Source organism: Paralichthys olivaceus, chromosome 5 (genome assembly GCF_024713975.1).
Source record: "Paralichthys olivaceus isolate ysfri-2021 chromosome 5, ASM2471397v2, whole genome shotgun sequence".
Classification (NCBI taxonomy): Eukaryota; Metazoa; Chordata; class Actinopteri; order Pleuronectiformes; family Paralichthyidae; genus Paralichthys; species Paralichthys olivaceus.
In genome coordinates, this window is record NC_091097.1 from 26360617 (window position 1) to 26432705 (window position 72089).

Genomic DNA, 72089 nt, shown 5'->3' on the forward strand with positions numbered 1-72089 from the left:
GGCCTCTCTGATTGGGGAATTACTTAAAAGATACATTTTCACAGTGTCTACATTGATCAAATAAAAAGACTCGAAAAAACAAAGTTGTCTGGAATCTTTTTCTAATCTCGTTTTGTTCTTGAGTCTGACAAAAACTCACCGGACGATTTTCGCATTCTAGAAAAGGACAAGTCAGCACACAGTCCTTCAGTGGGATCTTCCCTCGCTGACACAAGTTTCTTCTGCCTCCTTCGTATTTATAATACAGCAGCTTGTCTGGCATCAGCACAAACCAGCGAGCCTTCCAGTTGTGCACAATATGAAAATCTCCTGAGGATTTTCTTGTCTTGACATGTACTTTCTCTTGTCGTCAGATCCTGCAGTTGAGTAAAAACCACCTAGGAGTTTCACCAAGCAACATCTCAGACTTTTAGGACCCATGTGATACCACATAAAATGTAATCAAACATCTATATTCCAGCCAAAGTATGAAACTATGATGTAATAGTGGAACAGGCAATTATAATATCACTTTTTCCAGTGCTTAAAATTTGAAATAACGAATCCATTCATAGAGTCAACACATTACATTATTGAGAGTGTTAGCTCAGGTCTGATGTATATTAAGCTATAATAAGTATATTGAATAAGTTCTGCGACACAGCTCTGTTTGAAGTGTTTGTTTTTAGATAATAATAAAACATTTTCTAAATTTCTAAACTTTTATTTAGAAATAGAAATGGAAATTTGAAATTAAGACAGAGCCCTCCTAACAAAGTGCTTTTTTTTGTAAGCGTTCACAAGTGAGAAAAATTGAGAACCATACATTGAGTATTAAAAAATATATTTATAAGCTCATTACTTACTTTACATCATTATTTTCTTACAGCTATAAGTAGGATCAAATGGAATTAATCAAGTTAAGCTCATGTTTACTAAATTATACATTCGTGCTAAACTTGACCTGTATATGTACTTTGCACCACTGGTGTGTAGATTTATTAAAAAGTCACCATATAGAGAGATTTAAAAATGTTAATGTTTAATACTGAAGAAAACTTAAATCACAAACGAATTGCTACATTTGTATCTTTTAAATACATTTAAATCCTCCATGTTCAAACTTTTAAATACAGAATTATTAGTTTTTTATTTGGGAAGATCAGATCAACAGCTATGTTATGTAATTTAAAATTGTCGGCCCAGTTTGTTGCTACAGTACATTCATGGAATGTGTAATTTCAGTTTTCTTCATAACAGATGAAACGTCAAAATGAAATGTGGACATCTATGTCTGCTCTCTGATGGTGTCTATCCAGGCCATCTTCTCCTGATGGGTCGGAGCCTGGATGAAGTAATGAGTGTCGGACTGAGTGATGATTTTAAACAGGTTTCCTTGAATGTTTCCTTTCACACCTGCACAGAAGGAAAACACAGGATGGAGATAAAATCAATAAAGTTTCAATGGATTAAGTTATAAAATAAATCAGAATTAGATTAATCAATGGAAATTAGAAGGTGAGGGGGGAGATAAAGCAAATTAAAATGGCAAGTATCGTGATTATAAGTGAAAGTTATGCAACGGAGATTAAAGATATAAACATAAAATATGACAGAGTTGCAGTTAAAAGATGTAAATCAAAACAGTAACTTTTTATTTTTATATATCTAATAATTATTTGTATTCATCTCCTCATCATCACTCCTGTGTTTCACAACATGAGGCACATTTCATCAGCAGGATAAAGTTCAGATTTGCTGACAGATAAAAATGTCATTATTCTCAAAAACACCGATGTCTTGTTTCACAGTTTTTTTCGATTGCCAAACGACAGTGGGCACAACTGGAGTCACATGTGCAAAACTCTAACTACAGTCTGCACTACCAACAGTCACCTGAGCTAAACAGTTCACATCACCTGCAAAACTCATTCCAAGCAACACAACTCTTAACACATGGCTCAAAACACGCTCAGTGCAGCCAAACACTATGCACAACCCTCACTGAGATAACACACACTGTCACTCAGAACACACTGAGAGTAAAAACACTAGCATGAAACACCAATACAGAAAATACAAACTTTTCATCTTTACAGCTTGAACAATTTCAGTGACTTCATAAAATGTCATATTTTCTTCAAAGAAAAGAGTGACATTCTTTCACATGATTTAGAACATAATTCTTTAAGGTAAATGAAAATTAGCAGTTTGCTTCAATAGTCTGTAGTAATTTACGGAATTACTGTAATGAGAAAAAAAAGGTAGAAACTAAAAGTACATACTGTAATTCGAACAAATAATTGAGGGGCTAATCCTGCCTCTCTCTAGCATCAGGCCACAGGTTTTCATCAACATCACATCTAATGTTCTCTCTTGCCATGCACCTGGGGAAGAACCTTCTGGAGTGCCTTATCCATCCCTGGCAGTCCTCTGGACTCGTGTCCTCACATCCGGCACGCATGGCTTCCAAAAGAGACATTTGGTCATGTGGGCGGTTCACTGTTTCTCTTGAACGGTACAGTGTATAACTGTTACATTGTAACTTGGTGTTTCTTTAGGACTCGAGCAATAGTTGTTGTGCTGACAGAAATAACATTTTCAAATATATCATTATCAGCCAGCACTCTATCGTGAATCTCCCGCAGTTTTATTGCATTGTTGACAACAACCATGTCAACAATAGCATTTTCCTGCGCATCTGAAAATATTTTTCCTCTTCCCCCTGTTGGGGGCAGCCTTTGGGTCCTGTTGTAAAAATATATTTTACAGTCAAACTTACTGTAATATATATCTGTGTAAATATTCTATAATTGCAATACAAAAAAGATTGCTGTAATGTTTTCATTTACTGTAAGGATGTAACTTTCACCTGTTTGTATGATAGAAAATTCGCATTAGAGATGCCACTGTGGATCTTTGCAGATTGGGTTGCACCCTCAACCCTGCCTCTCTCAATGAGAGACCATGGTTCACGACATGGTCTATAAGTGTAGCCCTTATTTCATCTGAAATAACAGCTCTTTGTCTTCTTTGTCTTCCTCCATGCATCCGCCCTCTCCCTGCCACCCTTCTCCCTCCACGAACCCATCTTCCTTGTTCCATTTCCAAAATGAGTCTTTCTGAGCTCTACCTATATATACTGTAATATATATATATATGTGTGTGTGTTCACTAACAAGTTTAAAACAAGACACCTGCTTAGCCTTTCAGCTGAAATTGCAATCAGCAGTGTTTGAAAGGCACAAGGCTGAAATCTATTCCGTTTTGAATGTGGTTCACAGTTTTGACAGCAGTGTGTTAGCATTTGAACAAAGTGCTGTAAATCCACAGTGTTGTGCAGGTTGTGGTTAAAGTCATGGGATAAGTGTGTAGAGTTTTGAAAACTGTGTTCAAGCAATGAAAAACGAACTAGAGTTTGGTCCACATGAACTGCTGCTGTGCAGACTGTAGTTAGAGTTTTGCACATGTGACTCCAGTTGTGCCCACTGTCGTTTAGCAATCAAAAAAAACTGTAACATGTTCTGGTAAACCCACCTGAGGGAACTCCGTTATCATCCAGAGACGACACCAGACAGCTGCGCAGAGAGAAGCCGCCGGTGGGGCTGAGCTCATCCTGACATGTGACATAAGACAGCAAGAAGATCAGACTGAAGTGTGTGTGTGTGTGTGTGTGCGTGTGTGTGTGTGTGTGTGTGTGTGTGTGTGTGTGTCTGTGTTTGTGTGTGTGTGTTTGGTAATGATGTTTCATCCCATTTCACATGACAAAACAGGCAGTCCTCTAATCCTTTGATGTCACATTTAGACCTCTGGATTCTAGATCAAAGCCAATTGCCTCTTATATAAAGATTTAGATCCTTTTTATTAAGATTCCTTTGTATTAAGGAGAAACAATTCTCAGCAGAATCAGACTCTACCACCATTAGTAGAGGACGGCTGCACGAGAATCTTTTCTCTAACAACTTTGTTAAACTGTCACAGATTGACAGTCAGTAGACCAGCGCTTCACAGCAAAAATACTTTTAAAGAACTTTGTTCCACTGGATCACCTGCCTTCATCCAACATGGAGAAGATCAACGGCTCAGGAGACAAAGTAAGTTTTGTTCTTAGCAGGAAAGACTTCAGGTTAAACTGTTTTAGTTTTATCCACAAAACACAATTGTCATTTCTTTCTTCATCTTACTTTACTGTAGTTTTACAGACTTTAAAAGCAGACGTGTGTAAATGACAAAAAATCATCAAGCTCTGTATCTTTGAATATTTCTGAAGTTAGTGTGTTTTGTGTTTTTACCTGTTATATGTATATTTTTGTCTTTCAGTCATTTGAACAAATGCAGTCTCATGATACTGCCCAAAATAATGGGTGCAGCGTCACCAAAATGCTGAAGGCCCTCCGCCAAGCCCTGCTGGACTCAAAGAGGGAGAACAAGGAGCTCGCTGCTGAGAATGCAGCTATGAAGGAGCAGGCGGCAGAGATAACTGCTCTGAGGAAGGAGGCAGCAGAGAACACTGCTCTGGCTGCAGAAAATGCAACATTAAAGAAGCTGGCTGCGGAGAAGCAGGCAGCTATGAAGGAGCAGGCAGCAGAGATAACTGCTCTGAAAAAGCAGGCTGCACAAAACACTGAAAAAAATTCTGCATTAAAGAAGCAGGCAGCAGAGAACACTGCTTTGGTTGCAGAAAATGCTGAATTAAAGACGCTGGCTGCAAAGAAGAAGGCAGCTATGAAGGAGCAGGTGGCAGAGATAACTGCTCTGAGGAAGAAGGCAGCAAAGAACAGTGCTCTGACTGCAGAAAACGCTGCATTGCAGAAGCTGACTGCGGAGAGGCTGGCAGCTATGGAGGAGCAGGCAGCAGAGATAACTGCTCTGAGGAAGGAGGCAGCACAAAACACTGCTGCAGCTGCAATACAGTCTGCTCTGAAGAGCCAGCTGACTGTTGAGAAGGCTGCTCTGGATAAAAGCCTAGACTCTTCCGTCTCACAGCTGTGTCAGGTCAAAGACGACTTGGCCAACTTGATGGAAGAGTTGGAGAAGGAGGTCAAAGATCTTCAGCTCCAGCACGTGGAGAAGCAGAAAGTGCAAAAGCAATGGAAGGTCAAATTCCAAGCTCTGCAGAAGAACTGTGACAAGCGGCTGAGGTGCAGAGTCCTGGAACAGGAGGCCAGCTTCCAGGAGAAGGACAAGAAGAAGAAGGCAAAGGAGGAGAGCAAAGAACTGAAGAAGAAGGAGAAGGAGGAGAGAAAAGGGACAGAGAGAAGGAATATATTCAGTTTTCTCTTTCCATGCTGGCGCTCATCATAATCTCCTCTCATCTTTCCTCTACCTCAACCATCCCCTCATCCTGACTCCACCCCATGAGACATGAGAGTAGATTCTATATTGAATGTGCTGTAACTGATATATACTTATTTCAGTGTTTATGTACTGCTGTTGGAAATGTAATTATTTCTTCTTTGGGGAACAAATTGTTGTCTCGAAAGCTGGAAGATGTTTGAACTCAGGTCCTGACAGAACATTAACCTGAGGACATTTCCTGTCTCATCGAGTGAGGCCTCTCTGATTGGGGAATTACTTAAAAGATACATTTTCACAGTGTCTACATTGATCAAATAAAAAGACTTGAAAAAACAAAGTTGTCTGGAATCTTTTTCTAATCTCGTTTTGTTCTTGAGTCTGACAAAAACTCACCGGACGATTTTCGCATTCTAGAAAAGGACAAGTCAGCACACAGTCCTTCAGTGGGATCTTCCCTCGCTGACACAAGTCTCTTCTGCCTCCTTCGTATTTATAATACAGCAGCTTGTCTGGCAGCAGTACAAACCAGCGAGCCTTCCAGTTGTGCACAATATGAAAATCTCCTGAGGATTTTCTTGTCTTGACATGTACTTTCTCTCATCTTCAGATCCTGCAGTTGAGTAAAAACCACCTAGGAGTTTCACCACCCAACATCTCAGACTTTTAGGACCCATTTGATACCACATAAAATGTAATCAAACATACATATTCCAGCCAAAGTATGAAACTATGATGTAATAGTGGAACAGGCAATTATAATATCACTTTTTCCAGTGCTTAAAATTTGAAATAACGAATCCATTCATAAAGTCAACACGTTACATTATTGAGAGTGTTAGCTCAGGTCTGATGTATATTAAGCTATAATAAGTATATTGAATAAGTTCTGCGACACAGCTCTGTTTGAATAATTGGATAATTGGATAATTTCAATAACATTTTTTCTAAATTTCTAAACTTTTATTTAGAAATAGAAATGGAAATTTGAAATTAGGAAAGAGCCCTCCTAACAAAGTGCTTTTTTTTTGTAAGCATTCACAAGTGAGAAAAATTGAGAACCATACATTGAGTATTAAACAATATATTTATAAGCTCATTACTTACTTTACATCCTTATTTTCTTACAGCTATAAGTAGGATCAAATGGAATTTGATTTTCAATTCACGATTTTCAAATACAGAATTCTTAGTTTTTTTATTTGGGAAGATCAGATCAACAGCTATGTTATGTAATTTAAAATCGTCGGCCCAGTTTGTTGCTACAGTACATTCATGGAATGTGTAATTTCAGTTTTCTTCATAACAGATGAAACGTCAAAATGAAATGTGGACATCTATGTCTGCTCTCTGATGGCGTCTATCCAGGCCATCTTCTCCTGATGGGTCGGAGCCTGGATGAAGTAATGAGTGTCGGACTGAGTGATGATTTTAAACAGGTTTCCTTGAATGTTCCCTTTCACACCTTCATTGCGGAGCCCCCAGCTGGCAAGGCACCCATAATAAACGTGGAATGTTCGAGGAATAATAATATAAGTGCCAATGCATTGCATGGGGCTTCGCCGGAGCCCCCAGACTCCTTTGGGCTTCCTGGTAAGGTCTTGTCATCATCCAGGAGTTTTATTTTGAAAAACCAGCATCTTTAAGGCTTCCTGGAAACATGGAAACATTCTGTAACTATCTGGGGGTTTTATTTTGAAAATCCACTCTTTTTCCGGCTCCCTGGGAACATCCTGTAACCATCTGGGGGCTTTATTTTGAAATACCAGCGTCTTTCAGGCTTCCCGGAACATTCTGTAACCATCTGGAGGTTTTATTTTGAAAAACCAGGCTCATTACATGTTTCCTAGTAACATTCTATTATAATGGGGGGGGGGCTTATTTTCAAAATAAAGGCTCTGTACAGACTTCCTGCTAACATCCAGTTACTATTGGGGGGGCTTATTTTCAAAATAAAGGCTCATTACATGTTCCTGGTAATATCCAGTTACTATGGAGGGGTGGGGGGGCTTATTTTTACTTTTCTTTAAATACTAGAAGGTGATGGTCCTGCTCAGATGACATAGTTTTACCCATTAAATGCTGTTATTTTGGCAGCTGTAAGCTCATTCGTCAAACTGCATTGACACCCAGAGAGAAATGTTGTCAATGATTCCTCTTGTCTGTGATCATGTGTGATACAATAAAGAATGCATGGTGCTTATTAGATTCTCATTTTTCCAGACAAGGTTAATGTTAATCGTTCTACGCTGCTGGGGTCAAAGAATATGGAGGAAAGAAAAAGTCTTTTTCAGCAGTGGAGAGTGGAGCTGCTGGAGGAAGTAGACACCTGGAGCCAGAGTCTGGAGGATAGAGCTTTCAAAACTCATGGTCAGTGTGAAAGTACTGTTTATTTACGTGATTGAAATGAGAAGGAAATGCATCTATTTGTTCTCAATGTGTTTCCCCCAGTCTCTGAACTCATTATGAAAGTCATTCAACTGATTAAGAAGTGGGAGTGGGGAACAACCAGAAACCACCTCTACCAACACAAAGGTGAGAAGACAGACCTCCTCAGCAACTCTAAGAAAGAAGTTGAGTAATGCTCTAGTTCAGTCACTGTCATCACCATGGTTTCCATCAGCTGTTTTCAGTGAAAAAGATACAAAACACTGCTCAAACCTAGCACAGCACTTAAGAGCAGAAGTTAGCAGACACCTAGACAGAGTAAATATTAAAATATATAAAATTTACATTGATGAAGTGCCTGGAAACAGGACTCCAGCTAAATGCTAATGTTGCTATGTGTCTACTGGAAGTGGAGAAAACTGTTAGCTTTCTTCCATCATGATCCCTCCGATGGAGGTAACGCTTACTGGTGACCATACACTGTAAATGAAGATGGAAGACACATCTCCACTTCCACCCACTATTCAGAAATGAAGCCAAAATATCCTGTATTTGAACCCTGCCATCGTGGTGTTGGATCGTGATCGTGGTGGCAGCTGATCATGGACTATAATTACAACAAGACTGCTTGATATACAATACTCTTGCACACCTATTTTTCATTACTGGCAATAACTCCATTTCCATTATCATCGCTGCTCGGTTCATTTCTATCAGACAGTGTATTATGTATAAATACTTCAAACAACACACCTTTCTATTATGTCACAAACTTTCAATTTTAACTATTGTAATTTTGTTGATGTGTTCAGTTTCACGCTGCCTCTATTGCATTGTTTTATTTTGGTCGTTTTTCCGTACTCTTGCTGATTGTTAAGGACAGAGGATGTCGCACCTTGTTAAGCCCCATGAGACAAATGTATTTGTGAATATGGGCTGTACAAGTAAAATTTGATTGATGAGTTTGCACAGTAGTGATCGGGGGATGGTCACAGTAGTAGGGTCCAGCTGATACACTCCCTCAACCAATCGCAAGTCAGTCTTAGCTGTCATATATGAATATGAAGTTTCACCCTGTTTGAATAGCATCCAATGGGTAATTATAACCACACGTAGCAGAAAAATGAACACATCAACAAATATTAGCATAGCTTCATAACAACTACCTAAAATGACAGAAATCATGATTGAGAAAAAAACGTATTTGACACGTACTTTGACTTTTTAGTTTGGTCCATATCCTATCCTCTAATGAGGAGGCAGCAGAGTTTCTGACCTATATTACAACCAGCCACCAGGTGGCAATTGAAATGCTTTGGCTTCACTTTTGGGGAGCAGTCCTGTTGTTAGTCTTTACATACAGTCGATGCTGGTGACATAGTTAGGAATAAAAAAGTAAAGAAACAAATACAGTAAGTGAAAAGTGACATTGTCTTATAATGGTCCAATATGATAAAGACAAAATGCTAAGTATATAAATTAATAAATATATATATATAAATAGTGATTGCAAATGATTTTGCCGGTCAGATGTTCCACCTTGCCTTGGCACCAATGAAAGATTCCACCTGGTTGATGCAGGGCTGCTGATCAATGTTGCCTACCCTCCTTTTCTGGGAGAGAAGAGAGACATTGACCTCATTATTGTACTGGAGAACAGCGCTGGAAAAATGTTTGAGGTAAAGAGTGTGCATGTTTGGGCGTGGGTGTTCCTATACATTTCAGCCTGAGGCATTGTTTTAAAACATGTAGCGGGTCCCGGCTTGGTCCCTGCTGACAGATGTATAGATAACCCTCTGGAAAAGTAATATAAACATCAGCGAGGCAGGACACTGTTGCTCCTTCTCCATTCATCACGATTATATTTATTCTCAAATTCATTTTAACTTCTTCACTGCAATCATGAATCATTTGTTATTCTGTCTGCATTACAGCACTGGGAGTTACCATTTTTAGTTAACATTCACGTTAAATGTCTATCTTTTAATATTTTCCAGAAATAAACATCAAAATTTGCATTAAACCAGAGATAAAAATCTTCCCTTGTAATCATGTCATCTCTCTAACATCAATCATGTGTGCACTTTACCCTTACACACATTATCTTTCTTCTCTCCTTTAAAGAGTATTATCTTTATATACTTGTACATAAAGTACGTTAAATACATTAAATGCTCACTTAATATAACAGAAAACCTCCCTTGTAGTTAAACTGTTTCACATTTAAACTATTTGAACATGACTAAAATAATAAACACGGCTGGCCCATAGTTAAATAAACACATTGTGAGAATCCCAAGACTTTGGCCGACGTCCACATATGTTTTTATTTAATTAGAGTTAAGAAATGAGACTGTGAGAGCGATTTAGAAATTTAGTTTTCTCATCAGGAATCTTTTTTTGAGATCTCCATTAAATTCAATGGGGAGGTCAGAGCGCTGTGCTCTAGCGACAGTTTTCAAACAAATGCTTGTAACTCAAAAACTATAAGTCCTATCTGTGAAATGAAAACACCGCGAGAATACCAAGACTTCCCCGAATGTTCAGATCTATTTTTTATCTATTCTTTTCTGACTTTTTTCCAAAAATTAACATAGGAGTCAATGGAGAAATTAGACCAGAAAACTTTTCTCTGTAAATTGACTCGGCCTAAAATACTGCATCGAGAGATGTCGCAGTGACATGTGCGCCTAGGAAACAAACTCTAGTGACACCAGATGTAAAAATCATGTCTGTCGGACTCCGTTTGTGGCTAGGAGAAGTGTTTAAACACCAAAAAAGTGGCTGAAAATCGCCCATTTTTGCCCTCTCGCTCTTTAGGGCGAGAGACCTTGAGTCCCATTCGTCGGTTTTGGCCGCGTTTTCGCGATGTTTGAGCAAATTATTGGACGAAATTCTTAGAAAAGTCATAGCACAGGATTCAACGTATTTACGCATGTTTTTTTATAGGTCTTGAGTATGTGCGATGAAATCTGTGGGAGGAGTAGCGGGAAATTTACATAAGAAGAATAAAGAAAAAATAGAAAATCTCTCCTGCCAAGACATTTTGAATGGGTGACTTGTGCTCGTCGCCGACGCTCCTCCGCACAGAGAGACATTTCCTTTAAGAGGAAGGACAGAGACCCTGAGAGTGGACACATTTCAGAGAGAGAGAGAGAGACTGTAACAGTTCGAGAGGAAGGAGAGAGACCCTGGGAGAGTGAGACAGTGAGAGAGAAAGACATGTATAAAAGCTGTATTTTGATCACATGATCCAGAGTGGTGACTGAGAGACTTTACCAATTTCAGAGACAGAGAGAAACCATGTTACAAGGTCTAATCACCATCCATGGGATTTCATTTTAAAAATTCAACCTCCTTCAGGCTTCCTGGGACCATCCCGTAACTATCTGGGAGTTTTATTTTGAAAATCCAGTGTATTTCAGGCTTCCTGGGAACATTCTGTAACTATTTGGGCATTTTATTTTGAAACTACAGCATCTTTTAGGCTTCCTGGGAATATTTTGTAACTATTTGGGGATTTTATTTTGAAAATCAAGCATCTTTCAGGCATCCTGGGAACATTCTGTTACTCTTTGCGAGTTTTATTTTGAAAATCCACTCTTTTTCCGGCTCCCTGGGAACATCCTGTAACCATCTGGGGGTTTTATTTTGAAAAACCAGACTGTACAGCTTTCCTGGTAACATCCTATTACTACGGGGGGGCTTATTTTCAAAATAAAGGCTTTGTACAGACTTCCTGGTAACATTCTATTACAATGGGGGGGGCTATTTTCAAAATAAAGGCTCATTAGATGTTTCCTGGTAACATTCTATTACAATGGGGGGGGGTTATTTTCAAAATAAAGGCTCATTACATGTTTCCTGGTAATATCCAGTTACTATGGGGGGGGGGATGGGGGGGCTTATTTATACACTCAAACATAGGCTCTGTACATGTTTCCTTGTAATATGGGGGGTGGGGGGGCTTATTTTCAAAATAAAGGCTTTGTACAGACTTCCTGATAACATTCTATTACAATGGGGGAGGGTTGTTTATTTTTATATTCAAAATAAAGGCTCATTACATGTTTGCTGGTAACATTCTATTATAATGGGGGGGGGGCTTATTTTCAAAATAAAGACCCATTACATGTTCCTGGTAATATCCAGTTACTATGGGGGGGTGGGGGGGCTTGTTTTTACTTTTATTTATATGCTCCAAAAATTAGCAAAAACCACCACCCTCACCCGGATTCGAACCCAGACTTACGTCACATGATCCAAGTGCCTTAACCACTGGGCCAAAGCGGATGGTGGCAAAAACTTTGAATCTAGTAAATTTATAGAGGAGACTTGACCTCTGACAGTCTATGGGGTTGCTATGGTTACTCACTGATTAGATGAGGAACACCTGCTGCGCGCACACTTTGGAGACAAAAACTGGTTTCAGACCAACCCTCAAACAAAAGCTTCTAACTCAAAATCTATAAGTTGTATCTGAGAAATGAACACATTGTGAGAATCACAAGACTTTGGCCGACGTCCACATATGTTTATATTTCATAAGAGTTAAGAAATGAGACCGTAAGAGCGATTTAGAAATTTAGTTTTCTCATCAGGAATCTTTTTTGGTGATCTCCATTGAAGTCCATTCAAAAGTTAGAGGGTGCTGCTCTAGCGCCACTCTTCAAACAAATGTTTGTAACTCAAAAACTATAGGTCCTATCTAAGAAATGAAAACATTGTGAGAATCCCAAGACTTCCACGAACGTACAGATATGTTTTGGCGGGAGAAAGTTCAGAAATGAGACCGTGGGAGCGAGTTAGAAATTTTTCTTCGTATTTCTCCTTTTCGGACTTTTTTCCAAAAATTAACATGGGAGTCAATGGAGAGGTGAGACCGGAAAAGATTTCTCGGTAAATTGACTCAGCCTAAACTACTGGACCGAGAGATGTCAGAGTGGCATGTGTGCGTAGGAAACAAACTCTACTTTCACCAGATGTAAAAATCATGTCTGTCGGACTCCGTTTGTGGCTAGGAGAAGTGTTTAAAGAGAGAAAAAGTGGCTGAAAAACGCCCGTTTTTGCCGATTCTCTCTTTAGGGCGAGAGACCTTGAGTCCCATTCGTCGGTTTTGGCCGCGTTTTCGCGATTTTTGAGCGAATTATTGGACGAAATTCTTAGAAAAGTCATAGCACAGGATTCGACGTATTTCCGCATGTTTTTTTATAGGTCTCGAGTATGTGCGACGAAATCTGTGGGAGGAGTAGCGGGACGAAAATTTACGGAAGAAGAACTAAGAAAAACTAGAAAATCTCTCCTGCCGAGACATTTTGAATGGGTGCCTTGCGCTCGTCGATGCCGGCGTTGCTTCGAACACAGAGACATTTCCTTTAAGACGAAGGACAGAGAGACATATATTATCCAGGTTTACATGACATCCGATTTCAGAGAGACATTACGTTTAAGAGAGAGAGAGACAGTGACAGCCAAAGACATTACCAAAAGCTGCTTGATTTTGTAAACATACATGATCCAGGTCAGTGAGAGACCAATTTCAGAGAGACAGAGAGAAACCATGTTATAAGGTCTAATCACCATCCATGGGATTTCATTTTAAAAATTCAGCCTCCTTCAGGCTTCCTGGGAACATCCTGTAACTATTTGGGGGTTTTATTTTGAAAATCCAGTGTCTTTCAGGCTTCCTGGAAACATTCTGTAACTATTTGGGGGTTTTATTTTGAAAATCCAGCGTTTTTCAGGCTTCCTGGGAACATTCTGTAACTATTTGGGAGTTTTATTTTGAAAGTCCACTCTTTTTCCGGCTCCCTTGGAACATTCTGTAACTATTTGGGCATTTTATTTTGAAAGTCTAGCTTTTTTTAGGCTTCTTAGAAACATTCCTTAACAATCTGGGGATTTTATTTTGAAATTCTAGCTTTTTTTTACTCTTCCTAGGAACATCCTGTAACTATTTGGGAGTTTTATTTTGAAAGTCCACTCTTTTTCCGGCTCCCTGGGACCATCCTGTAACCATCTGGGGGTTTTATTTTGAAAGTCCAGCTTTTTTTAGGCTTCTTAGAAACATTCCTTAACAATCTGGGGATTTTATTTTGAAATTCTAGCTTTTTTTACTCTTCCTAGGAACATCCTGTAACTATTTGGGAGTTTTATTTTGAAAATCCACTATTTTTCCAGCTCCCTGGGAACATCATGTAACCATCTTGGGCTTTTATTTTGAAAAACCAGGCTCATTACATGTTTCCTAGTAACATTCTATTACCATGGGGGGGGCTTATTTTCAAAATAAAGGCTCATTACATGTTTGCTGGTAACATTCTATTACAATGGGGGGGGCTTATTTTCAAAATAAAGGCTCATTACATGTTTCCTGGTAATATCCAGTTACTATGGGGGGGGATGGGGGGGCTTATTTATATACTCAAACATAGGCTCTGTACATGTTTCCTTGTAATATGGGGGGTGGGGGGGCTTATTTTCAAAATAAAGGCTTTGTACAGACTTCCTGATAACATTCTATTACAATGGGGGAGGGTTGTTTATTTTTATATTCAAAATAAAGGCTCTGTATAGACTTCCTAGTAACATTCTATTATAATGGCGGGGGGTGGGGTTATTTTCAAAATAAAGGCCCATTACATGTTCCTGGTAATATCTAGTTACTATGGGGGGGTGGGGGGGCTTATTTTTACTTTTATTTATATGCTCCAAAAATTAGCAAAAACCACCACCCTCACCCGGATTCGAACCCAGACTTACGTCACATGATCCGAGTGCCTTAACCACTGGGCCAAAGCGGATGGTGGCAAAAACTTTGAATCTAGTAAATTTATAGAGGAGACTTGACCTCTGACAGTCTATGGGGTTGCTATGGTTACTCACTGATTAGATGAGGAACACCTGCTGCGCGCACACTTTGGAGACAAAAACTGGTTTCAGACCAACCCTCAAACAAAAGCTTCTAACTCAAAATCTATAAGTCGTATCTGAGAAATGAACACATTGTGAGAATCACAAGACTTTGGCCGACGTCCACATATGTTTATATTTCATAAGAGTTAAGAAATGAGACCGTAAGAGCGATTTAGAAATTTAGTTTTCTCATCAGGAATCTTTTTTGGAGATCTCCATTGAAGTCCATTCAAAAGTTAGAGTGTTCTGCTCTAGCGCCACTCTTCAAACAAATGCTTGTAACTCAAAAACTATAGGTCCTATCTAAGAAATGAAAACATTGTGAGAATCCCAAGACTTCCACGAACGTACAGATATGTTTTGGCGAGAAAGGGTTCAGAAATGAGACCGTGGGAGCGAGTTAGAAATTTTTCTTCGTATTTCTCCTTTTCTGACTTTTTTCCAAAAATTAACATGGGAGTCAATGGAGAGGTGAGACCGGAAAAGATTTCTCGGTAAATTGACTCAGCCTAAACTACTGGACCGAGAGATGTCAGAGTGGCACGTGTGCGTAGGAAACAAACTCTACTTTCACCAGATGTAAAAATCATGTCTGTCGGACTCCGTTTGTGGCTAGGAGAAGTGTTTAAACAGAGAAAAAGTGGCTGAAAAACGCCCGTTTTGGCCGATTCTCTCTTTAGGGCGAGAGACCTTGAGTCCCATTCGTCGATTTTGGCCACGTTTTCGCGATTTTTGAGCGAATTATTGGACGAAATTCTTAGAAAAGTCATAGCACAGGATTCGACGTATTTCCGCATGTTTTTTTATAGGTCTCGAGTATGTGCGATGAAATCTGTGGGAGGAGTAGCGGGACGAAAATTTACGGAAGAAGAACTAAGAAAAATAAACGCAAAATGTTCGAGGAATAATAATATAAGTGCCAATGCATTGCATGGGGCTTTGCCCCATGCAATGCATTGCCAGCTGGGGGCGGAGCCCCCAGCTGGCAAGGCACCCATAACTAGAAAATCTCTCCTGCCGAGACATTTTGAATGGGTGCCTTGTGCTCGTCGATGCCGGCATTGCTTTGTACACAGAGACGCATATTATCCAGGTTTACGTGAAATCCAATTTCAGAGAGACATTACGTTTTGGTGGGAAAGAGAGAGAGAGAGAGATGGTGAGAGCGAAAGACATTTCCAAAAGCTGCTTGATTTTATGAACATGCATGATCCAGGTCGGTGAGACACTTGACCAATTTCGGAGAGACAGAGAGAAACCATGTTTTAAGGTCTTATCACCATCCATGGCATTTAAATTTTAAAATTCAGCCTCCTTCAGTCTTCCTGTGAACATCCTGTAACTATTTGGGGGTATTATTTTGAAAATCTAGCATCTTTCAGGCATCCTGGGAACATTTTGTAAATAATTGGGGTTTTTATTTTGAAAATCCAGACTCCTTCGGGCTTCCTGGTAAGGTCTTGTCATCATCCAGGACTTTTATTTTGAAATACCAGCATCTTTTAGGCTTCCTGGAAACATTCAGTAACTATTTGGGCGTTTTATTTTGAAAATCCAGCATCTTTCAGGCTTCCTGGAAACATTCTGTAACTATTTGGGCATTTTATTTTGAAAATCCACTCTCTTTCCGACTCACTGGGAACATCCTGTAACAATCTGGGGGTTTTATTTTGAAAATCCAGCATCTTTCAGGCTTGCTTGGAACATTCTGTAACTATTTGGGGGTTTTATTTTGAAAATCCAGCATCTCTTAGGCTTTCTGGGAACATTCTGTAATTATTTGGGGGTTTTATTTTGAAAATCCACCATCTTTCAGGCTTCCTGGGAACATTCTGTTACTATTTGGGAGTTTTATTTTGAAAATCCACTCTTTTTCTGGCTCCCTGGGAACATCCTGTAACCATCTGGGGGTTTTATTTTGAAAAACCAGGCTCATTACATGTTTCCTAGTAACATTCTATTATGATGGGGGGGGCTTATTTTCAAAGTAAAGGCTCTGTAAAGACTTCCTGGTAACATCCAGTTACTTTTGGGGGGGCTTATTTTCAAAATAAAGGCTCTGTATAGACTTCCTGGTAACATCCAGTTACTATTGGGGGGACTTATTTTCAAAATAAAGGCTCCGTACAGACTTCCTGGTAACATTCTATTACAATGGGGGGGGTCGTTAATTTTTATTTTCAAAATAAAGGCTCATTACATGTTTACTAGTAATATCCAGTTACTATGGGGGGTGTGTGGGGGCTTATTCATATGCTTAAACATAGGCTCTGTACATGTTTCCTTGTAATATGGGGGGGTAGGGTGGCTTATTTTCAAAATAAAGGCTCTGTACAGACTTCCTGGTAACATCCAGTTACTATTGGGGGGGCTTATTTTCAAAATAAAGGCTCTGTACAGCTTTCCTGGTAACATTCTATTACAATGGGGGGGGGCTATTTTCAAAATAAAGGCTCATTACCTGTTTCCTGGTAATATCCAGTTACTATGGGGGGGGATGGGGGGGCTTATTTATACACTTAAACATAGGCTCTGTATATGTTTCCTTGTAATATGGGGGGGGTGGGGGGGCTTATTTTCAAAATAAAGGCTTTGTACAGACTTCCTGATAACATTCTATTACAATGGGGGAGGGTTGTTTATTTTTATATTCAAAATATAGGCTCTGTATAGACTTCCTAGTAACATTCTGTTATAATGGGGGGGGGGCTTATTTTCAAAATAAAGGCCCATTACATGTTCCTGGTAATATCTAGTTACTATGGGGGGGGTGGGGGGGCTTATTTTTACTTTTATTTATATGCTCCAAAAATTAGCAAAAACCACCAGCCACACCCGGATTCGAACCCAGACTTACGTCACATGATCCGAGTGCCTTAACCACTGGGCCAAAGCGGATGGTGGCAAAAACTTTGAATCTAGTAAATTTATAGAGGAGACTTGACCTCTGACAGTCTATGGGGTTGCTATGGTTACTCACTGATTAGATGAGGAACACCTGCTGCGCGCACACTTTGGAGCCAAAAACTGGTTTCAGACCAACCCTCAAACAAAAGCTTCTAACTCAAAATCTATAAGTCGTATCTGAGAAATGAACACATTGTGAGAATCACAAGACTTTGGCCGACGTCCACATATGTTTATATTTCATAAGAGTTAAGAAATGAGACCGTAAGAGCGATTTAGAAATCTAGTTTTTTCCCTCCAAAATCTTCTTTTCAACTTTACATTGAATCCAATGGGGAACAGCGAGCTCTGTGCTCTAGCGCCACTCTTCAAACAAAAGCTTGTAACTCAAAAACTATAAGTCCTATCTGTGAAATGGACACACCGTGAGAATCCCAAGACTTCCCCGAACACACAGATCTCTTTTTTATTGCTGAGAGTTAAGAAATGAGACCGTAAGAGCGAGTTAGAAATTTTTTTCTGTATTTCTCCTTTCTGACTTTTTTTCCCAAAATTAACATGGGAGTCAATGGAGAGGTGAGACCGGAAAACTTTTCTCGGTAAATTGACTCAGCCTAAACTACTGGACCGAGAGATGTCAGAGTGGCACGTGTGCGTAGGAAACAAACTCTACTTTCACCAGATGTAAAAATCATGTCTGTCAGCCTCCGTTTGTGGCAAGGAGAAGTGTTTAAAGACAAAAAATGTGGCTGAAAATCCGATCGTCTACACTCTCGTTTTGGGGGGCGAGAGACCTTGACTCCCATTCATTTGAAAATGACGCGTTTTCGCGATTTTTGAGCGAAATATCGGACGAAATCCTTAGAAAAGTCATAGCACAGGATTCGACGTATTTCCGCATGTTTTTTTATAGGTCTCGAGTATGTGCGATGAAATCTCTGGGAGGAGTAGGCGGACGAAAATTTACGGAAGAAGAATAAGAATAAAAACTAGAAAATCTCTCCTGCCGAGACATTTTGAATGGGTGCCTTGTGCTCGTCGCCGATGCTCGCGTACAGAGAGACATATTATCCAGGTTTACATGAGAGACGGTGGGAGCGAAAGACATTTCCAAATGTTGCTTGATTTTATAATCATGCATGAATCCAGGTCGGTGACAGAGAGACTGTACCAATTTCAGAGACAGAGAGAAACCATGTTATAAGGTCTGATCACCATCCATGGCATTTAATCTTAAAAATTCAGCCACTTTCAGGCTTCCTGGGAACATTCTGTAACTATTTGTGGATTTTATTTTGAAAGTCCAGACTTTTTTGGGCTTCTTAGGAACATCCCTTAACGATCTGGGGACTTTATTTTGAAAATCTAGCATCTCTTAGGCTTCCTGGTGAACATTCTGTAACTATTTGGGAGTTTTATTTTGAAAATACAGTGTCTTTCAGGCTTCCTGGAAACATTCTGTAACTATTTGGGGGTTTTATTTTGAAAATCCAGCATCTTTCAGGCTTCCTGGGAATATTCTGTAACCATCTGGGGGGTTTATTTTGAAAATCCAGCAACTTTCAGGCTTCCTGGAAACATTCTGTAACTATTCCGGGGTTTTATTTTGAAAATCCAGCGTCTTTCAGGCTTCCTGGGAACATTCTATAACTATTTGGGCATTTTATTTTGAAAGTCCAGCTTTTTTTAGGCTTCTTAGAAACATTCCTTAACAATCTGGGGATTTTATTTTGAAAGTCCACTCTTTTTCCGGCTCCCTGGGAACATCCTGTAACCACCTGGGGGGTTTATTTTGAAAATCCAGTGTCTTTCAGGCTTCCTGGAAACATTCTGTAACTATTTGGGGGTTTCATTTTGAAAATCCAGCATCTTTCAGGCTTCCTGGGAACATTCTGTTACTATTTGGGAGTTTTATTTTGAAAGTCCACTATTTTTCCGGCTCCCTGGGAACATCCTGTAACTATTTGGGCATTTTATTTTGAAAGTCCAGCTTTTTTTAGGCTTCTGAGAAGCATTCCTTAACAATCTGGGGATTTTATTTTGAAGTTCTAGCTTTTTTTTACTCTTCCTAGGAACATCCTGTAACCATCTGGGGGTTTTATTTTGAAAAACCAGGCTCTGTACAGCTTTCCTGGTAGCATTCTATTACTATGGGGGGGCTTATTTCAAAATAAAGGCTATGTACAGACTTCCTGGTAACATTCTATTACAATGGGTGGGGCTATTTTCAAAATAAAGGCTCATTACCTGTTTCCTGGTAATATCCAGTTACTATGGGGGGGGGGGGGGGGGGGGGGGGGGGGGGGCTTATTTATACACTCAAACATAGGCTCTGTACATGTTTCCTTGTAATATGGGGGGGTGGGGGGGCTTATTTTCAAAATAAAGGCTTTGTACAGACTTCCTGATAACATTCTATTACAATGGGGGAGGGTTGTTTATTTTTATATTCAAAATATAGGCTCTGTATAGACTTCCTAGTAACATTCTATTATAATGGGGGGGGGCTTATTTTCAAAATAAAGGCCCATTACATGTTCCTGGTAATATCCAGTTACTATGGAGGGGGTGGGGGGGCTTATTTTTACTTTTATTTATATGCTCCAAAAATTAGCAAAAACCACCACCCTCACCCGGATTCGAACCCAGACTCACGTCACATGATCCGAGTGCCTTAACCACTGGGCCAAAGCGGATGGTGGCAAAAACTTTGAATCTAGTAAATTTATAGAGGAGACTTGACCTCTGACAGTCTATGGGGTTGCTATGGTTACTCACTGATTAGATGAGGAACACCTGCTGCGCGCACACTTTGGAGCCAAAAACTGGTTTCACACCAACCCTCAAACAAAAGCTTCTAACTCAAAATCTATAAGTCGTATCTGAGAAATGAACACATTGTGAGAATCACAAGACTTTGGCCGACGTCCACATATGTTTTTATTTAATAAGAGTTAAGAAATGAGACCGTAAGAGCGATTTAGAAATTTAGTTTTCTCATCAGGAATCTTTTTTGGAGATCTCCATTGAAGTCAATGAAAACGGTAGAGGGCGCTGCTCTAGCGCCACTCTTCAAACAAATGCTTGTAACTCAAAAACTATAGGTCCTATCTAAGAAATGAAAACATTGTGAGAATCCCAAGACTTCCACGAACGTACAGATATGTTTTGGCGAGAAAGGGTTCAGAAATGAGACCGTGGGAGCGAGTTAGAAATTTTTCTTCGTATTTCTCCTTTTCGGACTTTTTTCCAAAAATTAACATGGGAGTCAATGGAGAGGTGAGACCGGAAAAGATTTCTCGGTAAATTGACTCAGCCTAAACTACTGGACCGAGAGATGTCAGAGTGGCACGTGTGCGTAGGAAACAAACTCTACTTTCACCAGATGTAAAAATCATGTCTGTCGGACTCCGTTTGTGGCTAGGAGAAGTGTTTAAAGACAAAAAAAGTGGCTGAAAAACGCCCATTTTTGCCGATTCTCTCTTTAGGGCGAGAGACCTTGAGTCCCATTCGTCGGTTTTGGCCGCGTTTCCGCGATTTTTGAGCGAATTATTGGACGAAATTCTTAGAAAAGTCATAGCACACCATTCGACGTAATTCCGCATGTTTTTTTATAGGTCTCGAGTATGTGCGACGAAATCTGTGGGAGGAGTAGCGGGACGAAAATTTACGGAAGAAGAACTAAGAACTAGAAAATCTCTCCTGCCGAGACATTTTGAATGGGTGCCTTGTGCTCGTCGATGCCGGCGTTGCTTCGAACACAGAGACATTTCCTTTAAGACGAAGGACAGAGACCCTGAGAGTTGACCAATTTCAGAGAGAGAGAGAGAGAGAGACTGTAATAGTTCGAGAGGAAGGAGAGAGACCCTGGGAGAGAGAGTGAGACAGTGAGAGATAAAGACATGTATAAAAGCTGCATTTTGATCACATGATCCAGAGTGGTGACGGAGAGACTTTACCAATTTCAGAGACAGAGAGAAACCATGTTATAAGGTCTGATCACCATCCATGGCATTTAATCTTAAAAATTCAGCCACTTTCAGGCTTCCTGGGAACATTGTGTAACTATTTGTGGATTTTATTTCGAAAATCCAGACTCCTTCAAGCATCCTGACAACATCCCGCAACTATCTGGGGTTTTTATTTTGAAAGTCCAGACTTTTTTGGGCTTCTTAGGAACATCCCTTGACCATCTGGGGATTTTATTTTGAAAATCTAGCATCTTTTAGGCTTCCTCGGAATATTCTGTGACTATTTGGACATTTTATTTTGAAGGTCCAGCGTTTTTTAGACTTCCTAGGGACATCCTGTAACTATTTGGGGGTTTTATTTTGAAAATCCAGTGTCTTTTAGGCTTCCTCGGAATATTCTGTAACTATTTGGGCGTTTTATTTTGAAGGTACAGCATCTTTTAGACTTCCTGGGAATATTTTGTCACTATTTGGGGTTTTTATTTTGAAAATCCAGCATCTCACAGGCGTCCTGGGAACATTCTGTTACTATTTGGGGGTTTTATTTTGAAAATCCACTCTTTTTCCGGCTCCCTGGGAACATTCTATAACTATTTGGGCATTTTATTTTGAAAGTCCAGCTTTTTTTAGGCGTCTTAGAAGCATTCCTTAACAATCTGGGGATTTTATTTTGAAATTCTAGCTTTTTTTACTCTTCCAAGGAACATCCTGTAACTATTTGGGAGTTTTATTTTGAAAATCCACAATTTTTCCAGCTCCCTGGGAACATCCTGTAACCATCTGGGGGTTTTATTTTGAAAAACCAGGCTCTGTACAGCTTTCCTGGTAGCATTCTATTACTATGGGGGGGCTTATTTCAAAATAAAGGCTCTGTACAGACTTCCTGGTAACATTCTATTACAATGGGGGGGGCTATTTTCAAAATAAAGGCTCATTACATGTTTCCTGGTAATATCCAGTTACTATGGGGGGGATGGGGGGGGTTATTTATACACTCAAACATAGGCTCTGTACATGTTTCCTTGTAATATGGGGGGGTGGGGGGGCTTATTTTCAAAATAAAGGCTTTGTAAAGTCTTCCTTGTGACATTCTATTACAATGGGGGAGGGTTGTTTATTTTTATATTCAAAATAAAGGCTCATTATAAGTTTGCTGGTAACATTCTAATATAATGGGGGGGGGGGCTTATTTTCAAAATAAAGGCCCATTACATGTTCCTGGTAATATCCAGTTACTATGGGGGGTGTGGGGGGGCTTATTTTTACTTTTATTCATATGCTCCAAAAATTAGCAAAAACCACCACCCTCACCCGGATTCGAACCCAGACTCACGTCACATGATCCGAGTGCCTTAACCACTGGGCCAAAGCGGATGGTGGCAAAAACTTTGAATCTAGTAAATTTATAGAGGAGACTTGACCTCTGACAGTCTATGGGGTTGCTATGGTTACTCACTGATTAGATGAGGAACACCTGCTGCGCGCACACTTTGGAGCCAAAAACTGGTTTCAGACCAACCCTCAAACAAAAGCTTCTAACTCAAAATCTATAAGTCGTATCTGAGAAATGAACACATTGTGAGAATCACAAGACTTTGGCCGACGTCCACATATGTTTATATTTCATAAGAGTTAAGAAATGAGACCGTAAGAGCGATTTAGAAATTTAGTTTTCTCATCAGGAATCTTTTTTGGCCCTTGCCATTGAAGTCCATTCAAAAGTTAGAGTGTGCTGCTCTAGCGCCACTCTTCAAACAAATGCTTGTAACTCAAAAACTATAAGTCCTATCTAAGAAATGAAAACATTTTGAGAATCCCAAGACTTCCACGAACGTACAGATATGTTTTGGCGAGAAAGGGTTCAGAAATGAGACCGTGGGAGCGAGTTAGAAATTTTTCTTCGTATTTCTCCTTTTCGGACTTTTTTCCAAAAATTAACATTGGAGTCAATGGAGAGGTGAGACCGGAAAAGATTTCTCGGTAAATTGACTCAGCCTAAACTACTGGACCGAGAGATGTCAGAGTGGCATGTGTGCGTAGGAAACAAACTCTACTTTCACCAGATGTAAAAATCATGTCTGTCGGATTCCGTTTGTGGCTAGGAGAAGTGTTTAAAGACAAAAAAAGTGGCTGAAAAACGCACATTTTTGCCGATTCTCTCTTTAGGGCGAGAGACCTTGAGTCCCATTCGTCGGTTTTGGCCGCGTTTCTGCGATTTTTGAGCGAATTATTGGACGAAATTCTTAGAAAAGTCATAGCACACCATTCGACGTAATTCCGCATGTTTTTTTATAGGTCTCGAGTATGTGCGACAAAATCTGTGGGAGGAGTAGCGGGACGAAAATTTACGGAAGAAGAACTAAGAATAATAAACCTGGAATGTTCGAGGAATAATAATATAAGTGCCAATGCATTGCATGGGGCTTCGCCCCATGCAATGCATTGCCAGCTGGGGGCGGAGCCCCCAGCTGGCAAGGCACCCATAATAATAAGCCCGAGCAATAATAATATTAGTGCCAATGCATTGCATGGGGCTTCGCCCCATGCAATGCATTGCCAGCTGGGGGCGGAGCCCCCAGCTGGCAAGGCACCCATAATAACTAGAAAATCTCTCCTGCCGAGACATTTTGAATGGGTGCCTTGTGCTCGTCGATGCTGGCGTTGCTTCGAACACAGAGACATTTCCTTTAAGACGAAGGACAGAGAGACATATATTATCCAGGTTTACATGACATCCGATTTCAGAGAGATATTACGTTTAAGAGAGAGAGAGAGAGACGGTGACAGCCAAAGACATTACCAAAAGCTGCTTGATTTTATAAACATACATGATCCAGGTCAGTGAGAGACCAATTTCAGAGAGACAGAGAGAAACCATGTTATAAGGTCTAATCACCATCCATGGGATTTCATTTTAAAAATTCAGCCTCCTTCAGGCTTCCTGGGAACATCCTGTAACTATTTGGGGGTTTTATTTTGAAAATCCAGTGTCTTTCAGGCTTCCTGGAAACATTCTGTAACTATTTGGGGGTTTTATTTTGAAGGTCCAGCGTTTTTTAGACTTCCTAGGGACATCCTGTAACTATGTGGGGGTTTTATTTTGAAAATCCAGTGTCTTTTAGGCTTCCTCGGAATATTCTGTAACTATTTGGGCGTTTTATTTTGAAGGTACAGCATCTTTTAGACTTCCTGGGAATATTTTGTAACTATTTGGGGTTTTTATTTTGAAAATCCAGCATCTCACAGGCGTCCTGGGAACATTCTGTAACTATTTGGGGGTTTTATTTTGAAAATCCACTCTTTTTCCGGCTCCCTGGGAACATCCTGTAACCATCTGGGCATTTTATTTTGAAAGTCCAGCTTTTTTTAGGCTTCTGAGAAACATTCCTTAACAATCTGGGGATTTTATTTTGAAATTCTAGCTTTTTTTACACTTCCTAGGAACATCCTGTAACTATTTGGCAGTTTTATTTTGAAAATCCACTATTTTTCCAGCTCCCTGGGAACATCCTGTAACCATCTGGGGGTTTTATTTTGAAAAACCAGGCTCATTACATGTTTCCTAGTAACATTCTATTACTATGGGGGGGGCTTATTTTCAAAATAAAGGCTCATTACATGTTTTCTGGTAATATCCAGTTACTATGGGGGGGGTGGGGGGGCTTATTTATACGCTTAAACATAAGCTCTGTACATGTTTCCTTGTAATATGGGGGGGTGGGGGGGCTTATTTTCAAAATAAAGGCTTTGTACAGACTTCCTGATAACATTCTATTACAATGGGGGAGGGTTGTTTATTTTTATATTCAAAATAAAGGCTCTGTATAGACTTCCTAGTAACATTCTATTATAATGGGGGGGGGGGGTTATTTTCAAAATAAAGGCCCATAACATGTTCCTGGTAATATCCAGTTACTACGGGGGGGGGGTGGGGGGGCTTATTTTAACTTTTATTTATATGCTCCAAAATTTAGCAAAAACCACCACCCTCACCCGGATTCGAACCCAGACTTACGTCACATGATCCGAGTGCCTTAACCACTGGGCCAAAGCGGATGGTGGCAAAAACTTTGAATCTAGTAAATTTATAGAGGAGACTTGACCTCTGACAGTCTATGGGGTTGCTATGGTTACTCACTGATTAGATGAGGAACACCTGCTGCGCGCACACTTTGGAGACAAAAACTGGTTTCAGACCACCCCTCAAACAAAAGCTTCTAACTCAAAATCTATAAGTCGTATCTGAGAAATGAACACATTGTGAGAATCACAAGACTTTGGCCGACGTCCACATATGTTTATATTTCATAAGAGTTAAGAAATGAGACCGTAAGAGCGATTTAGAAATTTAGTTTTCTCATCAGGAATCTTTTTTGGTGATCTCCATTGAAGTCAATGAAAACGGTAGAGGGCGCTGCTCTAGCGCCACTCTTCAAACACATCAGACACATCATCAAACTGGTTGATCCACAAGGTGTAGAATTGAGAAGAGCATGGTGCCAAATGCACTTTGGCACATGGACGGCTATGACAAGCTAAAACCCTATGGCATTGCCATCAATGGCTGCAAAGATGGTTTCAGCCGCTATGTGTTATGGATGGAGGCCTTTACCACAAACAGTGATCCCAAATTAGCAAGTTACTTTACCAAAACGGTGTCAAGCATAGGTGGACCAGGCAGGGGGAACAGAAAATGTTTGTGTTGAAGAAATGCAGATGTTTTTTGTGGAGAAACCATCCAGACAGTTTTGCAGGAGAGAAGAGTTTCCTTAATGGAAGAAGCACAGCAAACCAGCGCATTGAAGGATGGTGGGGTACCCTTCGCAAACAGAGTGCACAGTCCTGGATGAACTTATTTCAAACTTTCCAGGATGATGGTCATTTCACAGGAGAATTTTTGGACAAAAGTCTAATCCAGTTCTGTTTCATGAATCTTGTTCAGGTAAAAATCTTTCCTCAACCTCTGAAATGAAGTTGCTATAGGTTGTATTGGAATTGTAGCAGTTGTTGTTTGTAATTATTCATTAAATTATTTATTTTTGATTTTGGCATTTTCTATCCCTCCATAAACAATACAACACAGCAACCTAGGCCTCAGTATAGACAGGCAACAGTTAAGTGTTACAAAACCTATTTCACATTTCTGTATGTACTGTGCTTCTTTCTATGGAGGATGAACTTGACAAAGTTTTCACCACCTGGAATTCACACAAAATCAGACCAAGATCAAGTGGTGACGTGGCATCGGGTCGGCCTGATGTGATGTATTCATTCCCAGAGCTGCACAGTGCTGAGGATAGACTCAAACCTGTTTCCATGGAGGAGGTCACTGTGTGTATGGAAGAGTGCACTCCCAAAGGTGAGTTTCCTTGTGATGAAACCGTTTTTGAACTGTGTTGTCTCCTGATGGAGGAGAATGGGTGGGATGCTCCTTCAGATCCACTTGCTGCGGCTGACCTGTACATCATGTTAAGAGACAAACTTGTCACACCACAGTAAAATCAAGTTAAGTTTTTGTCCTGTCTCCATGTTTGTATTGTGACTTCCTGTTTTATTTTGAAAAATTAACTCTCCTCTCGTTTCAGGTCACTTGCCCTTCCTCATGTGCCTCGGTCTGATTGTCTTCCATGATCCTGATTATACTCACCTGTTTCCCATTACCTCCGTGTGTGCTTATAGTCTGCCTCTCCCCTTTGTCCTGTGCCAGTGTGTCTTGTACGTTCGTCAAGTGCCACCAGCCTTTTGCCTCGCTAAAAGTGTTTTTTGTTGGCTTTTGCCTTATAGTTTTCATAGCTCTCTTTTAGTTAGTATATCTTTAGATCTTGTCCCTCTTCGGAGGAGATTTTTGTTTTGTGGGTTAGCATTGTTGTCCCTCATTATAGGAGTGTTATTTTTTTAGTTAATGTTCATAGCATTTCCCTCTCAGGACGAGATTTATTTTGTAAACCCTTTTCATAGCTTTTCCCTCTTCCGAGCAGTTTTCTGTTAAGTGTTGTTTATTTCTTATCTCTTCACGGAAGGTAGGATTTTTCATTTGTATGTTTTGTAATCATTCCCTCTTTTTGAGGCCCCCTCTGTTAGCCAGTTATTGTATTTTCTGGGTTAAATAAAAACCTGATCTTTCGTCCTATCTCAAGTTCACTTCGTGACAGAACTGCTGCAAATAATTTGAGTAATGGAAGACATCTAAATAAAAACATGAAGTTTTTCTGACTCACATAATGTGAAAGTACTTATCTTATCTTGATTATTATTTTAATAATCTTGACATGTGTAAACACAACCTATAAGTTTTCTTGTCAAAAATCTACCAATAAAGAGTCACAAACTTTTGATTTGGCAGGGAAAGCGAAGGGAATATTAACTTGATGAGCGACTGTTTGTCCATTGATTGTCTGTTTTTGGTGCATGTTATTGATGTAAAAACATTTTAGAAATTTTAGGTAAGACATTCACTTTGCCTGACACCCACTATTGAACTTGTGAAACCTTTATTTTATTTGTGAAAATGCTAAAGGGACGATGTCACTGTTTTATTTATGCCACATTAGTCCAGTTAAAAAACCACTACACCTAGACCTCTCAAATCTGGACTAGATTATGCTACATTCATTAATAAAAATTCTGATATGTGAAACATTTCCTTTACTTGTGAAAATGCAAGAAAAGCACATTACTAGTAAACTTAGCACACCTGAATAATTTAATAGTAAACTAAACTCTTTAGATAATGTGGTTGGTGTGGAAAATCTGCTGATCAATGGTCAACTCATCAGTGAAGAAAGCGTTCAGTAGACCTTTGACGTCTTATGCTGAAATATTTATTGAAGCTTGGCCAAGGAAAAAATCAGAATTCATCCATACAACATCTGTGCATGATGCTCTCTCATATTCTGAAGTCTGCTTTCCAGCAGTCACACTTTAAACCCCAACAGATCATTTAATCTAAGGGTCTGCTAGTTCCTAAACAGTCAAATGTATTTTCTAGTTATGGAGACAGTAGTGCTGCTTACACAGCAGTGGCAGTTTTAGGCACGGGCGAACCGGGCAGCCGCCCAGGGCAGCATTTTTTCATGTCACGGGGGGGTGGCACGAGCACTTAGAAAAAAAAAATCATCTGCGCAGCAAAGCGGTTTTCTATTATCTATCATGTCACAGTGTGTGGGAAATTGGCAAATTGACGCCCCCTGCAGCTGCTGCAGACGCCACTGCAGCTGCTGCAGGCGCCACTGCTTGCTGAGAAGGTGCCACACGGTGCACAGAAGCTGTGTGAGAAGGGGAGGGGCGGGTGGGGGACAGTTCACCTCTGGGTCTCCCAAATAGAAACGGACAAGGGGGGTACATATAGTGCAATACACTGGTTTTATTGCAAAGGTCAGGTTTTAGTTTGTGTTTTCTGTTCTTAGTGCAACAGTCTAATAATTAGATTTTCTTTAGTATGTTTTCAAATTTGTGTGATGAAGGATTTGTGCTATTTAGAATATTTAATCTATATTTTATTTGTATATTGTTCATCTTAATATTTTACATTATTGTTGTTCTCTGCTCTAGTTACTTTTTTTTAATATATCCAATTGTATATATTTGCCACTTTTTGTATATAGTGTCTATTTATTTAAGGTCTGATAACTTCTACTGTTTTGTGCAGAATTGCCTCACGTATATAGTTATAATAAAAAACTAGCTAACTTTTTTTGGGAGGGGGTCTCGCCTGGGGAGTAACTCAATGTAGAACTTCCACTGTTACTCAGTCTCATATCTGTGATGTCTAGGGAGTGAAGCCTTTGACCTTCGTCAAGCTCTCGCACTTCCCAAACACAACAGCCTGTTGCACTCTGCCCCAGAGAGGACAAGAGACAGTGTCTATTCCGTAACAATCCCCTTTTATTGATCATAAGATCAATCCTGATTACCATTACCCTGAATTTTTTTTAAATTTTCAGACTGCCAGGAGCCCCTTCAGAACAGATCCAACATCATGCATTACGAAATCCTTCTCAATTAAACAACAAATCAAGAGAATATACGAAACACAAAATCAACAAACATTATTCTTTGAACTTGTCATTCAGTTAAGATCAATTCATACAATCAGTGAGGTAAATGAAAACCCCTCTTTTGTACCACCCTTACCATTTCTTACAAGTGTCCCATGAGTACCATCTTCTGGCCAACAAGGGCATTTATGAAGCAAACCTTCATTTTATGATGATCCCCTGAAACAACAAGGCATTAAAGGAGCTCACGACAGAGGTCACAGATCACATGCACCTGCTGACAGAGGCCAAAAATGTTCACTTATTCAACTAAAAGTGAAAAAGACCCTGCACTAACTACTCTACTCTAGACAGGTGCAAAGGCCAAACCTCAATGATGGGGAGGAAAAAGACCGATTTTTGCCCTGTCTGATATTAGATGAAACCCTAGCAACTGAGAGGGTAACATGAACATACTTGATTTCAACAGCACAATAAAATAATTAAATAAACATACTTGATTCAACAACTTCAATCAAAACTTAAGCACCTTGACCATCATCATAATTAACACATTGAAGAGTCTTCAACGCATGTACATTGCGTACGTAGAGGGTCACCACCATGGAGAGGTTGCAAGAACATACGATGCATGGCGATGTGGCTTCTTATCCTCGCAGGATTATCATTTCAACTTTCACAAATTTTCAACCACAACATATATATTTTTTTTTTTTCAACATGTAATGCAAAGCTGTAATCATCACTATATGCACACGACTAGAACAAACACTGGAGTTTAAAATAATATGTTCCTCCTAAACTTTATTTTTAGGAAATAACATAACATTTTTTTTTTTTTTACAAATTAGAAGTCTCTTTTTCACTGTCATCCTCTAAAGCAATGTCATCTATACGGGGACTCTGTACCCACTCACAAGACCTTGATAATCATAGTGCTTTGTAAACACACCATTAGCTGCAGCAATGTCTGCTTTTACACATGTCTGGGGTGCTTGAATTACAGACCTTAACTATCATCTTGATTATTGAAACCAAACATGAACAGAGGAGGATGAGCAGGAGAAGTGTGACAATAAGGGTAGTTAAGAATTTGACCAGCCCAGACCCCATGATCCAAAGTAGGGTTGGGCGGTGATAAGGTAATAAGGTATACCAGCGGTGTCTTTCAAAAGCAACGGTATCAGTTTCAACACCGTCATTAAAAAAAATTGCAACGCACTTATATAGGAGATAAGGATTAAATATAAGATATAATTAATTCAATGCCTAAAAATGATTCTATGTCCAGCAGCACTTATATGTGGTTGAATTTTCAGTTTTACTTCCACAGTAGTTTACTTTTAGAGACTTTTGATAAAGTTTATGAACGTGACGTCATCACGTGACAGCATGGAGGAGAGAGGGGGGGGGGGGGGGAGATGGCAAGTTGCGCACCGAGTGACCTGAGGCCTCATTTATCAACCGTGCGTACGCGCAGATGTGTGCGTAATGAGTGCGTAAGAACATTCCCACGCAAAGTATGGAATTTATCAACTTGTGCTTAGGAACGTGCGTAAATTTAAGCACAGCTCTGACCATGCGTACACACAAAATCTAGTGGTAGAACAGTAAAACTACAAATAGATACCATTAAAGGAGTCACGGTGTTCAGCAATCTCAAACTTCCCACATGTTCCCTGTTTTCTCTAATTAATAAAAAATCTCAATAAGTAATTTAGCAGATATTTTGAATGATTGGTGTGACAAGCTATAAAAGACAGCTGTGACAGGACAACCTGAACAGAAAACTTGAAATACAAGCATGGCTTATCTTGCTCTATTGGAGGATTTGGAGAACCGTGCACTCCGCAGGGAGCGTGTTTTCAAAGAGCATGCTGATCTGTTCAGTGAGAGCACAGAGTGGCTTCTCAGCAGGTACCGCTTCCCCAAAAATATATTAATTGATTTATGTCGTGATTTACAACCCATGTTGGAGCGAGAGACAAACGCACCAAAGCCATCCCAGTGCACATCCAGCTCCTGTCCACCCTGGGATTTTTGGCCACTGGAACATTTCAATGAGAGATTGGAGACATATGCGGCATTTCGCAGCCGACACTAAGCAGAATCATGCCGGCAGTGTTGGATGCAATAATTTCTGTGGCCCCAACTTACATCCAGTTCCCATACAGACATAACCATCATGCCGAAATTAAACAAGGATTTCACGCCATCGCCGGATTCCCAAACATAATTGGAGCCATAGATTGCACCCACATAGCAATAAAAGCACCATCACACAATGAATTCAGTTACGTAAACAGGAAAGGGTTTCATTCAATCAATGCACAAATAATCTGCGATGCGACTATGTCTCTGTTAAACGTTGTTGCCCGGTGGCCTGGAGGAACGCACAACTCATTCATTCTGCAGAACAGCTCTGTGGGTGTGCACCTCCAAGCAGGAGCTGTTGAGGATGGCTGGCTTATTGGTGAGTGTTTTCTGGGCTTCGTATGGTTTATTAAAACATCTCTATAAGTGATCGGGGATATCCACTAAAACCGTGGCTGATGACCCCCGTAACCAACCCGAGGACCCCGCAGGAGCAGCACTACAACCGGGCCCATGCGCGCTCAAGAACAGTAGTTGAACGCGCAATAGGCCTGCTAAAAGGCCGATGGCTGTGCTTGTCCAGCGCGGGGGGGGACACTTCAATATAAACCTGAAAAAGTCTGCCACATCATCTTGGCTTGCTGTGTGCTGCATAATTTAGCCATCAGACAATGCGTCCCTCTGCAGGAACCCCCCAGAGCAGACGAGCCCATGCCCAACGCAGAGCCTTTCCCACCCCCCAATGCTGCTGCCATTCAAACAAGAGAGAGGATCATACAGAGATTTTAGGTAAGCCTGCCTGTTAGCCGATCTTTGAAAAGTGAGAAATTAAAAATCGAAAGCGTGCGTGGGAAAATAATCTCAACATCATTCAACATTTTAAAGTTTATTTATTTAACATTTGCAATGCACATGCAGCAATTTGTTTCAATGAGTCATTTATTTCCAGTAACGTATTTGCGATGTTTGTCAGCTGATCCTTTATTTCATTTATGGAATTGGTGGTGTCTTGTTGATTTTGTAGCACTGCCTCCGTCAGCACCCTCGCCCCCCCAGGACGCACCGAATGGGTTCCCGATGGCCCCGGCTGGTCCTGTTCTTCCGACTCCCCCAGCTCCTCTACCGCCTCCGGCTCCTGAGGGCAGGCGGGACTGGCTTGAGTTTCTGAGTTATTGAAGAAACATCACATTATTGTCACGTTTAGTTTAATTAAAATTCACAAATTAAACTGTCTAAATAAATATTTATGAAACACCTCAGCTCAGCATTTTATTTTACCTGCAGTATGACTGGTTGATGGTACAGCTTGTTGTGATGGGAGAGTATCTGTATCTCCATCAGGAATAACGCCACAAAGTGCTGTGTCGCCGATGATGCTGGCAATACGGGTGTCCATGGGTGATAGCTGGGTTGTTGCTTGTCCTCTTCCAGTTGCAGATATTGCTTGTCTGTGGGCTGTGACGCGTTTTTTGGTGCTAATTAATATCAAACCATTTTTATTTATTTCCGAGAGTGATCTTCCCTCTGACCCAATGGAATTCACAGAAGTCGTAACTTTCTCCCATGTAGCAATTTTTCTTTTGTTGGTCACACCTAATTAAGTGTTACAAATAATATTTTTTAGTTAGTTTCCACTTCTTCCACAAGTACATCAATCTCGGTGTCTGCGAAATTCCTCTTCACCCTCGTTGCCATGATTTTGGTGAGGGGAAAAAAATCCATTCACGCATTATTAAAGGGAGTGTTGCTGCCATATATGGTCAATTGGAGGCGTTTCTGAATGCAAATGACCCTAACCATGCACGAGCATGGTAGTTAAGAACGGGTGGGATTTATCATCACTGATTACTTACAAGTGTGCGTCCGACCAGTGTTCGCACGTTTGATATTGCGGATTTGTTTGTACTTACACACATTCTAAGTTTCATTCGTACGACAGAATTTAGAACCTTTTCTACGCACGGTTGATAAATGAGGCCCCAGGTGTTCAGAAGGTTTTGAACAATTTGTCTGAGCCAGTATTATTTGGACTCTATAATTGAAGCCTAGCTCAACGTACATTTGCATATGAGCAACCCAGAGCAGTGTGGTGTAATTAAATCCGCTCGGCAGATATTGGTCATTAACAGCGACGTATAGAGTGATGTCTGCATTTTGGGTGGACTTTGCAAAGTCTACGGGGTAGGTTGGAGTATAGCAATCGTTTGCCTCATCTTTGAATCTTAAAGCAAGGTCATTCCAATTGAACATTTCGTAGTCGGCTTTAGTGAATGTGATTGGATTAAACATTGAAGAGTGTATTGATGCTGGCATGCGTTGACATATCCAGCAATTACTGAGATTATGATCACGCGGATAAGCAACCATCAGGTTGAGAGCTGAATTTGCTTTTTGCACTACAGGTGGATGAACACTCTGTGTGTCCATATCTTGCACCTTTGGTTCAGATTCGGCTGCATTGATTGTGTTAATGGATACAAAGTAACTGCCAACACCGTCATCAGTTTCATCTTTTTTTTCTGGCTTTGCAGCTTCTTAGCTCACCTGGAACCTCTTGTTAATTAACTGTCCATGCATTACAGTCGGGATGATCGTTCAGTTGCTGTTCAGTGAAACACCACAGTTCTAGAGGTCTAGTCAATGAAACTGCAGGTGTGAACTTTACCTTCATGGACCTTGGAACAATTTGTTCTGCTTCTACCCATGTTTTGTCATTAGTGGACCACCACCATCTGCCTCTATAGAAAGCGATGGGATACACAACATAACAGTCATTCACTGTCAATAGGACATGTGTGGCGGACTGGGTTGTGGTTGTTTGCAACCACACCACCTAGGGGAATTTCATCCCTAGGAAATTAAAGAATTAAGGTGTAAAGGTCACACATGTTCAATCATCCACAGGGGGCAGAGAGCGTTCCATATAAAAATATATTTTATTATAAATTAAATTAACACTTAACAATACAAAAATAAACAATATGCTGGCTACCAGGGTAAAATGGAGGAAGGACAGGGCTCGGGCTTACCACAGCGGCAGGGGAGCAAAAAGGGGAGAGGAATCACAAACTAGCCACCCGTGACACTGCACACCAACTAAAAAGGGAATCGTGAGGAACACCACCACCAGGGAGTTGGGCTGCCGGCCAGGGGCCCACAGCACCTGTCCAATACAAAATGAAATGCACACACTCAGAACCAATAATAATCAGCAGAGAATCCAGCGACAGACAAAACAAACAGGCAGATAATGCCAGCCTACCTGCGGACACGAACTAAACCCCAACAGAGCTCCCAGCGGGACAGCCCATCCGCCTGCCACTTGCCGTGCTGCAAGAGTTGGAAGTCGGTGTCACCAATGTGCACATTGCGCTAGCCATGGATGGAAGAGAAAGTGCGCTACCTTAACTGTATGTTTGGGGAATGCGCCCCGAAGTATAACACGCCACACTGCAGCCACGCCGCAGCCACCACCCGAGGGATTAAAGAGTGGAAGGAAAGGGCGTGGTGTGGCCGCTCACCTGGTTATAAACAGCAGACTGGCGCCAACCAGCAATCAGGGGGCCATAACCCTAGCCTGGTGCCACACTGAAACACAAAAGGTTTCATAGTTCTTTTTTTCCGGAAGAGAACTGGAAACACATGTTCATAAGTCTTTTTTGATTCTTCTCCTTCAGGCTCTGTCCTCAAAACATTGTCAATTTGTCTCTCAATTTAGTTTGCACTCACGTTTCTGCTGTGTCCAAAGGGAATCGTTGAGTTGTCCTTACACTTGCGTCAGATCTTGAAAGGCTTTGTGCATCTCATCCGTCCACTGCACCATGGGATGGGCTGAATGCAGTGTGGCAGTTTGCAAAACAGAATCCATAGCTGCATACTCAAAAATCCAATGCCTGCAATAGTTAGCCATCCCTAGAAATGAGAGCAATTCTTTCTTGGTAGTGGGGGGCGGCATGCTAACCAGCAGTTTCACCCTCTCTGGTGACAGAAGGCGCTGTCCATCCTTGGACAGCACCTTCATGACCCAAGTACATGACCTCAGGCTGGCAAAATTGTAGCTTAGCCAGCGATGCTCTATGGCCACACTCAGCCAGTCTCTGCAAGAGCAAAATAGAGTCAGTTCGACAAGCTTCTTTTTTCGGAGAAGCTACTAGGAGATCATCAGCATATTGCAGGAGAGTGGATCCCCCTGTCAGGTGGAGATCATCCAAGTCTCTCTTTACTGCCGCTGCATACACTGTAGGGCTCTCGACAAAGACCTGCACTAACATGTTTACTGCTTGGCCTTATATGTGAATGCGAATGATACTGGCTATCTGGATGCAATGGTATTGAGAAAAAAGCTGAACTTAAATCAGTGACTGTGTAGTACTTGGAGCTGGATGGTAATGAAGCTAAAATTGAATTTTTGTCTGGCACAATCGGAGCTGTGGGCACTACTATGTTATTAATAGCTTGCAAATCTTGCACAAACCTCCATTCATCTGGACGATTTGCTTTTGGGATGGGTAGAATAGGTGTGTTACATAGGCTGGTGGTTTGAACCAGCACACCTTGATCCAATAGAGATTGAATGACACCTGCAATTCCTGAAATTGCTTTGTGAGGCAAATGGTACTGTCTTACCATTGGTAGCTTAGCATCATGCTTGAGTGTGACTTTATGTGGCGTAGCTGAATTTACAAAACCCACATGATTTTTATGTCTGGCCCACAAAATGGATGGAATCTCTGAAAGCTCAGATGGCGACCATACTGTGTGGGAGGAGGTGGCTTGTGTACAACAAAAGTGCTTGGTGGGAAGTGAGTGTGCTCACTTAAAGATACCGTGTAAAGTTCCTCCCCCAACTGTGTTATTGTTTGTGTTTGAAAAGGTGCACTCTGGCAAAACAAGGGAGAAACAAAGGGAACTCGGAACAGGTGGCACAGGACAAACAGGTGAACATGATGAGGGCAGGAAGTCAAATGGGGAAAACACACCGGGAGCAGGGACTACAAAATAAAACAGGAAACAGAGGAACAATGAACAAACTTAAAACATGAATTCAAAACGTAACAAAAACACTGTTGAAACCGAACTGAAAACACCCTTCATAAACAAGAACAAAAAATACAATAATAATGACAGGGATGAACGCAGGAGAAGCACGGGGGGAACACGGAGGCAGGCAGAAGGGAACATGAGAGGAACACAGGGTGAACATAGCGAGGGACAATGAGGGGAACACAGGAGAAGCACAGGGTGGAACATAGAGGGGAACACAGAGATGAAAACAGGAGAATACATAACCGTGACAAACAACACCATAACTTGACAGAATACAATACCAGTGACAGAAAACATTATAACCATGACCAAATAATACCATAACCGTGACAGTTTCAGGATAGGTTTTGTCTGTGTAGTTCTTGGTGTCACTTCATGCTCTGCTTCAGCACTGTGTTCTGTGTTAAGCTCCTCCTTCTTCTGTGTGGCTCTCTGTTCCTCTGATTCTGAATCAGAGGTCTCGCTGCTGTCTTGTGCTCTGCCACGTATTATCCTTTTTTTTAGTTCTGCAGCTTTTCTGTCGCTTTCCCTGTCAGCAATGTCTTTCTTTTCTTGCCCAACTCCTCTTTTCTCTCTCCTGTCTCTCCCTATTATCTTCTGCCTGTCTCAACTGCCTTTCGTGATTCTCTGCCTCCAGTCTTTCCCTATTCTGTGCAGTTCATATTCATTGTTCTTCCAGAACTGCCACCGCCTGTAGCAAAAAATCATCATCCTTCTTTGCCTGTGATAAGCTGGTTGAACCAGTTACATTATCAGTTAAAAAGGGATTTGTTGTATTTGACAGTTTGGGATAAATTGAAACCACTTTCTCACTTTTTTGGTGTTCTGACATTGGCAATCCTACAGCATTTAGAATGGTCTGCAGAGTGTGGGGAGAGGGAGTTTTAGCTTGACGCTTTGCCCAGCCATACATCATGGCTTTTGGCACATGCTTCCAAATCATCAGCATGTCGTTGCTTTATTTTCATAAGCTCAATTGCTTGCGTCTGTAACTCTGCCTGAAGCCTAGGCATATGACATTTTTAGCACTTTGTTCCACCATTTCTATCAATTCATCAGAACCCCATTTGCTGCCTTTGCTCACTCTGATTCCACATTGCTGATGAGCTACTGTTAACCACCTTTGCATGCACTCCTTCATGTATCCAAAATTCCAAGAAGGGTTACCAACATTAGGATTAACATTCATCTCTTTTTCAAATGACCCTTCATACGGCCATGCACCGTCCGTCCATTCACACATTAACGAAGAAAAAGGGAAAACGTGTTCCCATCCCTCCTGTCGACCAAAAATTCCAGCCGGCATTTGTGGAGAAAACATTGCTTTAAAATGTGATGTGGGATCTAATGTGGGTGTGTGTGCAACTGCTTCAGCCTGTGGCTCATCAATGACAGGTTGACCTCTCTGTTCCATATTACAATCATTTTTTGTCTCAGATAAGTAGTTAAATCTTTTCATAATTTGGTGAATTATTTTTTTTTAAGAATCACCTCCACGCACTGCTTTGGATGATTTGTTACCCATTTTCACATGCACATTTAAAGAGTAAAGAGTTCACACTTTGTGGTGGTAGTCTGAAGTCAAAAAAATGAACGAAAACTCAGAAAGTATTTTGCCTTGTGTACACAATCTTAAAACTATCGGCGCCTAGACTCCGGGATCAGAAATCTGAACGGAGCCTCCACTTTTACCAAAGGACACAGAGTAGATAATCCCTGATATTGACTTAAACTAAATAGGCCTCTTCGCACTACTTCAGAAACGTCTTTTCTATAGTTTAAACCTCAGGTGGGTCCCTCTGTGTCGAGTGCAGCCAGAAGCCTCCCCAGGAAAAAAAATACAGCCCTTTATTTATGGCTCTGCGGGGGGGTCAGAAACACACGACCCGCATCTTTAATTTTTTTTCTTCACCACCACACACTTTGCTCTGTAACCAACTGTTACCAGCTTTAGTTTATCAATCACATCTGTATTTTCATTACATGAATTGAGTTGTTTTGACCATTGATAGACACCCAAATTCCTGACCCGCCTGATTGGGTAAATTTAACATATTCTTTTCAAGCCAATTGAAAAGTAACACAGTTTTTTAACAATCTCGTCAAACGTAGACATGGCAAGAACAAAATATAATTAGAATTTACCACGTCTTAGTTCTATTGAGATCCTGTTCATGACGCCAATTGTTGTGGAAAATCTGCTGATCAATGGTCAACTCATCAATGAAGAAAGCGTTCAGGAGCCCTTTGACGTCTTATGCTGAAATATTTATTGAAGCTTGGCCAAGGAGAAAATCAGAATTCATCCACACAACATCTGTGCATGATGCTCTCTCATATTCTGAAGTCTGCTTTCCTGCAGTCACACTTTAAACCCCAACAGATCATTTAATCTATGGGTCTGCTAGTTCCTAAACAGTCAAATGTATTTTCTAGTTCTGAAGACAGTAGTGCTGCTTACGCAGTCTCATATCTGTGATGTCTGGGGAGTGAAGGCTTTGACATTCACCAAGCTCTCGCACTTCCCAAACACAACAGCCTGTTGCACTGTGCCCCAGAGAGGACAAGAGACAGTGTCTATGAAAATTCCATAACACTGTACAGCTTATGGAATTTTTGAATATGTGTTTACATGAGAAAGATGTAGTGCCTCACCACATAGGCATTGATTTTTGGAATAGGCTGGAATCCAGGGCTTTGATACAAGGACCTCTGTGTGCAATTGACCAAGCAATCAGGTTGCCACCTTTGAAATATTTACGCTGGTCTTAGTCTTAGTGAACTTTATTGTCAACCAAATAATGCAACAGGTAGTTACACAGAGGATTGAAATTGCATTTCCCCATACTCTAAATGTGCAAGTAATATATAACACACAATATATAACCTGCAACAAACAGTGCAAACAAACAATGGAAACAACATATACAGACAGAAAAACCACATATACAGACAGGTCTAATGCTGCTTGATCATAACTAAGAAAGACCTGGCCAGCCTTTCCCTTGAAAATACCAAGAGAGGTCTGTACCTCAAGAGTCTAGAAGAAATCAACAGAAAAGAGACATAATAATTTGTTTTACTGCACAGTTAAACTGAAAACATGAACAAATTTGTTATCATACATTTAATAAATTACTTGAGGTATTCAGAACTGAAAAACTCTCGCTGTGCCCCCCCCATATCATCTGCATCTTCTCCTACAAACTCAATGTGTGGTGAATGCTTCCAACAGAAAGTGACTCTGGAGATAGCCTTAATGGCAGAAGCCTTTTCCTCCTGATGCAAATGGTGGATTCCATGCCATCAAAAAGGTGATCCTCTTGGAATGTTTTCAAAATCGTGGCAAGATCCACTTCTTCCTAAATTACATCAAATGTATGGTGTACATCATTGAAAAAGGGGCAATAACCAATCATTTTCATTTTGAGTATGTGGAAGGCATAGATGAACAATTCTTGAAAAGAAAATCCTGCCAGTATTTCTTAATGAAAAAAATTAAATAAAACCTACCAATGGAGGAACGTCACTTTCAAAAGGAATTGAAAGACTGTGGTCCTCATCCCCATCCTCAGAATCATCAATGGGGAAGTCACTGATGGGAATCCTAAAGAATTGTGAGCATTCAATTTTCAGGCTTTTCAAATAAATCATATCAAACTTCTCTGTAAAATATTTGTAACAGATGAGTATTGGCACTGTTTATAGGTTTTTAAAAAGTGTCACACGTGGTTCCAGTTTTAATAAACTTTTAAAATACTGTACTTGTTTTGTGGTTACACACGTGCCCTTCTGTGAAAGACCTTGAAAGTACAAATGCTGCATGAAATACTAATGTCTAAATACATCAATATTTCAAAAACATGCTTAATACCACATATGCAAAAATACCAAACCATAATCATGCAGATACTTACCTCTGGGGTCCCAGCATTCAGCCACTCTGCAGGATCCAAACTTGCCTCCTGTTGATTGACAAGATTGACCATTTATTCCAACTGTCTTTTACTGAGGTTCAATTTGAAAATTGAAAAGATGACTTTTTAAGTTGGACTCTTCGACATTAAGATTCTTCTTTACTGTAGTCTTAATTATTAAGAGAACATACAAAATACAGGGCTGCAGATTCACTTTTTCCACTTGGAGCACTGGTGCTCCCAACTGTAAATTTTAGGAGCACCAGAACAATGCATTGGCACTTATATTATTATTCCTCAAACATTCCGGGTTTATTATTATGGGTGCCTTGCCAGCTGGGGGCTCCGCCCCATGCAATACATTGGCACTTATATTATTATTGCTCGAAACTTTCGACTTATTATGGGTACCTTGCCAGCTGGGGGGTTCGCTGTGGGGAATCAACTGATCCAGACAAATGTGTTTCTGTTATGCACAGAATATCGGCAAGTCGCAGTTCATGGTGGCACTTCATGTCCTCAATGTGAGAAGGAAGTCCCTGAGCATTGTGGTGTACTAGTGTCAAAGTTTGAGCCGTTTTATCTGCTGCTGTGATGTTTTGCAACAGTGGCCTGGAAAGATGCTCGTTCTATATTTTCCATTGCAGCTGCAATTTGAGGGTCAGCATAGATTTTATTTTCGTCCAAATCTGTGATGTAAAGTCCTTGAAGTGAGGTTGTCCGGCTGAGGGCAACATAGGACATTCCAGACTCAAACACACGCTTTAAGCACACCTTTGCAGACTGCATTGTCATGCCTTGCACTTTGTGAGCTGTGCAGGCAAAGGCCAGCTTCATCGGGAACTGCCTTCGGACCACTCCTTTTTTGCTGGTGTATTCTTCGCTCTTTTCAATGTACACCAAGTCATCTGATGGTCCTTTTACCTTTTTGCAGAGTTTTTGTCCGGCGGTTGGATTGTCTAACTTAAGTCCAACCAGTCTCACTGTCGTTCGTCCACTTTCCTCTCTTGTCACAAGGTTGGCAATCGTTCCAAATGTGCCATTAACAAGTCCATCCTCTACATTCAGATTCCTGATGAGCATAACGCGTACGCCGTGCGCAACTTGTATGTTGTCAGGTAAATCTCTTTTGTTTTCCTTGACACCTCCAATCTGGACCATTTGCCCGCTGGGGATGTCCTTCAGATGGTCTTCTGCCTTGATGTTGACAAAGTCAGAATGGAGAGCACTTACGGTTGCAGAATTGTGCGCATCAACCTCTTTGTTTGTTGCAAATATATGCAGGGCATTGGGTGGACAGTTGTTGATGTCATTGACACGTGTGTTGAGCAAAGCTCTGTCATTGTCACATAGTGCTTCTGTCTTTGGTTTGACGCGCATCCTATTCAGCAGCTCTACAAAAGCAAGATCATCTTTTAGACGCATGACCTGTGTCAGGGTGACCATTTTAAAATTGTCCTTCCATAGGTCAAGCACAGACCCCTCATAGACACAAAGTGGTTTGGCTTTACCTAGGGGTGGCAGTTGGTAGAAGTCTCCTACTGCCAGGACAGACATCCCTCCGAAAGCTTTCTTGTTGCCTCTGATCTGTTGAAATCTCCAGTGGACATAGGAAAACAACTCTTTGTAAACCATGGTTATGTCATCGAATATGAGAATGTCTGCATTGGATAGTGTTGCTCTCATTTCATCCAATGCATTGCCAAGTCCTTGATATGGTGGTTTCAAAGATTTTGGCAGTTTGAGGATGGAGTGTAAGGTTTTTCCAGATATGTTGAATGCTGCAGTGCCAGTAAATGCAGTCAGTAGCACTGCAGGCATGGACATGTCTGCCTGGTCGCGGAATCTGGGGAGTTGGCACAGAATCTTGGTGGCCTCCTCATATATGCATTTGATTACATGGGATTTTCCACAGCCAGCTCCCCCGGAGACAAAGTAAAAGAATTGGTCTGGATTGTTGCCCCAGACACGCTTGAGGCACCACTCGCGCACAGCTTAGAAAATGGACGCCTGCATTTCGTTGAGGCTTCGGTACAGCTGTCTAACATACTCTGCACTCAGCTTTGGTGCCTCTACTGCTGGTACAGTTCCATCATGTGTGACTTCATACTCAGGCACGTCGTCTCTCTCATTTTCCTCATTGGGGTCCGATACTGGTCGCTGGTCCAGGCACTCCAAATGATCCACCTCAGCCTCTGATGCAAAACGGTTCCATGCATTAAAAAGGGAACCTTCTTCACTGACCTTTTCCAGGGCCTTCTGCAGTTTTTTGCCATGTCCTTCATATCGGTTCTTCATGGCATCCACCAGGTCTTTTACTGCATACTCCCATTTGGTAGCACACTTGTAGTACTGCTCATATGTCGGGTATTGTTTGCTTTTGAGGTCATCATTGGATCTGTGTGGCAAGTACAGTTTAAGTAACCTGCAGTGAAACTTCTCTGGGTCCTTCTGTTCTGAGAAGCGGGGAAATCTGATGATGGCAGGTTTTCCTCTAGTTCTTTTTTGAATGAATCCTCTTTCATTCAAAAGGCGAATGGCATTTGGACCTTCTGTTTGTCGTCCATAGAGTATCCTGTACTCTGAAGCAAACTGAGCCAAAGACATGGTTTCGAGTTCCTCGGGTCTGTCTGCGTATTTCTCTGGTAATCCCGACATCCACACTTGCTCTGTATCAGGAGCCATTTCCTTCAACTTGCTCATGGGAAGACTCATCTTCAGTGTGTTTTCATCAGTCTGTACAAACACCACACTGCGCGAAAACTTTTTTAGTGGTAAGCTGCATGTCCGCGCCACAGACTCTTGAGCACTTACCTCTCTGTGCTTGGAGTACGCCTGCATGATCTGTTTCATTTCGTCCTTCTCATTGACGTCTTTTTTACGCACTTCACCGATGACTTGATTGAGCGTCTGAGTCATCTCATGTTCCGGCTTGGACATGTACGACAACATGTAAGCGATGCAGCAGTACTCATCGAGAACAAACTGAATGTCCATGTTAGCGTTCCATACCCTCAGCATATGGACATTGAATCCATTCACCCAACAGTCGATTGGACGACGCTTCATCACAATGACATTGCCAGTGGTTAGATTCTCGACATTGATCCTGAATTCTTGGTAGGTCATCTGGAATTTCTCCAGCAGTTCTGAAAAAGTCATGGGTGGGTTCTTTGATTCGCGAAGGAAAGTCCATATTGGTTTGAGTTTAGCCATGGCGTCCTTTTGGATCTGTCGAAGACGTCTCTGTTTTGGTTTGGACTTTTTCCCTTTTCCCCCACTTTTACTAGTTGCTGGTTTCTTGTCAGCATCATCTTCACGGTCGTCTGGTGATGACGGTTTTGTCCATAGGTGCTTTAGGATAACCAAATCTGCACTCGCTGCTGCCTTTTCTGCAAGATTTGGAATGATTTCTGCTGTGCATCTGAACCTCGGAGACGATTTTGTGGAGCTTGGGGTCTGCATTTAGGTCAGGCATCTGGCATGTTACGTGCTGGTCGATGAACTTGAACACTTCATCGTCCTTATCCTCTCCAAACTCAGGTGCATCCTTAATCCAAACCACCAAATGGATGTGTGGGCTTCCTCTGGCTTGAAACTCCACTCGATAGAAGTAATCCTCTACTTGACCAATGGGCTGTGCGTCTGACAGGATCAGATTCATTAGCGCATCAACCCTTTTTTCAAACATCCGCATCACAGTGACAGGGTTGCTTCGTAGAATGTCACATTTTGCATTCCAGTCGAGCACTAAGTACTGATGCCCTTTGTACTTGATGTTCCTTTTCAGTTTAACCTGTAACAGCTGGGCTTCACCACTGGGTCTTGGGAGACAGTTCACTGTTGCACTTACTTCTGATGGCACGCACATAACAGCGCCGTGTACTGCTCTTTGCTGTCCTTTTGGCAATGCAATAATTTTCGCAAAAGGCAAGACTTTGGCAATTAGCTGTCTCTCAAGCACATTTAATTCACCCAACTCTGGTGGGATAGGTGCCAGCTCTAATTCATTAGCCACTGCAATGGATGGCATGCTTCCTCTTCTCAGGTGGCTGTTACAAGTGTGGCAAATCCACTCCTGCTGCCTTTCTTGTGGAACTGTACAAGTAGGCGAGCATTCCATGTCTGGTTGAGGTACAGATGTAGCACTTACTGTTACCTCCACATCAGCTGCCTGTCCAGGACTGCCACTGGAATTGACAGACTGGAAACGAACAGGCACAAACTCATAGCTGGCATAACAACCACGGTCTTTAAACAGCTTGTGCAGGTGGTCGATCAAGTCGCAGAGATGATTGAAAGTCAGCATAACTGCAGTTCCTTCTGGGTGGGGAAGACCTCTTCCACTTCTTGTGTGAGAGTCAAAGAGTCCATAACGCCCTGATCTGCCGCGGAAAACTGTGTAGCACTCAGGAGATACCATGAGTATGGCATGACTGACTTATGTTGTCAGAGCCTCAAGTTGTTTGGCAAGAGTCAACCAACCAACAGGGGTGTGTTCTTGGGCCTTCACACAGCCACATCTCACTGAAGACATGTGGACATTGTAGATATCAGTGTCTGTTAAAACTTGCTTCGGCATTTCCTCGACTGTCAGATGGTCACTTACAAAGCTTTTATCTAAAATGAGCTGGTTTTTGATGCCAACATAGAGAGCATCTCCCTGCTGAAGCACTCTGTCGAGGTTGTCTCTGTTGAACCGCAATCCTTCGTTGTGGTATGCCAAAAATGTCAGTGACATACAGGTGCACTGATGATTCCTGGAGAATGTGTTGTACCGAACATCATTCTGACTATGAGTTGCCCTCACCGTCCACATGGTCCCTCTCTCTTTGTTTGGACTCTCAAACAGTGGGTCTTCATCTGCCCAGGGCTGAAGCTAAACAAAGTATGGTATAAAGGATTATTATTAATATTCAATTTATGGGGTTTGTCTTGATACACACACACACACAAAATGAAAGCTTTCCACAACCTGTTTAGCTGGACCTCCTACGCATTTAAAAAAGGCCCAACTCTATGCTACTACATTGGCAAGTGCAAATTTGAGACAGGGCACTGTTAAGAGTACACTTTAAGGGTTGTCCTCCTTTTGTTTCAGATATGTATGTTTTTAAAAAAGACACTACTGTCAATCAATTCATAAGTAACCATACTCAGAGTACAGTTAAAGGTATTATATAGTTTAGAGATTTGTTTGGGTAACTTTAGTGTGATTTTTTTTTTCATGAATAATTACTATTTGTTTGTTTTTTTGTTAGGTTTTTTTTTTATTTTAAGTTGAACACATGCAATGTTTGAAGTGTATCCTGTGTCTATTAATCGTGGAGAAAAAAACAAACCCTACCTCATAGCTGGAGGACAGGAGCCACTGGGTGTAGCCATCTTCCACACATTTCCTGGCTGTGGAGGGTTTTGTTCTTTGGGAAGCTGATGATGGAAATTAAATTTGAAGTTTGGCTTCATGTCAAACAAAACAATCACTTGATAATTATAAAAAAAATATTTGTTTCTGCAAATCAGGTATTTATGACTAGTTGACTCAGCAAAATCAGATTGAACAGATTCTGGGTTCAGGTCATATCTGTGTGTCCACTTTGGCCATCTAAGTGCCATCTAATAACCCAATACCAAGTTCATGACAGTGTATTGTATAGATGCTCCACAGTGTGGGGAATAAAAAGCCTACCTGTTTAGCTGGAGAACAGGAGCCAGTCGGTGCATCTGTCCTCCAAAAATGTCTTGGTTGGGGAGGAGTCTGTATTTTGGAAACCTGAAGACATGAAATTGAATTTGATTTATTAATGACTTTTTTTCAAACATAGCAGTCAGTTGATATTTATGAAACATAAATAATTGGATCTGGAAATCAAGTATTTATGACTACTTAACTCTGTAAAATTATAACAGAGTCTGGGTTCAGCCCATATCTCCAATGTGTCAAAAACAAATCCATACCTTTGTAGGTGGAGAATTCACAGGGGTGTGCGAATTGTCCTTTGACCAGAAATGTCTGGCTGGTGGAGGCGTCTCTGCCATCTGAGGAAAAAAATGATACCAAGTATGTGAAACTCAAGACATTGTGTATTGTATACATATACCGGAGTGACAGAGACAGCGTGAATGAATGAGTGAGTGTGTGTGGACGGTGGAAGGGTCTGGGTTGCAGTCATCTGATAACTAAATACCAAGTTCAAGACTGCATGTTGTATGGAAAGTGTGGGACATATAAAAGCCCACCTTTTTAGCTGGAGAATGGGAGCCAGTGGGTCCATCCGTCCTCCAAACATTTCTTGGCTGTGGAGAGGTCTGTACTTTGGGAACCTGATAATACATATAACTTATTAATTAATACATTATCTTTACATTACACTAGGATAATGCTGTCAAATTCAGCTATGTATTTATTGTTTTGGTACCTCTCGGCCAAGACCGGGTGGGCTGACTGTGGCTGGATCTGCCAGGTCGAGCTTTGACCAGCGCACTTTTTGTGCCTGTGACCTCTTGCCCTTCCTCGGTATCTCTGAAACAATTTGGGGATCAAAAAAATTGTCTTGTAACAAAATTTAAGTTAAATATAAATCGTAATTTAAATACTAAATACAATACCTTCAACCGAGTTTCTCCCGTCTGTGGCCAGTAGATGATGATCATAGGATGAACAGAAAAGGAATGTAAGTGGAAAAGAAGCAAAACAGTACAGTAAGGTGGATAGTTAGAAATCTATGAATCCAACATACTCACCAAGATAGAAAAAGATTTGACTGGACCCTGGTTGTCCTCGTCACAGGTGGTCCTGCCTTGGTCGTCACACGTTGGCCTACAATTTGGGGTACAAGTTAAGAGTTTGTGTAACTTGACCCACAGGTGTGCTTTTCCAATTTAATTTGTATAGTGTATATTCTCATCTACTCTAACTTACCGTGAAAATCTGGTGAAGCTGTGAAGGATACCTAGACAGAGAAACTCACAAAATACGTTAATAACAATACAAATGATTTCAACAAAAATATGCAACACTATGAAAATTTCGATGAGCCTGTCTTGAAGATCTCGGGCACAAAACCTGAGAAAGACAATACATTGTCAATTACTCCAGAGCAGATATTAATGAGGACCACATACGACAAAGAACGACATGATCCGCCACACTCACGATGAGGTCAATGAATTGTGTCTATAAACAAAAGTGAGCATAACAGACTTGTAACTAAAATAGATTTTTTTATATGTAAACAAATGTAGGCAGGACTTTTAAAATATATTTTGCTTTGAAGAAATAGTCTGCATTCAGACTGAGCTCTGTATCATCAAATCACCTGTCATGATTGGATGACTAATTTAATTAAATACAAACAGTCAAACATGTCTGTAAAAGCATTACCAATTGTATTGATTTAATACATATACACACAAAAAAATATTCAATGTGCATTTTCATTAGTATTTTATGCTAGTGACAGTACTCAACCAACACTCACCGGTAAAGCACTGCTCAAGAGCCGTGAATCTGTGAGTGAAATAAATTAAACCTTTAATGGCAGTGTAAAATCACATATATGTACACATTGAGTGCTCTCAGACATCTCCAAAACAGTTCTGCTGCACACCAAGTCGCTTAATATATAATACAATCACATAGTTTTCTAGCTTATACATTTCTGGTAGGCTCCATCACACCTACAGTAACAGTACTGCACATTTTAGGCAAACACCATTGAGAGCAGTAAAATCCTAAAATCATTCACACAAAAATTTTTTTAATTAATTTTACTTTAATTTAAATTTTCAAAAATGAAGCAAAAACCACCACCCTCACTCGGTCTTGAACCCAGACTCACATCACATGATGCAAGTGCCTTAACCACTGGGTTGAGTTTAGTAAATTTATAGAGGAGACTTTCTCTCTGTCAGTCTATGGGGTTGCTATGGTTACTCACTGATTAGATGAGGAACACCTGTTGTCCCCTCACTTTCGAGAGCCGAACAGGCTTCAGACCAACCCTCAAACAAAAGCTTCTAACTCAACATCTATAGTTCGTATCTGGTATCTTTATTGGTTAGAGTTAAGAAATGAGACCGTAAGAGCGATTTAGAAATTTAGTTTTCTCATCAGGAATTATTTTTGGAGCTTTCCATTGAAGTCAATGGAAAAGCCAGAGGGCGCTGCTCTAGCGCCACTCTTCAAACAAATGCTTGTAACTCAAAAACTATAGATCCTATCTAAGAAATGAAAACATTGTGTGAATCCCAAGACTCCCCCGAACGTACAGATCTATTGAGGAGAGTTCAGAAATGAGGCCATGGGAGCGAGTTAGAAATAGTTTTCTGTTTTTCTCCTTTTCTGACTTTTTTCCAAAAATTAACATGGGAGTCAATGGAGAGGTGAGACCGGAAAACTTTTCTCGGTAAATTGACTCAGCCTAAACTACTGGACCGAGAGATGTCAGAGTGGCATGTGTGCGTAGGAAACAAACTCTACTTTCACCTGAAAACCTGAAAAATCATGTCTGTCGGACTCCGTTTGTGGCTAGGAGAAGTGTTTAAACACCAAAAAAGTGGCTGAAAAATGGCCATTTTTGGCCTCTCGCTCTTTTGGGTGATCGGCATTGACTCCCATTCGTCGATTTTGGCCACGTTTTCGCGATTTTTGAGCAAACTATTGGACGAAATTCTTACATCTTGTAAGAATCCAGCCATCTTCCTCTATCCCTGAAAGCACACAAAAGCAAACATCAGTAATGGCATCTTACATTGTAGTGTATCTCAACTGTATTTGAATTCAGTAAGGAACTCAAAGAAAACACCAGTTTAGAAAAAGATTAAATGCCAGTTGTCATTCGTAATGTTTACCTTGGGATGTCGCTTCTTCCCTCGAGTTCTCTCAAAAGTTGCAGTTGTTACTTGGGTTCTCACTGATGATCCTCTTGTCCTTCACTAAAGCTATGACTGTACCCATTTTGCTGATCATTGATTCGGCCTCTGTCTCATTTGGTTTTTTAATTTTCTAAAAGAAAGCTGTTGGCATCACTTGGGTATTTATTGTTGTTTCTGCTTTCCCTTACTGAAACTGCTGCTGTCCTATGACATGTCAGTCTGGATTCTCCCTCCTTTTCTGGTTTCTAGTGGGAAAAAGACAAGTTGCTTATGAAATATCTTTGGCAGGTAGTACATCTGATCAACGGTAATGAAACAGTAGTCTTCATAAACTTTAAGGTGTCACCTCAGGCCTTGTGTGTAAAGCTGATTCTTCACTGGACATGGAAGTGCTGTCTTCACTGATGGACCAGGTTCTTCTCCTTGCCAGCCTCTTGTGGTTTCAGATTGCCATCACAACAATCAAACATAATTTTGTTTGATTCTACAGGGACAGATATATCCTAACTGTTCTTTAGTTGAATACTGCTGTCTGTCCTCAGATCAAGGAAAAAGGGATTTGGGGACATGGCCTTTTCCACCAGTGCCCTAAAACTCTGGAACTCTCTCCCTTCCATCATCCAATTTTCCCTGTGAAAAGAAAATTTCAAAAATCATCTGAAAACCAATTTTTATTCATTAGGCTTTCAATGTGCCTAAATTGTTCTGCTGTTGTTCTTATTGTTATTACTGCAATTGGCGAGGGTGGATATATTTATCATGACAATATTTTTATCTTGTTTTTAATTTCACTGTTTTTTGTGGATCAATAATGTTGTGTTTAGAGAGCAATATTCAATTCAATTCAATTTTATTTATATAGAGCCAATTCTCTCTTCTACTCAAGGCACTTTACATTTAAAGGTCAAGACCTTAAAACAATATTTATATAGAGAAACCCAACAGTTCCCACAATGAGCAAGCACAGGCGACTGTGGAGAGGAAAAACTCCCTCATTAACAGGGAGAAACCTCTGGCAGAACCAGGCTCAATGTGGGCAGTCATCTGCCTCGACCGGTTGGGACGAGGAAAAAAAGTAAGGGGGGAGGAAAGGAGAGATGGGTGGAAAGCGGGGGAGAGAAGAGAGAGATGAGGTGGAGAGAGAGAGACCGGGAACAATTGGGCACCATCACTATCAGGGCTGACTAAAACAATAACAATGTAGTGATCTACAACAGGATTATATATATTAATGAATTACTGAGTTATTGTAATTAATGCTAACAATGGTGATGGTAGTCGTTGTTGTCCTGCAGTCCCGGTGCCAGAGTTATCTGAAACGAGAGAGAGAGAAGAGCCAGAGGGACTATGGGAGGACAAAGTGACACTTTGACATGATGACATGTTAAAATGAATAAATAAATAAATAAACAGGTGTGGGGGGGCAGAGAGACAGAGAGACAGAGGGAAGTGAAGAAGTGCTCAGTGCCTGATGGGAGTTCCCCCAGCAGTCTAAACCTATAGCAGCACAACTAAGGGATGGTTCAGGACTCACCTGATCCAGCCCTAACTATAGGCTTTGTCAAAGAGGAAGGTTTTTAGTTTTGCTTTAAATGCTGAGACAGTGTCTGCCTCCTGAACCCAGAGTGGGAGCTGGTTCCATAGGAGAGGAGCCTGATAGCTAAATGTTCTATCTCGTGCTCTACTCTTACAGACTCTTGGAACCACTAGAGAGCCTGTGTTTTGGGAACAAAGTGATCTACTTGGATAATAAGGTGTTATCAGCTCTTTGATATATGAGGGGGCGTGATTGTTGAGGGCTTTAAAAGTGAGGAGCAGGATCTTGAATTCTATTCTAAATTTTACAGAGAGCCAATGTAAGGAAGCTAAGACAGGAGTGATATGATCTCTCCTTCTAGTTCCTGTCAGCACTCGTGCTGCAGCATTTTGGACCAACTGGAGACTTTTAACAGTCTTCATGGAGCATCCTGCTAATAGGGAGTTACAGTAATCTAATCTAGAGGTTACAAACACGTGGACTAGTTTTTCAGCATCCTGCTTAGACAGGATGTTTCTAATTTTGTTAATATTGCGCAGATGGAAGAAAGCCATCCTAGACACTAGTTTAATATGGGGGTGAAATGACATGTCTTGGTCGAACAACACTCCAAGGTTCCTCACAGTGGAGCTGAAAGCCAGACTGACACCATCCAAGGTGACTATCTGTTCAGACAATGTTTCTCTGAGATGTTTAGGGCCAATTACAACAACCTCAGTTTTGTCTGAGTTTAAAAGTAGAAAATTTTGGGTCATCCAGGCCTTGATATCTTTGAGACATTCCTGAAGTTGAACTAGGCGATTAGATTCATCATGCTTCATGTAAATATACAGTTGGGTGTCGTCTGCATAGCAGTGGAATTGTATGTGGTGCTGTCTGATAATGTTGCCTAAGGGGAGCATATATAAGGTGAAGAGTATTGGTCTAAGGACAGAACCTTGTGGAACTCCATGATTAACTTGCATGTGCATTGAGTGTCAAAGTTAGGGAGGGCGACGTGAGAAGGGGAGGACCAAAACGCAGAAACTAATTAAAGTTTAACAAAAAGTGTATTTTATTTAGCAGGGGGTAAACGTAAGACAAGAAATCTTCAAGAAATAATAATCGCACTCAAAAAACAGGAGTGGAAACACAGAACAGGGCAGGATACAAACTTACTGGGTAACGTGACGAGAGCTGACGAGACACATGAACAGACAGAACCATGACGACGACGAACCAACAACCACATGGGGGAAACACAAAGACTATATACTGACTGGAACTAATTAGTAACTGGGGACAGGTGGCACAAGACAAACAGGTGAAACTGATAAGGGCAGGAAGTCAATAGATGAAAACACACAGGGAGCAAGGACTACAAAATGAAACAGGAAACACTGAACGAACTTATTAACAAGAACAAAATACAATAACCAAGACAGGGATGAACACAGAGGAAGGCAGAAGGGAACATGAGAGGAACACTGAAAATACATAACTGTGACAGAACCTCCCCCTTAAAGACCGGATTCCAGACGGTCCAAAACTGAATTTAAACGAGGACTAAACATGAAACTGAGAGGGGTGGGAATCTGGAACAGAGCACGGGGCTCGACCCGGAGGCCAGTCAAAGTCAGAGCACGGGGCTCGGGCGGGCGGCCCGGAGGCCGGTCAGAAACAGAGCCCGGGGGCTCGGGCGGGCGGCCCGGAGGCCGGTCAGAAACAGAGCCTAGGGGTTCAGGGAAAATCAGCTGCTTCTGCAGTCCAGTCATAGGAAGTTCTGGGGAAGATAGCAGCTGGGGCCGCTTCTGTGACACAGGAGTCTCTGGAGAAGATAGCAGCTGGGGCTGCTACTGTGAAACAGGAGGCTCTGGAGAAGATAGCAGCTGAGGCTGAGGTCGACACTCAGGAGGAGATGACCGATGACGCTGCTGTCGCTGTACCGGAGGAGACGACAGCTGCCGTCGTGGCACCGGAGGAGACTACAGCGACCGCCACCCCAGCTGTCCCGGCGCCGGCCTAACCCTCGACCGTGGGACAGGAACAGGAACTGAAGCGGAGCCAGGCGAGACCCGCATCCGTGGGACCGGAACCGGAACTGAAGCGGAGCCAGGCGAGACCCGCAACCGTGGGACAGGAACAGGAACTGAAGCGGAGCCCGGCGAGACCCGCAACCGTGGAACAGGAACAGGAACTGAAGCGGAGCCCGGCGAGACCCGCATCCGTGGGATAGGAACAGGAACTGAAGCGGAGCCTGGCGAGACTCGCAACCGTGGAACAGGAACAGGAACTGAAGCGGAGCCAGGCGAGACCCGCATCTGTGGGACAGGAACAGGAGAGCCGCTCGCCATAACCCTCAGCCGAGGGACAGGAACTGGCGAGACGACTGCTTGAACCACCGAACGTGGGGCAGGAACAGGAACTGAAGAGCCGCTTGCCGTAACCCTCAGCCGAGGGGCAGGAACTGGCGAGACGACTGCTTGAACCCCCGACCGTGGGGCAGGAACAGAAACTGAAGAGCCGCTCGCCGTAACCCTCAGCCGAGGGACAGGAACTGGCGAGACGACTGCTTGAACCCCCGACCGTGGGGCAGGAACAGGAACTGGAGTGCCGCTCGCCGTAACCCCCAAACGAGGGGCAGGGACTGGCGAGACGACTGCTTGAACCCCCGACCGTGGGGCAGGAACAGGAACGGCGAACTCCGAAACCGGAACGTGAGTAGCATCTGCGGGAATCCCCGACGCCGGAACATGAGTGACGTCAGCCGGGACCCCCGACGCTGGAACGTGGGTAGCATCTGCCGGGATCCCCGACGCCGGAACATGAGTGATGTCAGCCGGGACCCCCGACGCTGGAACGTGGGTAGCATCTGCCAGGATCCCCGACGCCGGAACATGAGTGACGTCAGCCGGAACCCCCGACGCTGGAACGTGGGTAGCATCTGCCAGGATCCCCGACGCCGGAACATGAGTGACGTCAGCCGGGACCCCCGACGCTGGAACGTGGGTTGCTTCTGCCAGAATCCAAGATATCCTGTACTGAGGTTGCCGCCTGTTAACTGGTGGAGATGGATGGAAACTGAGTCGTAGCGTTTCTACGCAGACTGCGGGGGCCCCCAAAAGCCAGGCGGGTGCCGAGGTAGGGATCTGCAGGGGGAGTTGGGGATGTCTCCTCTCAACGGTCACCAGGTGCGGGACAAAGTGGCTGACCCAGGGTCTGTCCTTAAGCCAATCCCGCACCGGTGCCATTTTCTCCAGGAGCTCTTCACGCTCCTTGGTGCCTGCGGTGCTCAGCTCCTCCACCAAGGAGTCAAAATAAAAAACCTTCCTATAAAAAACATAAAGCTCTGCTTGGTCCATTACGGGTTGGTTCGTACTGTCAAGGTTAGGGAAGGCGTCGTGAGAAGGGGAGGACCAAAACGCAGAAACTAATTAAAGTTTAACAAAAAGTGTATTTTATTTAGCAGGGGGTAAACGTAAGACAAGAAATCTTCAAGAAATAATAATCGCACTCAAAAAACAGGAGTGGAAACACAGAACAGGGCAGGATACAAACTTACTGGGTAACGTGACGAGAGCTGACGAGACACATGAACAGACAGAACCATGACGACGACGAACCAACAACCACATGGGGGAAACACAAAGACTATATACTGACTGGAACTAATTAGTAACTGGGGACAGGTGGCACAAGACAAACAGGTGAAACTGATAAGGGCAGGAAGTCAATAGATGAAAACACACAGGGAGCAAGGACTACAAAATAAAACAGGAAACACTGAACGAACTTATTAACAAGAATAAAATACAATAACCAAGACAGGGATGAACACAGAGGAAGGCAGAAGGGAACATGAGAGGAACACTGAAAATACATAACTGTGACATGGAGGAGTCATTGTTAACATTAACAAATTGGAATCTATCTGATAAATATGATTTAAACCAGTGTAGTGCTGTTCCTTTAATTCCTATATGTTGTTCTAATCTCTGTAGCAGAATCTTATGATCTATTGTGTCAAAGGCTGCACTAAGGTCCAACAAGACGAGGACAGAGACAAGTCCATCATCTGATGCCATAAGAAGGTCATTCAATAGTGCTGTTTCTGTGCTGTGATGGGTTCTGAATCCTGACAGAAATTTTTCCAATAAACCGTTACTATCTAAGTAACCACACAGCTGGTTAGCAACGGCTTTTTGTAGGATTTTGCAAATGAAGGGCAGGTTGGATATGGGTCTATAGTTAGCTAAAACCTCTGGATCAAGTGTAGGCATTTTAAGCAGAGGTTTAATAACGGCTACCTTAAAAGCCTGTGGTACGTAGCCGGTTAGCAAAGACATATTAATCTGATTTAAAATGGAACTGTCAATTAGGGGGAGGACTTCTTTAAAAAGTCTAGTTGGAACAGAGTCCAGCTGACAAGTAGTTGGTTTAGATGATGAAACTAACAAGGTCAGTTCAGGAAGATCAATAGAGTAAAATTTGTTTAGACATAAATCTGGTGCTATGGTTTCAGGACCAGACAATGTATCAGTATTATTCACTGGGAGGAGGTGGTGGATTTTATCCCTGATGGTTGTAATTTTATTAGTGAAGAAGCTCATGAAGTCATTGCTTCTCAGATCTAGAGGAATAGATGGGTCAGTAGAGGTGTGACTTTCTGTCAGCCTGGCTACAGTGCTGAAGAGGAACCTGGGGTTGTTCCTATTTTCTTCTATTAGTAATGAATAATAAGAGGTTCTGGCATTTCTAAGTGCTTTTTTGTAATTTATAAGGCTATTCTTCCAGGCTAGGTGGAAGTCTTGGTGATTGGTGGAATGCCACTTCCTTTCTAGCTTCCGCGATGTCTGTTTTAGAACGCGCGTTTGGGAATTATACCATGGAGCTAATCTCCTCTGACTTACTTTCTTCTTTTTTAATGGGGCGACAGCTTCAAGTGCTGTTTTTAGTGAGGCTGCAGTACTATTTACAAAGTTATCAACTAGTGTGGGAGTAAGGTTTTGATAATCTTCTTGTATTGTACTGACACATGGCTGACAGGGAAGTGAAGAGGGGAGCAGTTCTTTACATTTGTGAACAGTTTTGTCGGATAAACATCGACTATAATAGAATTTCCGTCCAGAATTGACGTAATTAACAATTCTGAATTCAAATGTAAGTAAAAAATGGTCAGACAGAAGAGGGTTCTGTTGGAATATTGTTATATTTTCTATGTCAATGCCATATGTCAGGACAAGATTAAGAGTGTGATTCAGGCATTGGCAACATCTACATGAATATTGAAATCACTATAATGGCTATAATGATCCAATCTGTTTTAAGAACTAGTTCTGATAAAAATTCAGAGAGTTCAGATAGGAATTCAGAGTAAGGGGCGGGTGGACGATATATGATGACTATATTAATTGGTTTATGTGACGTCAGGCTTGGATGGATGAGGCTGGTTCTAAGATTTTCGAAAGAGTTATAACTCTCTTTTGGTCGGGGGTTGATAGATAGATCAGATTTAAAGATTGCTGCAACCCCTCCACCTCTGCCTGTGTTCCGAGGAGTGTGAGTATTAGATTGGGTTGGGGTCGTCGCTTCATTTAAACCTACATATTCTCCGTCTTGTAGCCAAGTTTCGGTTAAGCATAATAAATCTATTTGATGATCAGTAATGAGATAATTTATAAGTAAAGATTTTGAATTTAGTGACCTGATATTTAATAAAGCGCATTTTATAGTTATGTTTTTAGCTGATGTTTTGGCTGTGTTAATTTTGACTAGGTTTGAATGTATCACCCCTCTCCTGTGTACTTTTGATTTAAAGAAATTAGGTGGTCGGGTGGCAGACACAGTTTCTATGGGATGTAGTGAGGGTGACTATTTGAATAGAGGTGCAGAGAAGCATGTAAGACTGCGACTCTGCCTCCTGGTCTCAACTCTGGATTGTCACGGTGTGGACTGTGTAACAAACGTTGTCATATTTCTAGATATGAGAGCTGCGCCATCTCAAGTGGGATGAATACAGTCTCTCCTAATCAGACCAGGTTTCCCCCAAAAAGTTCTCCAATTGTTAACGAAGCCCACATTGTTATTTGGACACCACCTCGACAGCCAGCGGTGAAAGGATGACGTGCGGCTAAACGTGTCATCACTGGAAACTCTTCCAGATTCAGTCTCTTATAATAACAAAAATAATAATAACAACTAGAAAACCAACCTTAAAATAGAACATGTAATACATTCAAAGCTCACAACTGGAAAATCATTTAAATACACTCATCAAAACTCATCAAATTGCAGTTGTAGCACATGAATTGCCTCACCCGGGGCCCACTGTTTGCATTATCATGCACTGGACCGGTTTTACATTGTCTGTTAAAGCCAAAAGTTCCTCCTTCACTGGTGTGTCAGTAAGAATAGCAGCTGAGCAGTTCCAAGGGAATATGACGTTGGGTGGAGTATTGTTCCCTGTTACTCAAACCCCTTACACCCTGCCTGTTTAAACTCCTGTCTGGTCACCACTCTGTTTGATTTCTGCACAGTCAAAACACCAGTTTCATCCATATTCCAGATGTTCCCTGGTCCCGGTGAATGTTGACGTAAACCCCTCTCCGGATTGCCAAAGAAAACCTTGTTAAAAGCTTGCTGCCACTGGCTTTCTGTATGAGCCAGTTTAGGAAGTGTGAAAACCAGTGTGAAAAGAATTGAACTTCTGTGCCTCAGCTAACTGCTGGCTTTTTCACCTCAGTGACAAACCGAAATGCCATTGAGCCAGTGTACAGTAGTTAATGTTAAAATCCCTCGCTGTACTTCCTATAGATGTATTTGCTGACTCCACCTTCCTCATGTCAGGGGGTATGCCACTATTTTCTGTTTTTTTTCCATAGGTCCTGATCATCACTTTCTTCCGTCCCTTCCTCATAAACATAGTCACATCTGTCTATTTCAATGGTTTAACTTTCTCTACTCTTTTAATTCATCATGTTATTACTTAACTAGAAAATCTCTCCTGCCGAGACATTTTGAATGGGTGCCTTGTGCTTGTTGCCGGCGCTCCGCACAGAGAGACATTTCCTTTAAGAAGGAAGGACAGAGACACATGACATCCAGCTTGGTGACAGAGAGAGAGTGAGAAACTGTACCAGTTCAAGAGGAAGGTGAGAGACCCTGAGAGAGAGAGTGAGACAGTGAGAGAGAAAGACATGTATAAAAACCTGCATTTTGATAACACGTTCCAGGTTGGCAACAGAGGAACTTTACCAATTTCAGATAGAGAGAGAAACCATGTTATAAGGTTGTAAGGTCTGATCATCATCCATGGGATTTAATTTTAAAAATTCAGCCTCCCTCAGGCTTCCTGGGAACATCCCGTGACTATTTGGGTTTTTTATTTTGAAAATCCAGCCTCCTTCAGGCATCCTGACAACATCCCGCAACTATCTGGGTTTTTTATTTTGAAAGTCCAGCATCTTTTAGGCTTCCTGGGAATATTCTGTAACTACTTGGGGTTTTTATTTTGAAAATCCAGTGTCTTTCAGGCTTCCTGGGAATATTTTGTGACTATTCAGGGGTTTTAATTTTGAAAATCCAGCATCTTTCAGGCTTCCTGGGAACATTCTGTCACAATTTGGGAGTTTTATTTTGAAAATCCATTCTTGTTCCGGCTCCCTGGGAACCTGTAACCATCTGGGGGTTTTATTTTGAAAAACCAGGCTCTGTACAGACTTCCTGGTAACATTCTATTACAATGGGGGGGGGCTTATTTCCAAAATAAAGGCTCTGTATAGACTTCCTGGTAGCATCCTATTACTATTGGGGGGGCTTTTTTTCAAAATAAAGGCTCATTACATGTCCCTGGTAATATCCAGTTACTATGGGGGGGGTTGGGCAGGGGCGGTTCTGGCTAATTGCAGGCCCTGGGCAAAGAACAATTTTGAGTGAATGAGTGAGTGAGTGAGTTAGTGAAAGGGAGACAAGTGGATGTGACTGAGGTGAGCAAATACCTGAAAAAGCAGACTAAAAGAGAGAAGGAGCATATAAGTTAGCATTCAGTATAGCATTTTAATGAAAATGGCATGAATTGAAAGGAGTTATAACTGCCACTTACTGTGTGTGAGTGTTGAGTGCAGGATTAAATCCTGATTCTTCGTGCCTTAGCATTGGCAAATGCAGTGATGACATCGTCCATTTCTAGCTTTCTCCTCACATCTTGCTCAATGGATATTACTGCCAGATCTGACAGTCGCTCCTGAGCCATGGTGGACCTCAGATATGTCTTGATTAGTTTCAAGGCAGAAAAACTCCTTTCCACAGAAGCAACAGTGACAGGCAGTGTGAGAAGTAATCGGAGTGCAATGCTTAGGTTGGGGTAACAATCCAGTAAGTTCTCCTTGTGTATGTAATCAAGCATTTCTGAAGGGGAGGAGATGCAGTCTGGAAAGGCTTTAACTGCAGTCCTTATCTCCAGTTCCAAATCAGCACCAACATCCTCTGTTTCCACCTCCATCTTCTGGCAGCTAATGCCGAGTGTTCTTTCATGCACTGCTTTTTTCATGTTCTCCAATGAATAAAGAAATCCATAAAGACCGAAATATGTCTCTGTCTGAGCAAATCGATTTCTGATGCTACAAAGGGCTGTATCAATGAGAGGTAAAAAGAAGTCCCTGTTGAAACGCTCTTCAGGGGTGAACTTTGTCTCCTCTCCTCCTTCATACAGGCATCTTCGAGTAGTTGTTCGCTGTCTCTGTTCAGGGAGTGTCATCTCAATTTTTAATTCCTCTGCCATCTCCCTGGCATCTGTCTGCGCTGATTTAAGCTCACTTTATCTGTACTCTTGCAGACTTTCTCCAAGTCCATCCATCTTTCTTTTCAGGGTCTCTATTGAGACTTTTGGACTCTGAAAGAGTTTGCTGATGTGATTTATTTGGTACAGAATGTTATACCAAACAATAACACTCACAAGGAAACTCCAGGTCTGTATGTCTTTCAAAAGTGCTTCACACTTGGACACAGTCTCAGAATCTGTAGGTCTTTTGGTCATGGCATGGTCAATGAGTGCCTCCAAGGCTTTCACAAACTGAGGCATTTGGTACCGGAGAGCTTTTACACTGTCCACTCTGCACTCCCATCTGGTTGAAGACAGACTTTTTGACAGTCATCATCAGTACATGTTTCTGCATAATCTCCCACCGTTGCACAGAGGAGCTGAACAAGTTGTACAATCTCTGGAGGACACCAAAGAAGTTCACAGACTGTCTAGATGACTGTGCCACATCACAAATAACCACATTTAAACTGTGACTCCTACATGGCACATACAGGGCCTTCTTGTTTGTGTCTAGCACTCTCCTCTGTACACCCTGGTGCTTACCCTGCATGTTGCTCCCATTGTCGTATACCTGCCCACGACAGTCACAGATGTCAAGATCAAATTTGGTCAGTTGGCTCATACAGTCCTTTCCCAGTTGTGTCATGGACATCAACAAAACCAAGAAAATGCTCCTCAATGGAAATACCCACATTTTCTGCACAGTTAACAATGCGCATTACAAGGATTAGCTGTTCAGTATGGCTGTTGTCTGGTGTACAGACCATTATGACAGCAAAGTACTTGGCTCTCTTTATCAGAGATACAACAGCATCTGTGGTCTTTTGTGGTATTACAGACATTCTCATCATCTGTTTGCTGAGGTAATGATCTCTGCATTCTTGGTTTTGGATTCTCCTCAAGTGTTCATTCATCACTGGGTCGAATTGGGCCATTAATTCAACCTGACCCAGGAAGTTCCCTGTGGAGGTGAAGGGGCTGGTAGAGCACCTTCACCTGCACCACAGAGGATCAGTCAGCACAGGTGAGAGCTGTTAGCTGATTGATCCTCATGCTTGAAAAGGCAGCAGCAGAGCTGCCTCGGGGTGGAACACACACTGGGGAAGTTGGCACCAATTTTCCATATTATCTATGTGCTCCCTGCTGCGCTCATGAGTTCTGAGATGTTCTCCGATATGTTTCCATGCACGAAATCCATTGGTGCTGAGACTGAGTGAGATTTTGTTTTTCCCGAAGATGCGACATGCAAAACAATAAACTGCATCAGCACTGGTCGAGTAGACGAGCCACTTCCTTGTAATTTGTTCCCCGTTTTTCATTTTCATTCCAAAGTTTTCAATCGTGAATCTCCTTGGCGGGTTATCTGTGTTTTGGGGGTAATTAAAGTTTCGAGTTTGTACTGGTCCTGTTCTAACAATTTCAATTCTCTCCCTATCTGTAATTATTTCAGGCCATGGGTCTTCACTGATCACTGTCTCATTGGGGCTACTCACATTGCTGACATCACTGCTCTCCCTATCATCCAGCTTGAGCAGGGATGATGACCATGGCAGTATCCTGCGCGTCTTCAGTGCAGGTGTCAGTGTCAGGGATATGGGCAGCTGTGGTACACGATGATGTCTCATCGTTTTTAGAAGCAAGGCAGGCAGGGCTAGTTGGTGCTGAAGTGGCTGTGTGTCTGCTGCTGCTAGCAATAGCTAAACTTGGCCCAGCAGCACTTGAAACATAATCAGATATGTCTTCATTTTCCACAGACAAATTCTTTGATTGGAAAAAGCTTAGGTAATTTCTCCCTTAACTTCTCCTCCTCCCTTTTCTTCTTTCTTTTCTCACTGCCACTTTGAAATCGTTTCATGTTTCAGCGATCACACTCCACCACACTAGGCGCCCCGGCTTGATGCTGTGTGAGAAGGGGGAAGGGGAGGGGCGCAGGGGACAGTTCACCGGCTCTCGATCTCCCAAATCTGCAGTGATTCTCAAACTGTGGGGCGCGCCCACCGGGAGGGGAAATGTGAGGCGGAACTAATGTTTTGATGTCCGCATCTCTTTAATTAACGGTGGAATTGTAAACAAATCGTTATTTCGCCGTAGACAGGACTCGGCAACCCGCGGCTCTGCAGCGGCTCCCTGTACAGTTTTGTGCGGGCTCCTGTGTGTGTGTGTCTGTCTGTGTGTGTGTGTCCAGACAGCACACACACACACAGGAGCCGGGGCTCCGCCCTCTCTCATTCGCTGAGAGACACACAGTGAGATCAGAGCTCGTTCCTGTGGCAACTCTGGCAGCAGACAGTATGAGACCCAACAAATTAAGAAGACACTTAGAAACATTACATTCCAGTCACATGCATGTGCAATGACAAGTGATTTACTTGAATTATTAAAAAAAAAATAATAATAATAATAATACGACGAGGCCCCCTGGCGGCCGAGGCCCTGGGCAACTGCCCGACTTGCCAAATGGGACGCGCCGCCCCTGGGGTTGGGGGCTTATTTTCAAAATAAAGGCTCATTACATGTCCCTGGTAATATCCAGTTACCATGGGGGGGTTGGGGGCTTATTTTTATTTTTATTTATATGTTCAAAAGTGAAGCAACATGTCCCGCCCTCACCCGGTCTTGAACCCAGACTCACGTCACATGATGCAAGGTCCTTAACCACTAGGCCTCTGTCAGTCTATGGGGTTGCTATGGTTACTCACTGATTTGATGAGAAACACCTGTTGTCCCCTCACTTTAGAGAGCCCAACAAGCTTCAGACCACCCCTCAAACAAATGCTTCCAACTCAAAATCTATAACTCCTGTCTGAGAAATAAACACATTGTGAGAATCCCAAGACTTTGGCCGACGTCCACATATGTTTTTATTTAATAAGAGTTGAGAAATGAGACCGTGAGAGCAATTTAGAAATTTAGTTTTCTCATCAGGAATCATTTTTTGAGATCTACATTGGAGTCAATGGGGAAGTCAGAGGGCTGTGCTCTAGCGCCAGTCTTCAACCAAATGTCTCTTACTCAAAAACTATAAGTCCTATCTGTGAAATGAAAACACTGTGAGAATCCCAAGACTTCCCTGAACGTACAGATCTATTTTTTATTGGGGAGAGTTCCGAAAAGTCATAGCACACCATTCGACGTATTTCCGCATGTATTTTTATAGGTCTCGAGTATGTGCGATGAAATCTGTGGGAGGAGTAGCGGGATGAAAAAATGACGGAAGAAGAACGAAGAATAATATCCCTGGAATGTTCGAGGAATAATAATATAAGTGCCAATGCATTGCATGGGGCTTCGCCCCAGCCAGCTTCTTTAAGCTGGCTGCAAAGAAGAAGGCTTCGCCCCTGCAATGCATTGCCAGTTGGTATTGATGTTTCAGCCCATGTCACATGACAAAACAGGCAGTCCTCTAATCCTTTGATGTCACATTTAGACCTCTGGATTCTAGGTCAAAGCCAATTGCCTCTCATATAAAGATTAAGATCCCTTTTTATTAAGATTCCTTTGTATTAAGGAGAAACAATTCTCAGCAGAATCAGACTCTACCACCATTAGTAGAGGACGGCTGCACGAGAATCTTTTCTCTAACAACTTTGTTAAACTGTCACAGATTGACAGTCAGTAGACCAGCGCTTCACAGCAAAAATACGTTTAAAGAACTTTGTTCCACTGGATCACCTGCGTTCATCCAACATGGAGAAGATCAACGGCTCAGGAGACAAAGTAAGTTTTGTTCTTAGCAGGAAAGACTTCAGGTTAAACTGTTTTTAGTTTTATCCACAAAACACAATTGTCATTTCTTTCTTCATCTTACTTTACTGTAGTTTTACAGACTTTAAAAGCAGACGTGTGTAAAGGACAAAAAATCATCAAGCTCTGTATCTTTGAATATTTCTGAAGTTAGTGTGTTTTGTGTTTTTACCTGTTATATGTATATTTTTGTCTTTCAGTCATTTGAACAAATGCAGTCTCATGATACTGCCCAAAATAATGGGTGCAGCGTCACCAAAATGCTGAAGGCCCTCCGCCAAGCCCTGCTGGACTCAAAGAGGGAGAACAAGGCGCTCGCTGCTGAGAATGCAGCTATGAAGGAGCAGGCGGCAGAGATAACTGCTCTGAGGAAGGAGGCAGCAGAGAACACTGCTCTGGCTGCAGAAAATGCAACATTAAAGAAGCTGGCTGCTGAGAAGCAGGCAGCTATGAAGGAGCAGGCAGCAGAGAACACTGCTCTGAGGAAGGAGGCAGCACAAAACGCTGCTGCAGCTGCAATACAGTCTGCTCTGAAGAGCCAGCTGACTGTTGAGAAGGCTGCTCTGGATAAAAGCCTAGACTCTTCGGTCTCATAGCTGTGTCAGGTCAAAGACGACTTGGCCAACATGATGGAAGAGTTGGAGAAGGAGGTCAAAGATCTTCAGCTCCAGCACGTGGAGAAGCAGAAAGTGCAAAAGCAATGGAAGGTAAAATTCCAAGCTCTGCAGAAGAACTGTGACAAGCGGCTGAGGTGCAGAGTCCTGGAACAGGAGGCCAGCTTCCAGGAGAAGGACAAGAAGAAGAAGGCAAAGGAGGAGAGCAAAGAACTGAAGAAGAAGGAGAAGGAGGAGAGAAAAGGGACAGAGAGAAGGAATATATTCAGTTTTCTCTTTCCATGCTGGCGCTCATCATAATCTCCTCTCATCTTTCCTCTACCTCAACCATCCCCTCATCCTGACTCCACCCCATGAGACATGAGAGTAGATTCTATATTGAATGTGCTGTAACTGATATATACTTATTTCAGTGTTTATGTACTGCTGTTGGAAATGTAATTATTTCTTCTTTGGGGAACAAATTGTTGTCTCGAAAGCTGGAAGATGTTTGAACTCAGGTCCTGACAGAACATTAACCTGAGGACATTTCCTGTCTCATCGAGTGAGGCCTCTCTGATTGGGGAATTACTTAAAAGATACATTTTCACAGTGTCTACATTGATCAAATAAAAAGACTTGAAAAAACAAAGTTGTCTGGAATCTTTTTCTAATCTCGTTTTGTTCTTGAGTCTGACAAAAACTCACCGGACGATTTTCGCATTCTAGAAAAGGACAAGTCAGCACACAGTCCTTCAGTGGGATCTTCCCTCGCTGACACAAGTCTCTTCTGCCTCCTTCGTATTTATAATACAGCAGCTTGTCTGACATCAGCACAAACCAGCGAGCCTTCCAGTTGTGCACAATATGAAAATCTCCTGAGGATTTTCTTGTCTTGACATGTACTTTCTCTTGTCTTCAGATCGTGCAGTTGAGTAAAAACCACCTAGGAGTTTCACCAAGCAACATCTCAGACTTTTAGGACCCATTTGATACCACATAAAATGTAATCAAACATATATATTCCAGCCAAAGTATGAAACTATGATGTAATAGTGGAACAGGCAATTATAATATCACTTTTTCCAGTGCTTGAAATTTGAAATAACGAATCCATTCATAAAGTCAACACGTTACATTATTGAGAGTGTTAGCTCAGGTCTGATGTATATTAAGCTATAATAAGTATATTGAATAAGTTCTGCGACACAGCTCTGTTTGAAGTGTTTGTTTTTAGATAATAATAAAACATTTTCTAAATTTCTAAACTTTTATTTAGAAATAGAAATGGAAATTTAAAATTAGGAAAGAGACCTCCCAACAAAGTGCTTTTTTTTGTAAGCATTCACAAGTGAGAAAAATTGAGAACCATACATTGAGTATTAAACAATATATTTATAAGCTCATTACTTACTTTACATCATTATTTTCTTACAGCTATAAGTAGGATCAAATGGAATTAATCAAGTTAAGCTCATGTTTACTAAATTATACACACGTGCTAAACTTGACCTGTATATGTACTTTGCACCACTGGTGTGTAGATTTATGAAAAAGTCAACATATAGAGAGATTTAAAAATGTTAATGTTTAATACTGAAGAAAACTTAAATCACAAAAGAATTGCTACATTTGTATCTTTTAAATACATTTAAATCCTCCATGTTCAAACTTTTAAATACAGAATTATTAGTTTTTTATTTGGGAAGATCAGATCAACAGCTATGTTATGTAATTTAAAATCGTCGGCCCAGTTTGTTGCTACAGTACATTCATGGAATGTGTAATTTCAGTTTTCTTCATAACAGATGAAACGTCAAAATGAAATGTGGACATCTATGTATGCTCTCTGATGGCGTCTATCCAGGCCATCTTCTCCTGATGGGTCGGAGCCTGGATGAAGTAATGAATGTCGGACTGAGTGATGATTTTAAACAGGTTTCCTTGAATGTTTCCTTTCACACCTGCACAGAAGGAAAAAACAGGATGGAGATAAAATCAATAAAGTTTCAATGGATTAAGTTATAAAATAAATCAGAATTAGATTAATCAATGGAAATTAGAAGGTGAGGGGGGAGATAAAGCAAATTAAAATGGCAAGTATTGTGATTATAAGTGAAAGTTATGCAACAGAGATTAGAGATATAAACATAAAATATGACAGAGTTGCAGTTAAAAGATGTAAATCAAAACAGTAACTTTTTATTTTTATATATCTAATAATTATTTGTATTCATCTCCTCATCATCACTCCTGTGTTTCACAACATGAGGCAAATTTCATCGGCAGGATAAAGTTCAGATTTGCTGACAGATAAAAATGTCATTATTCTCAAAAACACCGATGTCTTGTTTTACAGTTTTTTTCGATTGCCAAACGACAGTGGGCACAACTGGAGTCACATGTGCAAAACTCTAACTACAGTCTGCACTACCAACAGTCACCTGAGCTAAACAGTTCACATCACCTGCAAAACTCATTCCAAGCAACACAACTCTTAACACATGGCTCAAAACACGCTCAGTGCAGCCAAACACTATGCACAACCCTCACTGAGATAACACACACTGTCACTCAGAACACACTGAGAGTAAAAACACTAGCATCAAACACCAATACAGAAAATACAAACTTTTCATCTTTACAGCTTGAACAATTTCAGTGACTTCATAAAATGTCATATTTTCTTCAAAGAAAAGAGTGACATTCTTTCACATGATTTAGAACATAATTCTTTAAGGTAAATGAAAATTAGCAGTTTGCTTCAATAGTCTGTAGTAATTTACAGAATTACAGTACTGAGAAAAAAAAGGTAGAAACTAAAAGTACATACTGTAATTCGAACAAATAATTGAGGGGCTAATCCTGCCTCTCTCTAGCATCAGGCCACAGGTTTTCATCAACATCACATCTAATGTTCTCTCTTGCCATGCACCTGGGGAAGAACCTTCTGGAGTGCCTTATCCATCCCTGGCAGTCCTCTGGACTCGTGTCCTCACATCCGGCACGCATGGCTTCCAAAAGAGACATTTGGTCATGTGGGCGGTTCACTGTTTCTCTTGAATGGTACAGTGTATAACTGTTTCATTGTAACTTGATGTTTCTTTAGGACTCGAGCAATAGTTGTTGTGCTGACAGAAATAACATTTTCAAATATATCATTATCAGCCAGCACTCTATCTTGAATCTCCCGCAGTTTTATTGCATTGTTGACAACAACCATGTCAACAATAGCATTTTCCTGCGCATCTGAAAATATTTTTCCTCTTCCCCCTGTTGGGGGCAGCCTTTGGGTCCTGTTGTAAAAATGTATTTTACAGTCAAACTTACTGTAATATATATCTGTGTAAATATTCTATAATTGCAATACAAAATAGATTGCTGTAATGTTTTCATTTACTGTAAGGATGTAACTTTCACCTGTTTGTATGATGGAAAATTCGCATTAGAGATGCCACTGTGGATCTTTGCAGATTGGGTTGCACCCTCAACCCTGCCTCTCTCAATGAGAGACCATGGTTCACGACATGGTCTATAAGTGTAGCCCTTATTTCATCTGAAATAACAGCTCTTTGTCTTCTTTGTCTTCCTCCATGCATCCGCCCTCTCCCTGCCACCCTTCTCCCTCCACGAACCCATCTTCCTTGTTCCATTTCCAAAATGAGTCTTTCTGAGCTCTACCTATATATACTGTAATATATATATATATGTGAGTGTGTTCACTAACAAGTCTAAAACAAGACACCTGCTTAGCCTTTCAGCTGAAATTGCAATCAGCAGTGTTTGAAAGGCACAAGGCTGAAATCTATTCCGTTTTGAATGTGGTTCACAGTTTTGACAGCAGTGTGTTAGCATTTGAACAAAGTGCTGTAAATCCACAGTGTTGTGCAGGTTGTGGTTAAAGTCATGGGATAAGTGTGCAGAGTTTTGAAAACTGTGTTCAAGCAATGAAAAACGAACTAGAGTTTGGTCCACATGAACTGCTGCTGTGCAGACTGTAGTTAGAGTTTTGCACATGTGACTCCAGTTGTGCCCACTGTCGTTTAGCAATCAAAAAAAACTGTAACATGTTCTGGTTAACCCACCAGAGGGAACTGCGTTATCATCCAGAGACGACACCAGACAGCTGCGCAGAGAGAAGCCGCCGGTGGGGCTGAGCTCATCCTGACATGTGACATAAGACAGCAAGAAGATCAGACTGAAGTGTGTGCGTGTCTGTGTGTGTGTGTGTGTTTGTGTGTGTGTGTGTGTTTGGTATTGATGTTTCAGCCCATGTCACATGACAAAACAGGCAGTCCTCTAATCCTTTGATGTCACATTTAGACCTCTGGATTCTAGGTCAAAGCCAATTGCCTCTCATATAAAGATTAAGATCCTTTTTATTAAGATTCCTTTGTATTAAGGAGAAACAATTCTCAGCAGAATCAGACTCTACCACCATTAGTAGAGGACGGCTGCACGAGAATCTTTTCTCTAACAACTTTGTTAAACTGTCACAGATTGACAGTCAGTAGACCAGCGCTTGACAGCAAAAATACGTTTAAAGAACTTTGTTCCACTGGATCACCTGCGTTCATCCAACATGGAGAAGATCAACGGCTCAGGAGACAAAGTAAGTTTTGTTCTTAGCAGGAAAGACTTCAGGTTAAACTGTTTTTAGTTTTATCCACAAAACACAATTGTCATTTCTTTCTTCATCTTACTTTACTGTAGTTTTACAGACTTTAAAAGCAGACGTGTGTAAATGACAAAAAATCATCCAGCTCTGTATCTTTGAATATTTCTGAAGTTAGTGTGTTTTGTGTTTTTACCTGTTATATGTATATTTTTGTCTTTCAGTCATTTGAACAAATGCAGTCTCATGATACTGCCCAAAATAATGGGTGCAGCGTCACCAAAATGCTGAAGGCCCTCCGCCAAGCCCTGCTGGACTCAAAGAGGGAGAACAAGGCGCTCACTGCTGAGAATGCAGCTATGAAGGAGCAGGCGGCAGAGATAACTGCTTTGAGGAAGGAGGCAGCAGAGAACACTGCTCTGGCTGCAGAAAATGCAACATTAAAGAAGCTGGCTGCGGAGAAGCAGGCAGCTATGAAGGAGCAGGCAGCAGAGAACACTGCTCTGGTTGCAGAAAACACTGAATTAAAGAAGCTGGCTGCAAAGAAGAAGGCAGCTATGAAGGAGCAGGTGGCAGAGATAACTGCTCTGAGGAAGAAGGCAGCAAAGAACACTGCTCTGACTGCAGAAAACGCTGCATTGCAGAAGCTGACTGCGGAGAGGCTGGCAGCTATGGAGGAGCAGGCAGCAGAGATAACTGCTCTGAGGAAGGAGGCAGCACAAAACGCTGCTGCAGCTGCAATACAGTCTGCTCTGAAGAGCCAGCTGACTGTTGAGAAGGCTGCTCTGGATAAAAGCCTAGACTCTTCCGTCTCACAGCTGTGTCAGGTCAAAGACGACTTGGCCAACATGATGGAAGAGTTGGAGAAGGAGGTCAAAGATCTTCAGCTCCAGCACGTGGAGAAGCAGAAAGTGCAAAAGCAATGGAAGGTCAAATTCCAAGCTCTGCAGAAGAACTGTAACAAGCGGCTGAGGTGCAGAGTCCTGGAACAGGAGGCCAGCTTCCAGGAGAAGGACAAGAAGAAGAAGGCAAAGGAGGAGAGCAAAGAACTGAAGAAGAAGGAGAAGGAGGAGAGAAAAGGGACAGAGAGAAGGAATATATTCAGTTTTCTCTTTCCATGCTGGCGCTCATCATAATCTCCTCTCATCTTTCCTCTACCTCAACCATCCCCTCATCCTGACTCCACCCCATTAGACATGACAGTAGATTCTATATTGAATGTGCTGTAACTGATATATACTTATTTCAGTGTTTATGTACTGCTGTTGGAAATGTAATTATTTCTTCTTTGGGGAACAAATTGTTGTCTCGAAAGCTGGAACTCAGGTCCTGACAGGACATTAACCTGAGGACATTTCCTGTCTCATCGAGTGAGGCCTCTCTGATTGGGGAATTACTTAAAAGATACATTTTCACAGTGTCTACATTGTTCAAATAAAAAGACTTGAAAAAACAAAGTTGTCTGGAATCTTTTTCTAATCTCGTTTTGTTCTTGAGTCTGACAAAAACTCACCGGACGATTTTCGCATTCTAGAAAAGGACAAGTCAGCACACAGTCCTTCAGTGGGATCTTCCCTCGCTGACACGAGTCTCTTCTGCCTCCTTCGTATTTATAATACAGCAGCTTGTCTGGCATCAGCACAAACCAGCGAGCCTTCCAGTTGTGCACAATATGAAAATCTCCTGAGGATTTTCTTGTCTTGACATGTACTTTCTCTTGTCGTCAGATCCTGCAGTTGAGTAAAAACCACCTAGGAGTTTCACCAAGCAACATCTCAGACTTTTAGGACCCATTTGATACCACATAAAATGTAATCAAACATATATATTCCAGCCAAAGTATGAAACTATGATGTAATAGTGGAACAGGCAATTATAATATCACTTTTTCCAGTGCTTGAAATTTGAAATAACGAATCCATTCATGAAGTCAACACGTTACATTATTGAGAGTGTTAGCTCAGGTCTGATGTATATTAAGCTATAATAAGTATATTGAATAAGTTCTGCGACACAGCTCAGTTTGAAGTGTTTGTTTTTAGAAATATTGGATAACTGGATAATTTCAATAACATTTTTTCTAAATTTCTAAACTTTTATTTAGAAATAGAAATGGAAATTTGAAATTAGGAAAGAGCCCTCCCAACAAAGTGCTTTTTTTTGTAAGCATTCACAAGTGAGAAATTGAGAACCATACATTGAGTATTAAACAATATATTTATAAGCTCATTACTTACTTTACATCATCATTTTCTTACAGCTATAAGTAGGATCAAATGGAATTTGATTTTCAAGTCAAGATTTTCAAATACAGAATTATTAGTTTTTTATTTGGGAAGATCAGATCAACAGCTATGTTATGTAATTTAAAATCGTGGGCCCAGTTTGTTGCTACAGTACATTCATGGAATGTGTAATGCATTGCATGGGGCTTCGCCGGAGCCCCCAGACTCCTTTGGGCTTCCTGGTAAGGTCTTGTCATCATCCAGGAGTTTTATTTTGAAAAATCAGCATCTTTAAGGCTTCCTGGAAACATGGAAACATTCTGTAACTAGGCTTCCTGGGAATATTCTGTAACTATTTGCCGGTTTTATTTTGAAAATCCAGTGTCTTTCAGGCTCCCTGGGAACATCCTGTAACCATCTGGGGGCTTTATTTTGAAATACCAGCATCTTTTAGGCTTCCTGGAAACATTCAGTGACTATTTGGGCATTTTATTTTGAAAATCCACCGTCTTTCAGGCTTCCTGGAACATTCTGTAACTATTTGGGAGTTTTATTTTGAAAATCTACTCTTTTTCCGGCTCCCTGGGAACATCCTGTAACCATCTGGGGGTTTTATTTTGAAAAACCAGGCTCATTACATGTTTCCTAGTAACATTCTATTATAATGGGGGGGGCTTATTTTCAAAATAAAGGCTCTGTACAGACTTCCTGCTAACATCCAGTTACTATTGGGGGGGCTTATTTTCAAAATAAAGTCTCATTACATGTTCCTGGTAATATCCAGTTACTATGGAGGGGTGAGGGGGCTTATTTTTACTTTTCTTTAAATACTAGAAGGTGATGGTCCTGCTCAGATGACATAGTTTTCCCCATTAAATGCTGTTATTTTGGCAGCTGTAAGCTCATTCGTCAAACTGCACTGACACCCAGAGAGAAATGTTGTCAATGATTCCTCTTGTCTGTGATCATGTGTGATACAATAAAGAATGCATGGTGCTTATTAGATTCTCATTTTTCCAGACAAGGTTAATGTTAATCGTTCTATGCTGCTGGGGTCAAAGAATATGGAGGAAAGAAAAAGTATTTTTCAGCAGTGGAGCGTGGAGCTGCTGGAGGAAGTAGACACCTGGAGCCACAGTCTGGAGGATAGAGCTTTCAAAACGTGTGGTCAGTGTGAAAGTACTGTTTA

The 72089-nt window shown here is 41.5% G+C and overlaps 1 protein-coding gene across 1 annotated transcript; it reads right to left on the bottom strand.

The window, feature by feature from the left end:
• Positions 1-41088: 41088 nt before the first annotated feature.
• LOC138407663 (uncharacterized) lies at positions 41089-42336 on the bottom strand. The gene has a single exon (XM_069524579.1). The coding sequence runs from the start codon at positions 42334-42336 to the stop codon at positions 41089-41091; it is 1248 nt and encodes a 415-aa protein (XP_069380680.1).
• Positions 42337-72089: the final 29753 nt, after the last annotated feature.

Bases quoted from the DNA above. Each gene is read 5' to 3' on its own strand.
- LOC138407663 (XM_069524579.1), bottom strand. From the start codon at position 42,336: ATGTCCATGCCTGCAGTGCTACTGACTGCATTTACTGGCACTGCAGCA.